Source organism: Melanostigma gelatinosum, assembly GCF_949748355.1.
Source record: "Melanostigma gelatinosum genome assembly, chromosome: 18".
NCBI classification, from domain to species: domain Eukaryota; kingdom Metazoa; phylum Chordata; class Actinopteri; order Perciformes; family Zoarcidae; genus Melanostigma; species Melanostigma gelatinosum.
Window position 1 is genome coordinate 10,132,857 of NC_136651.1, and position 70,936 is coordinate 10,203,792.

Genomic DNA, 70,936 nt, shown 5'->3' on the forward strand with positions numbered 1-70,936 from the left:
GTGACTAGTATGTATCATAAATACTCATTGCCTCTTATCCAGTTGTTTTGTGACCCGTGGCACTTAGTGACCCTGTCAATAGGTCCTGATGAACACAATATGAGTTCCTATGTGTTTTGCTCCTGCTTCATTGTCATCTGTGGGTTTTCTTTTGTGAGCGTTGCCCCTTGTTTTAGTGGAGTCGATTGTTGAGGTTTGTGGTTTAAACCTAATGTGATCAACAACTGAAAGACAAGATTATGGGTGGGAGAGAAGGCAATATACAGTTTAGCGTATATGATATACCGTAAACACATTTCTACTCTATGTCTGTGACTTTTCCATACTATGTGGTAACTATTAACATCTCTGGGCATATTAGTCCATTGTGGACAATGTTGCGAATCAATAAGCAGGACTGACTCTATATGGCATTACTGGATTTTAACATAAAGCTCTTTGATTTGTCAGATTTCTTTTAATTAGCTGACTTCATCAAAAACAAACATTCCTGTCTGGTTGTTGTATATCAATCAACAACAAAAAAAAAGTATTATAAATATCTCAGGAACTCCATTTAATGTGATTTAACAACAACACTGCAGGTGTGGGCCACATATATACTTGAATGAACTCTTTTGTCTCAATAAAGCCCGAACATAATGTGTCTTAACCAGATTCAAAATGAAAATGTTCTTTATTGGCATGCTTATAATGAAGAAGGCTGTATTGCCAAATCAGGTTGTACAAGGTTTACAATGCACAAGGTGCATCTTACCATGTACATACAAATAAAGGATGACATGACCATATTGTGGGGTGGTTTTATGTGAATGCATCATATATCTGTTATTCTCTTCACTGAGAATTAATTGTGATGATTCATTTAATGAGGCCTTGGTTAATTAGAGCTGGGGCTCATTCACTGTCATCCTCACATGTGTTGATAATCAGGCTCTGAATATTGTATGGCTAATTTGATTAAGAAATGATGATGCAGCAAAACGTTGCTTGACATAAGTTTTAGGCACAGCAAAAAGGACTACGGTGACGAGCAGGCGTCCCCGTCGTATTTGGCTTAATGTGTACAGTCGGCTACTGTGACTTTAAAGGGGTGTTGGTTCGCTGAGAGGTAACAGATATAGGTTTAATTCCCTCTGCTAAGAACACATCGCACATCTCGGAGCCTCTGCTTTTTATCCAGCGGTGTCTTCATCGCTTCCTAGAAGACCTTCTCAAAGGAAAAGCCGTGCGTGTCCGCCGCTGCACCTTTCCCGGAGCGATGGGAGGTACAGGCCTGATGCTGCCGCCGTTGTTATTTCCCTGTCGTGAGCCTGTCATCATTTATTTCCCACAATAGCAATCTGATCAGCATCTGCATCATGTTTTCTCCCGTGACAGAGGCCGAGACGCGTCAGAAATTGCTGCGAAATGTGAAGAAAGAGGTTCGTTGGATTTGATGTCTTTGTCGCTCATCACTGTTTATGTTTACTGGCACTGTATGCTTAGACAATGCGTGTGTGTGCGTGCGTGCGTGTACGCGTGTGTTTGTGTGGACATCGTTCATCGGGTGTGAGCCACGACTACGCCACAGGCCTATTTATCATAAAATGTACCATCGTTTTTATATAATAAGAGCGGATGTAATTAGGCTGCCATTGAAATGGCATGTTTTGGCTGCTGTCATATACTGGCGTTAGACGATGCCGACGATGATGGTGATGATGATGATGATGCAGATGATGATGGTGGTGGTGGTGGTGAAGATGATTTTATATCAGGTGGAAAAACATTTATAAGGAGCTGTGTACATTATTTATTTCTATCCATCGAAACCTGTTTTTTTGTTACATCAGTAGTCTCTCTCTCTCTCTCTCTCTCTCTCTCTCTCTCTCTCTCTCTCTCTCTCTCTCTCTCTCTCTCTCTGAAGAAATCATGGTGAACAGTTTTCTATAACACACCATCTTATTTTATTTTTTTTAAATCTTAAAGGTGTGACCGCTACCGTTTCATTAGCATTTTAGTGGTAAACGAAATGCAAACAGTCCAACCTAAGCTGGGTGATTGTGACTGAAATTATGATATATTTGCATATTAATCATCATCGAAATTAAAGACAGCACACCTCAGACTGTTCCAAACTGCTCAGTGACTCCACGACTCCCCGGGGAGAAAAAACAGGATGTTTTATTCATTTGTGGAAAGGACCGGTGCTTCCATTCTTATCGTGTCCGTGCTCCCCCTCACCTGTGACTCATTGCCTCTCAAACATCCATGTCTCTGGTACTAGATCCTGCAGCAAGGAGGGGCTCAGCTGTGATACATATGTATAGCACAGCATATGACTAAAATATCATATGTATAGCATTTCGATTTTTAGTTCAGGTTGATAAAGCAGACTTTTCTGATTATTTTTCCCAAATGAAGAACAGGGACCCAGACATGTTGTGGCCATCAAACATCTCATCTGCAACTGTGGGATTCTGGTCTCATGTTGATAGAATATAATTCCAATATACACAAGACTGTTACAGTATGCTCTTCTCTCATTCACAGCACAGAGCATCACATTCAATTCAGGCAGTTTTACTGTGCAGTGTTGCATTGCTTATCAAAACACACACATCATATTTTGCAGAACATCATTTTTCCAGGTACATAACAAGCACCACTTCAGTAAAATGTCAATCTCTAAAATTGTATTGATTGATTGATGATGACAGAAGTGACAACAAGCCAGTTAAAATAACTGACATTTTATGAGGTTACCTCTTGGCTTGGAAAATACAAATACATTATGTTATAAACATTAAGATGTGTGTATGAACCCGACAGGGATGATCATACACTGTGACAATACCAGAAGAAAATATATACTCTCTGATAGTGCCTGCCCAATGCATCTCAGTTCTAGGATCAGTCGTAGGTGTCAAGAACAACATCCATTTGTGTCTGGAGGGAAACCTCAGGGTTTCCGTGCTTTTCTTTCCATGCTCAAGCAAACAAAAGGACTAAATGCATCTGTTATAGTTTTAAAAGGTTCTCATGAGGGAGTTCAAATGTTGAGTAATGAGCCAGACAGATGAGTTTATACAATAAATGAATAATTTGGTCTGTATGTCATCCTAATGAATGTGTCGTGGGACTGCACCACTCCTCATCAAAACCTATTGTAACCTATTCTCCCATTGCTTCCTGTTGTGCTTCCTGTTTGGACTCCCTGTCACCTTATGTAACTGTGTCAGACAGATTAAGTCTTGTCTCATCGTGTACCTTTCTCTATTAGGTGAAACAAATTATGGAGGAGGCCGTCACGAGGAAATTTGTGCACGCAGACAGCAGCCACATCATATCCTTCTGCGGTAAATGTGTTTTGTGATTACAGTGCACAATAAGACATCTTTCCAGGTCAGGGTGTTCCAAAATTCAGGGAACATGCTCAAGGCCATGTTCCATTAGCTTTAATGTTTAACACTACGTCAGGAATGGGTATCATAGGGGCTGTAACGAGGGAGAGACAAAGTAAATAAGAGAGAGTCATTTTGTAGCATCATTTTGTTTTGTGCCTAAAATCGTTGTGTGTCTAGTTTCAGAGATAATAGCACAGGACATGCTGTATTTGAACATGAAGCCACAGTAGTTGTTACAACCTCATTGACATGTACAGTGAAGATGGTTGACATCATTCCGTGTCAAGTCACCACCGACTACGAGTTCATCATCACAATGAAACATGGTTCCCTGCAGTCTGTTCAAGCAATTTATTTTTATAATGCTATTAGTCATCATGTTGATTTATATTTAATAAGGTGGATGGCTGGTTATAAAGTACACTACCACTCTTCAAAGGCGTTGATACTAACCAGGAGTGAGGCGTGTGTGATTCACGTCCCTCATATCCTAGCAACCGTGTATTGGGCAGATTTGAGTCTATTTCTACTTGTGCCACCTGTGCTTGCTTTTCACCGTTTATTTATTTATTTGTACTTAAAAAAATATGAAGACTTGAGGCTTTCACAAAGAGGATATTATACCTCGCTCATAACATAAAAACAAAACTCAAAGGCAAGTGAAGCGATTCTACCTCGAGGACACAAAAACATGAACAAAATGTAATTGAAAAAAAAAAAATCGCAATCAAATAATGGTGAATACTCTGTGTATGTCTGTGTGTGTAGCTGTAGTGGAGGCCTGCATTCTTCATGGGCTGAAGCGACGTATTGCAGGTCTGCTCTGCAGTAACAAGGTTGCAGCACTCTTCATGAAGGCGGCAAAAAGCTTTTCGCCTGCTGAGGAACTCTGCCACAAGGTCCAGGAGGTGGAACAACTCATCGAAAACAGGTCAGATGTTAACTTCTTGCCTGTGCGAGGCCAGTGACGCACAATTGTACATCTTTCCCCTTATTGCTCTACTTTTACGTGCAATGATGCATCCTAATACCTCGTCATGTCCTATACGTCTGTTCCACTCCCACCACCTACACAGACATCTCATCGGTCAGGTCTCTCTTCTGTTTTTCAGCAAGCAGAACAATTCTTCCCTGAGTAATGACCGCAGTCGGCAATCCAAGTTGGCCAACCTCTCCCCGCAGGCACTGAAACACATTTGGATCCGAACTGCACTGATGGAAAAGCTCCTAGACAAGATTGTCGTGTACTTGGTGGAGAACAGCGGGTATTGTCATGCATCATTCAATGCAATTATAAGCCACCGACTCCAGAAGATTATATCCTCCGTTCAATACTAAATATAAGAACTAAATAAAATGTTCCAAATATTGTGTCCTGCAGTGCCTTCTATGAGAAAGAAGCCATGCTGATGGATCTTGTGGATGGACCAATTCTTGCATCTCTATTGGGTATTTATAAACCGCACTAACCTGCACATGGACCACACTGAAACCCTTTATTTTGCCTTACTGGACTAACTTTCCGTATCCGAACGACTTTAAACCCATTGACCGTGTTTCACAGTCGGCCCTTGTGCTTTGGAGTACACCAAAGTTAAGACCGCAGACCATTTCTGGACGGACCCATCTGCTGACGAGCTCGTGCAGCGGCATCGCATCCACAGCGGCCACTGTCGGCAGGATTCACCCTCGAGACGGCCTGCCCTGGTTAGATAGTGAAGGCTTTGATTGATTTTTCTCAAATAGTCATCTATAAACTACTGTGTGTAATACGTCTGATGTCTTCTTAACCTGTACCAGATCCAGAAGAGACAGTCCAGTGGTAGCATGGATGATCGCCCTCTGATGTGGGTGAGGGACTATGTTGAATCACTCCACCAAAACTCCAGAGCAACACTTCTGTTTGGGAAGAACAATGTGCTGGTGCAGCCGGTGCGTGTTTTTCTTTTCCAGTCCATCTTTTAATACAACAATAACACAGTCCTTTAAGAGAGGCGTGTTTATTTTCCGGGGACCTGGGTGCATCTGTATGGCAGACATGCTGTGGTTTGAAAGCTCTTACTTGTGTCTGCAGAGAGATGACATGGAGGCCATCCCAGGCTACCTTTCTCTACATCAAACTGCAGACGTCATGACACTGAAATGGACACCCAATCAGCTGATGAATGGCAACGTGGGAGAGCTAGATTCTGAGAAAAGGTGAGGCCAATAGAACCCAATCAATGAAAACAAACTTGTTTTTGCATCGTTAACTCAATGGCTCCTATTTTCTCATCTTTCTTTCAGTGTTTATTGGGATTATGCTATGACAATTCGTTTGGAGGAGATTGTGTATCTCCACTGTCATCAGCAAGGTAAAGTATCCCCTTTTAATGTTTTAAGCACCCAACGTAGGAGTTTAAAGAGTTATTGATCTTTTTTTAAATATTTTGTTTATTTCACCAGTGAACAGTGGTGGGACAGTAGTTTTGGTGAGCCAGGATGGGATCCAGAGACCTCCTCTACATTTCCCCAAAGGAGGCCACATCCTCCAGTTTCTGACCTGCCTGGAGACCGGCCTGCTACCTCACAGACAGCTGGACCCACCGCTCTGGAATCAGAGAGGAAAGGTCAGCATGAACAGAGGATAACAAAATACATCTTATTTCCAATCATTTCTGCAGGAATGCTACATTTACCTACAGCTACAATCTGTCGTGACAATCCTCGGCAAAACATTTCCTTTCCATTTTACAGGGTAAGGTTTTCCCCAAACTGCGAAACAGGAGTCCACACGGCTCATGTGATTCTGTATCCGATAAGGAAGACGATGAAGCGACCGATTATGTGTTTCGGATCATCTTTCCTGGCATTCAGATGGAGTTCAGTAAGTGTCTTTAATTGTCCTGCTCTGCCTCCCAGAGTTAATCTAATAAAACATCACCAGAGATTAGATCTACGATTGCATTACTCTGTTAATACTGATTTACAGATTAGACCATTTCAGTTTAGGTAAATCTGTTTTCCCTCGGCATATATCATATTATATGTACATCTTTCTCATTAATTTATCTCTCATTTTAAGCTGATACATTTCATATCTTTGTCCTAGTGCCTGTTTGTCCATTTCACATTATAGTCCCAACAACAATAAGGAAACTTTGCATGGACATACAGTCATTTGTATGCATTACATTACATTACAGTCATTTAGCAGACGCTTTTATCCAAAGCAACTTACAATAAGTGTATTCAACATCGTTATTCAAAAGAACTACTGGTCACCAGAAGTCATAAGTGCATCTCCTTTGTTGAACAAGCATCTAAGAGCATGAACCAGAGCAAAAGTACAGTGCAGAAACAAACGAATACAATAAGTGCAACTAAATAATATGAATACAATAAGTGCAACTAAATAATATGAATACAATAAGTGCAACAAAATAATATGAATACAATAAGTGCAACTAAATAATATGAATACAATAAGTGCAACTAAATAATATGAATACAATAAGTGCAACTAAATAATATGAATACAATAAGTTCAACTAAATAATATACAATAAGTGCTAAGCGTGCAACATCTCCATCTTTTCTTTCTACATTTTTTCTACGTCTTCCTTATTATTTGCAGACATGCGCGTTTATGTCCAAAACTATTGGAATTTCATCCGGTTTTATTTAACTGTGATGACGATAGTAGCAACGGTACTGATAAGGGCTATCATGCTGTGCAGTGGCCCTGGAGCTGATGGACCAGGGCGTGAACTTGTGGCAACCGACGCCCAGAAAGTCCTCGTGCTCCTCCTGCTCACAGAACGGCTCCTCTGATAGCTCTCTGCCGAACGGCTGTAATCAGGAAAGGTAAGTATTTCCCAGGGACAAAGATACATTCTGATTCATCCAGTTGAATTTGCCATTCCTTTCCTACCAGGGCTCCCTTAAAGCTCCTTTGTGACACCATGAAGTACCAGATAATCTCCCGTGCTTTCTATGGATGTAAGTACAAACAACTGTCGATTAACTTTGATTCATTGGGGAATAATTAAACCCCGATGAAACAACTTCCTTGTCAATGTGAAAACCTTCGTCTGTCCTCTCCAGGGCTCGCATACTGCCGTCATATGTCCACAGTTCGTACGCACCTTTCTGCTCTGGTGAACACCACTATAGTTGACCCTGATGTGCCCTGTAATGCCCGAGGAGGACTCTCTGTGGAGGTCTGGGGCCGGTTCCTCAAGGACAGCTCTGTAAGATTCACAGCGAAACACCAGGCCATAAGATTTTTGGATTTCATTCATTACAGTATTAAATGGTTCTTTGAAAAAGTCAGCGTTGATAAATACCAAGACCTCATCTTTTTCAGGCGTATGAGCAAGAGGAGATACACAGGCTTGTGTATTTTGGTGGTGTGGCTCCTTCATTACGCAAAGAGGTCTGGCCCTTCCTGTTGGGACACTACCAGTTTACCATGACTGAGAAATGCAGACTAGAGGTGTTTCCATGTGCTGTCAGACTTCATGATTATAAGACTGTAAAGTACACATGTACACCACAGGGGGATGTTTCCATCTGTGTTAACACAAGGGTTCTGTTTCAGATTGATGAGCAGATGCGGACCATGTATGAGCAGACTCTGAAGGAGTGGCAGGGTTGTGAGGTCATAGTCCTCCAGAGGGAGAGGGAGAAACATGCTGAGGCCCTCGCCAGATGTTCGACCGCAGCCAGTGTGGAAAGAGGGCCAGTGCAGCGGGACTCCACCATCAGTACAGATGCAAGTTTGACCTTTTTGGCATAAAATGTCTTGCGTTATGTAACCATGATAAAAACTTGAAAGGGAACTGTTTATAATTAACTTGCATTTCCAAGCAAGTTGACAATTGTGCTTTTTGTCTCTTGTGTGATGCTTTTCTCCCCTGCAGTCGTCTCTAAGCAGCAGCTCAGATCAACAGAATGCCCACTCACAAAGTGATTCCAGCAGCAGCACGCGGGTAATTTCTCACGAGCATGAACATCAAAACAGCAATGATCAATGGTCTTCAAACTTATAGTATGCCTTAGAAAATGTTTTGCAGTAAAACCACGAGTGTAATTCCTCAACATTTGTCTATTTCATTGCTTCGGGACACAAAATGCATGCTGACCACTTTCCTTTGGTGACCAGGTAATTGAATCGGTTGCGATAGTGGATCAGATTGAGACTGAGCCCAGGGTTAAAAAAGGAGAAGCACAGCAAAGTAGTCCACTGAAGGACGCCAGGAGTGGCACTGCAGACACTCCACGACTTCCCTCCAGCAGCCCCTCCTCCCCAAGTCTGTCAAATCAACGCCTGGATTCAGAAAACAGCCCTCTTGTCACAGAGTCAGCTGTTGGAGCTGCAACCGCTCAGCAGTCAGAAGCATCACAAGTCACACATGAAAAACCTACAACTGGATCACAGTCCGGAGGTGAGGAGGTAATGGAGCCAGGAGCCAAAGCGGAGATTTCAGAGACAAAGATGGAGAAAGCTCCAGAAGGTGAGATGGCTAAGGAATGTGGAATCATCAGTAAGTTACAAGAGACATCTGAATCGAAAGAAAAACCTGAAGTAGAAGAAACTAAATCTGAGAAATCTGAAGATTTAAAAGCAGTCGACACAAACATGAATTTAAGAAGTATTCCAGAGAGCACTAATGTTCTGAAGCTAGAAACAGAGATTCATAATGAATATTTCCAAGCACCTCCACTCGGGCAGACCTTGACTTTTCAAGCACACAAGAGCAAAGATCTGGAAGTGGAGCCACTATGTCCGCCTTTAGCAGAAAAAGATACTAATCCAGAGAGTGAAAAAAAAGAGCCGGCGATTTCTGAAAAACCTGAGCCGGCTTCTGAAAAAGAGACCCGTACCACAGAGCCAGAAAGAAAGGACGCTGAAGGAACAGTTAGTGATTTCGCTGAAATCAAAAAAGACAAAGCTGCAGAATTTCCATTTGAGAAACCTGGTTCAAATTCACCTGTCAGACAAGTACTGAATGCTCTCCAGTCAGCATCGAGGGGCAGCCTTTCAATATCGTCCCACTCCCGGCAGTCTCCAGACACAGCAGATTCAGATGACTCTCCCTCGGCCCTGGAAATGGAGGACATTCCTGCAGGGACATGTGTGACGTCTGAGGATATGAAGGCCAGGCCTTTGGCAGGTCTCGCTGCTCCCCCTGTCACCCTTGCGCGAAGACAGAAAATGGCATCAGAGGACCTTGTCCTAGATCACCATCTGGACACAGCCTATAACACCAGTCCGGAGGGCACCGACCTGGGCCTTTCTGAAGAGGAGCCTGAGATGGAGAATGTGCTCACTGAACCAGAAGAGTCTGCAGAGGTGGGAGGAGACGCCAAACACGACGGATCCTCAGAGGAACGAACCTATTCTGTAAGCATTACACGTGACAGACACACTTCGTCTTTTGATCCCAAGCATGCGCTAACAGAATCCATTCTTATTTATTTTTTTGCAGCAAGAAACACTGGACATGTACTTGATCAATTTACATCGCATCGACAAAGATGTCAGACGTTGTGACAGAGCATACTGGTACTTCACTCCTGAGAACCTGGAGAAGCTGCGTAACATCATGTGCAGGTAAACGTGTCGCCATGCTTCATGTCTCTGACGTTTGTCTTCAACCCAAAACAATAACGTCTGGAAAAAAACTTTGCAGTTACGTGTGGCAGCATCTGGATACAGGTTACGTCCAGGGGATGTGCGATCTGCTGGCTCCCCTGCTGGTTATCCTAGACGACGGTCAGTGACACTTTTCTGCAGACTCTGTCACTATACACTTTGCCTAAATGCACATGAATGGCTAATAGTCGCTCTCTGTTTGTATGTGTGTGCTTCGCAGAGGTCATGGCATTTAGCTGCTTCACTGAACTAATGAAGAGGATGAACCAGAATTTTCCACATGGCGGTGCCATGGACTCTCACTTTGCCAATATGCGTTCTCTTATCCAGGTATGTACTTATTATGTGCACCGACACGTGTGCACGCATGCATATACACAAAAGCCGTAAAAAACAAAGATAACATTTTGTTTTTATACGATTAGATTCTGGACTCGGAGCTGTTTGAACTGATGCAGCAGAATGGAGACTACACACACTTCTACTTCTGTTATCGCTGGTTTCTACTTGACTTCAAAAGAGGTGATCGCAAACGCAGGCGTCATGACATTTGCTTGAATTGTCCATGAATGAGAATTTTGCAATTTGTATAACGCAATACTGAACGTATTCTCATCTATTTCTGCACAGAAATGGTGTACGACGACGTGTACTCTGTGTGGGAAACAATCTGGGCCGCCACGTACACCTCCTCTGACCACTTTGTGCTCTTCATTGCCCTGGCACTTGTGGAGATGTATAGAGACATCATCCTAGAAAATAACATGGACTTCACGGACATCATCAAGTTCTTTAATGGTAAGAAAACACGAGACAATACGGTGGAAACCATGTTGCCAATGAAGTAAACCAGTTGATTAAGATGATATTTCAGCTATGATAATGTAGGATACTTTCAAAATATAAATTCCACTCAGTCAGTATCAAGGAAACTATTTCTTATTACAAAGTATGTTACAAAGATTTTCAAATTCTCTTCTCAGAAATGGCAGAGCGACACAACGTTCCGCAGGTCCTGACGATGGCTCGAGACTTGGTCAACAAAGTGCAGACGCTCATAGAAAACAAGTGATGCTGCTGCTGCTCCCACATTTCTCTGTGCTTAATTGTCTTAAGATACTGACACAACCACACACACACACACACACACACACACACACACACACACACACACTATAGTAGTTTATTCAAGAGGAAAGGAATACATGTAAATGAAATGCAGTGATTGGTACGTATACTGGTCATTATTTTAAGACTTCTTTCCAGTTGCTCCTCTCTATATTCAGGAGATGCAATTATTGCCAGTCCATTTATTTTGAAAGTGTTGTTGTTCACCTCGTGAATGTACCCTTGATGAAAATGCTTCAGGATGTTATTTATGTTGCCTTAAATTGAGATGTTTTTTTCGGGGATACAGCAACCAAATGTGTCACTGTATTGTTCTTCTAATAAGGTTGATTTTGTTGAGTTAAACACATCTCGTGATGCACTTGGATATATTTTAAATATTGTTGTTATTTTTTGCTGAAATTGTAGCTGACATGGTTAAACATCTTGTGATGCACTTGAATATATTTCAGTAATAATAATGTCTGGCATTATCGGTTTATTTGGTTTTGTAAACGTTCGAGGTACATCAGAGGAGGTTGTGTCCACGTCATGTGTGGTTTGCTTCTCAAAAGCCATTTCGAGGACCTCATGCGGGCCACGCTTGCAGGATATCCAGACCGGAGCTGTGAACCCTGTGCAGTCTTGCATGATTGCACATAGTTTGCATACAGTATCGCTCTTTCCTCCGTTACCAAACTGCCATACTTTGTGCTGCTTCTATCTCTGACCACCTCTATGCATTGATTCACTTCTTTTTCTGTGCAGACTGGTTCTTTCTGCTGGTGTAAATGGGCACTCACATTCTTCTCACCTTAAATAACACAATGCCGCTCAGGCTGACGAATTCAGCAGTTTCTCACTATACACAGTGCTGACGGATTCTACTTCTTTGCAGCATTGCAATAGCTGCCATGGTGGGTCATCTTGAGCTGGTGGTAAACTTAAAGTGGGTGGCAGTGAGGGAAGCGTTCTTCTTTTTTCTTTCACTTTGAGATCAGATTCATGTTTTTTTGGCCTGCCGGTCTTGGTTGCCTTGTCTTTCACACGCTCTAGTCCATTATTTTTTAAATGCGCAAACTTTTGGCAACACGTCTTGCAATGATTGTTGATATTTCCTGGAGTAACTGTGCATTTCTCTTCATTATTACCTCAAGGTCTCCATGTCCTGACCTGTTGAAAAAGAGCTCTGCTCGTTAAACACTTACCATGGGTTGACTTTAGCTTTGACACGTTTCCTCGGCTACATTTCGTTTCCTGTAAAGCTGGTGTGTACACAGAGAGCAGCCTCCACCTTGATGAGCTCACCTATTTCATCAATTCATTTGAAAGAGCAGTCCTGCTGTGCTTAGCTTGTTAAATTGTATCCGGTGCCCTCCAGTTCCTTGAAGGGCTCTCTTTTTAGCTCGACTGAAATGGTCCCCAGACTTATCTATTGTACACCTGCTCACACAGTTTCTGTGCATTGTGCTGTATTACAGTGTTGCTTAGACATGTCATAGCTCCAGCTACTTGTATGTTGGATCTTGTTGAAGCCCTCATCAGGTTTTTACAGTCTAGTAAGTGCCAGAGGGTCAAGTTATTACATAAAGGGTCAGGTCAGTGGTAGCTCGTCAGAAGTATGTAGCCATGCGGATCATTTTGGTTTTATGTGTGTATGTGTACACCACTGAATCTTCTGCTGCTAATCCAATACAGTGGAAGTGAATCATTCATTCAGCTGAAAACTAACATGTATTGGCAAAGTGTATTTCCAGAAACAACGCGCTGGAGACCTTGATGTCATTGTTTAAATGTTTATTGTGTTTCGCAGAAATTCTAGATGGATTAAATCGTATAATCTCCACAGATAAATACAAAACTATCTACATGGCTAGATACTAGCATAAGTATGTCAGAAAATATGATTTGTTGGTGCCACATTTACAGTTACAAAATAGCCATAGCACACCCATGTCTGGTTCACTGTGGCTTAAATACCAGTGTTTTGATATCACTGCTAATGTGTCTCCACATGATCTTCTAAAACATGCCCGAGTATTGCTGTTTGTGCATTGCTGTGTTTGTTGTCAGAAGATTTACTGTATACAATGTGTTAAAAAGAAACAAAGAAAGTACATATTTATTAAATGCAATACAATGTCTGTATATGGGCTTTATCGGATTATAATGAACAGAAAGATAAAAATGTGCCATTGGAAATAAATATATTTTTTAGTTTTTTCTGTCTTCTCAAATTGTCACCTGGTATAATTCATTTATTGCGTATTAAAAATATTATATTTTGCATCCCATGTGCCTCAAGTATATTTTCACATTTGACATTTTGATACAAAAGTCAGTTTCTGTGATTAGCACTGGTGCCTCGTTTGTCACTTGGCCCTTAAACGAACGTTTTGAAATTAAATCTAAGCAACACTTGAATGTCCACGTGTACTTTGCAATAGTTTTGGCTGCTGTTACTTATTTCCTTTACTGGTCATGAAAATATCCCTTCTTAATGTGACTTTGATGGCAGAGCTGGAGAACAGTCCTCATTCTGTGCAAAGATGCATTACTACGTTTAGCAGAACATGAGGCTTTAAAAAAAGATCCCTCTCTATCCCTCCACCACAGCTGAGAGATGCTCTGGCAGAACACAGAGGGACATTTAATAACTTGATACTAGCTTTCAGCTGAACTCAACTCTTTCATAGCTCTTGTGAACTTCCACAAAAAGGTTATTGCTCTGCGGGATCTTATGTCAACGTTGAATAGGCTCAGGATATACTGTGTGTTCAGACCATTAGTGTGAGATATTTGACAGCTAACTGTCAAATGTAGAACGAGCCTTCTACAAAATCACAGCACGAAGTCAAAGGTGTCAATATTCCTGTTAATGAGCTTTGAGGCTGTGTGATTCTGCTTGCTGGCTCACTTGAATACAATCTTTGTCATTGTTACGGTTATCTGTTAATTTCAGTGAATATAGTAATGATGTATTAAAAACAAGTTTTAAGACAATGAAGGAAACAGCCAGTAAAACTTTGCATTTTATTGGTAAACAAAAACATTGAAGACCTACAGGCCACCTCAGTCAGAGGTTCAAACATAAAAGAAAAAAGAAGTAATCTGGCAAGTGAGGCTCACAGTCGACATGTGTCAGTACTCTAAAAGGCTCACTCATTTTGCATGTTTTGAGTCGGACTATGATGTTGATTAGCTTCACAGGTTTTTGAATTGGCAAAAAACGTCATACTTAAAGCTACAGGAATGTGACCCACAATAAGGAATATCTTGTCAAGAGCTTAAGAAGCAGTATGACCCTCAGCATGAGATGCAGAATTGAGTAATTTGTTTTGTACAATAAACATTACCACCCCTGTCAAGGTTTGACATCACAACCCAGGATTTCTTTATAAAAGAAACCTCCAAAATGTTATATTGTAATGAAATACAATTACATCGCTAAGAAGAAATAAAAGACAAACTCGACAATCCCGACTCCAGAGAATACATAAGGGTGTTTATAGAACAAAGACAAAAAGCTTTAAGGCCGTGGGGAGAAGCAGGGTGTTCACGTGATCATGACAACGGAATGTATGTAGAAAGAAATAATGATGTATCATACGAGGAGGCCTGGGGTTAAAAAAAAAAAGATAAAAAGAAGAATTACAAAACATTTTCCCTCAATTCCTCTATAAATGGCAGGCCTTTCTACCGGTAATGACGTGGGGGTGGGCTATGCTGTGGCGGGTGCCTCCTTGGGGGTGGACTATGGCGCGACATAGTATTGCGTGGAGGCGACTGGTAGCGTGCAGGGGGAGATCCTCTGTTATGAAAGGGAGGCGGCGAAAAGCGACCTCTGGATCTGGATCTGGAGCGGGATCTGGAGCGGGAGCGAGAACGGGAACGCGACCGATTAAAGTTTGGGGTGCCCCTCTCCTCAAAAACGCGGATGTACGCAGTCTCGCCCTACAAAAGGAAAACAAATATATTTAGAAAATGTTTTCCTTTCGCCACCTGAAAAAAGGTACAGGGACAATTATATCTCATCATCACTGGAACTCACTTGATGTGACCGGAACTCGGTCCGATCCAGTCTGCGTAGAGCGTACTCCATGTCCTCTCTGCGAAGAAACTCCACCACGCCCTCTCCATCACGCTGCACATCTGCAAAACAAACATCTCCTGCCTCGCGCATGTGATCCTTCAGATCCTGCCAGCTCCCAGTTGGTGGTAACCCTGGAATGGGGAAAAGGGCGAAACTTAGTTGCTTGCTTTAAATTACCTGGCACTTGCAAATTATTGCAGGGTCATGTTCACCTTTACTAGTAGGTTTTAAGGCATCTTTACAAAGTATACACTTTACAGTAATTTAAATTGAAAAGCTCAAATTTAAATATTGGTCGATTGCTTCAGCAAACCACAATATTTTTGGATGTTGTACATCCATAAATCTGCTCTATTATGACGGGCCAAGTTAGGCTTCTATACACACCGTAGACTTAAAGGGGTTGGTCATTCTACAGCTCATATAAACATGCTTATATAAACACCAGATACATGTAGCATGCAACAAATAGGCCTAAGTAATGATATACAAAGACAAAATCACACCTACCGGTCACTATAGTCGGTGTTTGGGATTATGCAGCCAACATGACCGTTTTCAGTTTACCGTTTCGTTTTTCATGACTTAAGGAGCTGACTTGACCTCATCCACTTAGTCCACCTTGTCCTCCAGTCCGCCATGAGAGAGAGAAACATATCTGCCTACGACTTGTGATGTCTTTTACTAGTCCCTTGTCCTCCAGTCCGCCATGAGAGTGAGAGAATCATATCTGTCTACGACTCGTGATGTCTTTTACTAGTCCCTTGTCCTCCAGTCCGCCATGAGAGAGTGAGAGAATCATATCTGTCTACGACTCGTGATGTCTTTTACTAGTCCCTTGTCCTCCAGTCCGCCATGAGAGAGAGTGAGAGAATCATATCTGCCTGCGACTTGTGATGTCTTTTACTAGTCCCTTGTCCTCCAGTCCGCCATGAGAGAGAGAAACATATCTGCCTACGGCTCATGGTGTCTTCTACTAGTCCCCTTGTCCACCATGAGAGAACGATATCTGCCTACGACTCATGATGTCCTCTACTAGTCCACCTTGTCCTCCAGTCCGTCTTGAGAGAGAGAGAAACATATCTGCCTATGACTTGTGATGTCTTTTACTAGTCCCTTGTCCTCTTGTCCACCATGAAAGAGAGAAAAATATCTGCCTATGACTCATGACGTCCTCTACTAGTCCCTTGTCCTCCAGTCCGCTATGAGAGAGAAAGAGGTCTGCCTACGACTCTTACGTCCACCATTCTACTAACCCCTTTGACATCCAGGATGCCACGAAAGAGAGCGACATATGAACTGGCTATGACTCATGACGTCCACCTACCAGTCACCATGACCCGGAATTCAGATCTTCGAGTCGGGGGTCCAAATCTTCCCCTAGGTCCTCCTTCTCCACCTTCTTCTCCTCCTCCTCCTCCACCTCCTCCTCCTCCTCTTCCACCTCTTCCCCCTCCTCCCATAGGGCCAAATTTAGCACCAGATGATCGAGGATACTCCACACGTAGCTTGGAGTCTCCATAACCATATCCATTCCTTCCATAGACAGCGTCGTCTGCATCCCTAAGAGAAGAGAGCAAAGAACTCCTTACCAACGTATGCTTGATTCACTAGTGGACATAGACCTGGAAATGCGGTCTCCATCCATTTCCTGCTGCCAGTTACTGGAGATGATATTATACCATATAAACTTAAGTTCTCCAAAAAGGGGGAATGTGATTTGACTTGCCAAAGATCCCCAAAACTCACCGTGGATCTTCAAATCGGACGAAAGCAAAGGGGATAGTGCCTCTATTGTTCTTCAATTCGATGTCACGGACTTTTCCATATTTGTAGAACAGATCCTCAATGTCTCTCTCCTGGACATCCACGGGAAGATTCCCCACATAGATCCGGCCATCCGACATGGTGGTCGAGAGAGAGCGGTACTGCTGACACAGAATGGGGGCACCTGCAGACTTGATCACTTCTTTCTTTCACAAATTGCGATGGAGGTGGTCCTTAGCTTAATCCTGGTTCCAATCCAAAACTGAGTCCTTCTGCTTCCACTTCCTTAATTTAGAAAAAAATGTAAAATCTGAACCAGGGATGCAGACATGAGTAAACGACGAGCTCAAGGCAAATGGCACAGGCCTCTTGGATCCAAGCCTGGAAGCTTTAAAACAGGGTAATGAATGTCCAACAACCTTAAAAAAAAACAGTGACAGTATTAAATTGTAACTGCACGCTGCACTGTGTGAAGAAAAATGTGACTGCAAAGACCCTAGCAAATGATTCACATCGTCTATACTCATTTACCTGTGTACCCCAAAGGGAAGCACCTGCTTTTGTTGCGGAATGTTACTCCACTCATTTATTCAGGTATTGTCACCTGAATGTATTCACTTAAAAATATACCAGCATTCCAGTGAGATAAATAACAAGCCTGCTAGTGCCACAGATTTAAGGTAGTACATTTTATGGTTTATCTCATGAATAAAATATGCTAAGAATTGCAACACCGAGCTATAGCCTTACATGTTACCATAGATTTTAAGCAACACACCACTGATAATATCCCCGACGAATTCAAATTTTAACTACAACAAATGTAGTATTTACGGCAGGGCGGATTTACTGACGCGCAAACATGGCAGCAAACAACGGTGGTTGCCAGATTTGTAACCTTTGCCGGAGTCTCAAACTGTGTCGAGGCCACGGCTAAACTAGCCCGCAGCTGCCTAGCTTTGGTTGCTTGTCTAAACAGTTTCTGCAACGGAGCTACGTCTTTAGTAAGCAACATAAAACATTCAAGCAGAACGGTTCAGCTTGACATTTGTAGCTTGAAAGTTAAAGCCTGTTTAAGACGTGTAACTACGATAGGAGTCTCTTTGTTGGTAATCTAAGGTCAGCTAGCCAGGCTAACGAGTCTGTTTCGGCTAAAACGCCCCAATTGTCCTCACACTCGAAGATACACTTATTTAGGCAATACACATTAAATGTATTTAGTAAACAACACTTAAATTAACAAAGTGCGGTTACCTTTCAAAACAAGTAACGTTAAGGGCTCTTCTTCCGCAAATTGAACGCTAACAGTCCGCACGCTGTGCTACTTCCCTGTTAATTAGCAACATTAGCCATTAGCCTGGTGGCTCCTTCTACTTCGTATTTCCGGCAGACAGTACTGAGGTTTATTGCATTGCTGCCCCCTGCTGGTAAGAAATGGAACATGTTGCTGGCTTTAAATACCAACTCCTAATTATGTCATAAACAAAATGTTTTAAATCCTAGCTAAGCTGTATAAAAAAGCATGTTGTAAATTGTAAAACACTGGAGACTATTCAGCATGTTGTACCTACTTCCCTTCTCTGAGCCTCCAGAGCAGCTGCTGAAACAGCATATCAATCAACCACCACAGCTGCCTCAACTCAGGTTGGTCAAAACAAAACAGTGATATCTCATTCGTAGTGTACCTGGATTGTCAGTGTTCTCATCAATGTAAGCCTGCTAGTCATGGCTCCATTAAATCACCTCTCACCTGATGCTTACTCTTCACTTACATCAAAGAATGCACCATGTTATTTTCTAATTGTCACACATTCTCACATTCTCTTATTTATTTCCCTCCTTACTTGCCTGTCAGCAGGTCAGATTATTGCAACCAACCAATCCGGCTATTTATGGGAGAATACGTTAAGAGTTTAAACTAAAAGCTAAACCCAACAATTTCTTCATAATTTCTTTGTGAAGACATGCTATTGGAGGAAAAAAAAGCCATAAAGTCAAAAATGAAACTGCAATATCGCGGTGGTTTCAACATATATGGGGAGTTTCCGAGGGGATTTGAAGTCCAGAGAACGAGAACGCGCACTAACAGATGCCAGGCAGCGTGATGTAGCACGCGAGGCACGCACCGCCCCGCGAGATGACTTCAACCGCCCAGCGCGCGCTCCTCTCGCACTATCACAGCGAGGGTTCGGGTGAGGTGAAGTCGGTCGGTACTCGAAGGCTTGTGTGCGCTGTTGCGTTCAGATAAGGACACCATGTCGTACACGAAGTTTGCAGCGGCTCTTCTTCGGGCAAACCCGGGCAATGTCAGCAAGATACGCGCGTCAAGATGTCGGTCAACGGCGGCATCCACCAAGAGCCAGGAGGAGAAAGATCAACCGATAGACGGCTGCGCCGTGGTGGAAGCGGTGCCGGTGGAGCTCATCAGCCAGACCAAAAATACACAGTTGAATAAGATCCACGTTGACTTCAACAACACGCAGGAAGCCTACAGAAGCAAGGGGAACGTGGAGCTGCTCCGAAGTATGCTGGTCTTCAAGCTCTGTACGATTGACATCCTGGTTGAAAAGAACAAAGAGGTGAGTTGGTTGTGTTCAGATGTCAGCCTTTTGATTCAAAGAACAAAACGCATTTTAGAAATATATAACTGCGTAATAGCACGGGCAAGTTAGATCCAGTCCTATTTTATCATGGAGTATTATAATGGTATTACCTAACTTGTCATCCTTGCTTTGTTTACAGTTGATGTCTCTGTGCAAGAAGGTGCTCGGTCAGTGGATGTTTGAGAAGCTGATGAAAATGACCTTCTACGGTCAGTTCGTGGCAGGAGAAGATCACAACTCCATCAAGCCTCTCATTAGGAAGAATCAGGCCTTTGGCGTGGGGGCAGTTTTGGACTACAGTGTTGAAGAGGACTTGACACAAGAAGAGGCAGAGAAGAAAGAAATGGAGTGAGTAAATGTTTATTTTACTGATGCTTTAAAACAGGTTCAGTCATGTTTCAATTTGAATATGTGCAATATGTGCACCGGATGAAGAGACATTTATGAGTTATGTAACTTGCAAAAACTAGACAAGCCAAGCCTAGTTGACTCAAGCTTATTTGTATAGCCCAGGATCAGATGCTCCAAAGCTGTAGGCTATATGACCTCATGCTCTCTAAGCAAGATGCACACTGGGGAAGGTGATGAGGATAAAAGGGGATTTGTTGCTGTATCGTTATAATACATCCACTTTAAGTTATTTAGTACATATTATACAGTTAGCCCCAACAGCTCATTTAGCCTGTGTCTCTATTACATGCCGTCCCTCTCTAAATTATCTCCTGACTCCTTTATTTACACACAGAACAGAGTGTCATGCCAGTAGTTTGCTATGTCTCAATTCTTATATTATCACTTTAGTTATAGCCTCCGTTACGCTTCTTAATAAGTTAATGTGAGTGTTGTAATGTACAGTATGTTTCCTCCCCAGACTGTAATCCAAACCGAATAGTGCCTGTCCTCTATTGGTCGGCTGGGAGAGCCCCCTCTCCTCTGATTGGTTGAGCTTTTAGAGTTATGTGTTCGGTCCCTTCATGGGGCACAAACACGGAAGTGTTACGCAATGTTCTGAGGAGGAAAGGAGCTCAGTTTTACGAACCACGGATCCTCTCACGAGGCACAAACGTACACATGCTGAACTAAATCGAAACATAAGTTTGTTTATGATCAAACAGTCTTCATCAAGTTATTGAATTCACTGATTCACCTAATTCACTGAAATAAATGACTGTTAGGTCCGTGGAGAAGACAACACAGTGAACACAGTAGTTTTCTTTGTTCCCCTGAAGCGTCTCTCATGTACAAGCACGTCTAGAAAAGGAGATCATTATCGTAACTGAATAAAAAGGTCACAGCAAGACTGGTTAAAATGACATTCGCCTCTTCTCAACACATGTTTTCTGTCATTTTCATCCTTTAAAATGGTCTTCTTAAAACTATTTTAAGTAGATGACTTTTGGTTTTGCTGTTCTCCTCTCATGAAAATCTCTTCTTCTTTTTCAGTGCGTGTGTTTCTGAAGCAGAGAAAGAAAGTCCAGGTAATGTAATGTCGTCTTAACTGTTGCACAAACAGCCACTGCATGCTTCATTGACCAAAGATTATTCGGTTGCTTGAGCTCGGCCTGAATGCAACACAAGTCTAGTCAAGTGTCAGTGTCGGTATGTCTCGTCATGTGGTCGTGTGGTCCGCCCCAGAGAGTACTGGTTGTATCTGGTTTTAGTGGGGTCTGGAATGTCCAATCCAATGGGTGAAGTGAGGAGACGCTCTGTTCATGTTACGTGGCTGATGTTTATAACTCGAGCGTGTTATTCCCTTACTCGTGCTTTCTATGAAACATGTAACATAATAATGTATCAACTGCATGTTCCTATGAGCCATTTGTGCTCGTGGTAGATTAATTCTGTTCCTCTTTTTGACTCCAGCTGCTGATCATCGCGAGAAGAAGTACAAGGCCCATCGTCAGTTCAGTGACAGGCGTGGAGGGGTCACCGGCGCTCGTACCTACTTCTACGCAGATGAGTCCAAATGTGACAACCAAATGGAGACGTTCATAAACTGCATTAGAGCCTCTGGTGAGTAGTAGTGAGGAAGTGAAAGAAATGATCGTTATAAGTGATACTATAACACTAAAACGTGCGTGTAATAAAGATCGAGTGACATAAAATGTGTTATTATTATCAGGGGGCGCCTCAACAGATGGATTTTCTGCCATCAAAATGACTGCTCTCGGACGCCCTCAGTTCCTTGTAAGTTTAACTTTATGTCTTCAATATCAACTCAATGTGATTAATTCAGTATTTAGATAACGGTGTGAAGGGCTTGGGTTGGCAATCGCAGCGCTTCGACTTCTACCGCAAACAAATCATTCTCCATTTTTTACAGGTTAATGGGCACAACAAACATCAGCCTTTTGTTTATCTTTTTCATGGTTTTGAGTCAATACCAGTTGATTGCATGATCACAGCTTCACATAACTGTGTTATCACTGATGTGCCAACTGACAGTGAGCAAGAGATCGTTTGTGAATAAAACACTGATGTGTCTGAATATGATTCAAATATTGTAATTGCATCGCTGATTAATTGTTCTGTGTTTGAACAGCTCCAGTTTTCAGAAGTCCTGGTCAAATGGAGACAGTTTTTTAACTTCCTCGCAGCGCAGCAGGGGAAATCTGACATGATGGTTCTGGAACAAAAGCTGGAGCTGAAACAACTCCAGGCACGTCTTCAGCGAGTCTCATGCACACGCATCCACAGCTGGCGTCCTCATCTATTGTTGCTTCTGACATCTTCTTCAGTTGTGTTCAAGCCGTCATGACTTTAAATGCCATGTCTTTTGTTAAAGCAATAATCTGTTTTTAATCACTGAAATATGTCTTTGCAGGAGAATTTGTCTGAGATGGGTATTGGAGCGATGGACGACAAAGAGAATTGGTTTACCGGAGAGAAGCTGGGTTTGTCAGGGTGAGAGAGTCACACATTACTGCAATCATGATATTAATAGCGCAACAATACAGTTAGGTTCTTGAATCTCTCTTTAGTCAGGAGGAAAACACTGTGTCAACATATTTTAATATACATTTTCTCACATCTTATCGGCAGAACGATCGATCTGCTAGACTGGAACAGTTTGATAAACGACACAACGAAAATCTCCAATCTGTTCATGGTGCCGAACCTTCAGGTGAGTCGTGTGAATATGAAGTCCCCGGCTGAGTCCCTCGTGTTGCTCTCAACCTCTACGTGTCACATTACTGATCACAGGTTTATCCCGGTCGTAACGATGAAAAAACAGTTTGATGTTGTGTGTGTTGGTTGCGCAGACAGGCCACCTGGAGCCTTTGTTGAACACGTTTACAGCCGAGGAGGAGAGGCAGATGAAGAGGATGCTACAAAGAGTGGACGTTCTGGCCAAGGTGAAGATACTCAAAGACAAGAGACGTGCATCGAGTAAACAGAGGCAATCTAAATCCAATTCTTTGCAATTGCAAACTTGGTTCAAGGGAATCAAAATAATTAGAACTGAATAATGATGAACCCCTGTTTGTCTTGCACGTTAACGACGTGTCCCTTATAAAACCATGTGCTCTGTCTGTGCTCACCAGCACGCCATGGAGAACGGGGTTAGGCTAATGGTGGACGCCGAGCAGACGTACTTTCAACCGGCTATTAGCCGACTGGCCCTGGAAATGCAGAGGAAATTCAACAGAGAGAAGCCAATTATTTTCAACACGTACCAGTGTTACCTCAAGGTGAGGCTTCAGCTAAATCATGCTAAAATTGATTATATATCCACAAATCCTTCCTGTTTGTCTCTGAAACTGTGAAACCCAAAATGATATTTTTTGTCACACTTTATGTTGTGTTGTTGCTCCTTATCATTTTATAATACAGATTTTAAAAAAGCCTGAAGAGATATCAATAAAAGCTCCTCAGTAAAGCTGAACAATACTTTATACGGAGACGTCACAGGTGGCTCTCGAAATGTCACGTTTTGATCATTTTCATGATTATTTAGGAACATTTGTTCACCATTTAAATCTTGTTTACGTACCCATAGACTCGAGCACCCTGACCTCTAAGGATTGTTGGGTTTTAGTCGTGTCCTTTTTTTAATACATATATACTATTAGGACGCCTACGACAATGTAACTGTGGATGTTGAGCTGTCACGGCGGGAGGGCTGGTACTTTGGTGCCAAACTGGTTCGTGGAGCCTACATGTACCAAGAGAGGGACAGGGCCAAAGAGATCGGCTACGAAGACCCAATAAACCCGGACTATGAGGCCACCAACAGGATGTATCACAAGTACGTTTTCAATCATTATTAAGGCCGCTCGTGACTTTGCTAGACAGCGTCTGAATCCTAACCATCTGCCTCGATGTTTGTCCAGGTGCTTGGAGTACGTGCTGGAGGAGATCGACCACCGCAGGAAAGCAAATATCATGGTTGCAACTCACAACGAGGACACCGTGAAATTCACCCTCGAAAAGTACGTTTCCTCTCAGGCCTGCAGGAAGAATCCAAAGCCCATTTGTTGTGTGCAGTGCGAAGGGCAGATTTAATTTGAACATACACGAAAGCCTTAAAACCTCTGATTCACAAAGGTTTAATCTTCACGGTTTAAGCTAATGCCGAGGATGAGGAAGTGAAACGTAGTCTTTGTCAGCAATTATAGGATTTACAGAATGAGCTTGCCAAATCAATGGTGAAATACTACACTCGTATTGTGTAACAACCCTTTGACGTGTGCTTTTGCTCTCTGTTTTCCCAGGATGAATGAGATGGGTCTTTCACCCACAGAGAATAAAGTTTACTTCGGACAGCTGCTGGGCATGTGTGACCAGATTAGCTTCCCGCTAGGTATGTTGCACTCAGCATGGATACTAAAAGTAAACAGTACGTTACGGAATCAGAGACTTGTGTCACATGGTCACGTGGCCAAAGAGGTTCCACTGAAATGTAGTTCTTTTAATACTCAAGATCACCTCTCCAGTCTAAAGATATATTGGGAACAAACTACTCCGGGTTCTCAATGTCCTTAACTGTCTCATTACCAAATGTTATGTCACTTTGGTTCAGAGCAGAAACACATCGCTACACAAATACGTAGGTTAGGGGTACACATTTAAGAAAATAGTCTGAGTTGTGCACAAATAACATTTACTCAACAAAGAAAACCTCACACACGTATCTCTTTGCACGACAAAGAGTTTATGCAAGTGAGATACAGGAAAGTAACAACTGAGGGGCTGCTTAGTCAGTGTTAAGCGCACTGAGCTTTTGTTTCTAAAAATGTGTTGCAGTTTAAATAATTGTGCAATGATCTATATGATCTGACTATGAAATGAAGTGAAATGACGAATGCTGTAGCCGCCCTAACCTTCCTTCCTCTGGTGACACGTATAAAGACTGGGTTAACCTTGTCCTATCACTTGATATCAAGTATCAAAACCACAAAAAAGATTATATTTGAATCTACTGCACCTTTATTTCAATTGAACATTGAGTCCGTTTCTACAGCTTTTCTTTTTGTTTTACCCCAAGGTTAGCTTTGAGGGCTATTGTCAGCTTAGAGAATATGTTAGACAGTCATGACATGGCACACACAGTCATTCCAAACACGTCTGCTTGCTCTTTGTTGAAAACAGGTCAAGCAGGTTACCCCGTCTACAAGTACGTTCCCTACGGCCCGGTCAACGAGGTCATTCCGTATTTGTCTCGCCGCGCTCAAGAGAACCGTGGCTTCATGAAGGGATCCCAGAGAGAGCGCAGCCTGCTGTGGACGGAGCTCAAACGCAGAGTGCTGCTCGGACAGATTTTCTACAAGCCCGTCTACTGAGTCACAGGACCACAACATTACTAACTGCAGTGTGTCTGTACGCATTCCGCCGGCTTTACCTCCTTACTGTACAGTGTGTAGGGTAACATTCATGTCCCTCCTCGGCTTGTCAGGCTGGGAGGTGAGGATTTATGTTGGCCTCAAAATCTGAATTAGTTCATTTCACTAAAATAATGGGATCGTAATCCTCAGAATCAACTAAACACACTTTGCACTTTTTTCAAAGAACTACAAATGTTCTCTAAACAGCAATCCTCTTCAATATACAGTACGCCGTTCTGTACAGGCTAAGAAAAGTATATTGTCAATTACCAAAGGTGTCATGAGTGTATTCAAAATATATATTTGGGTCCCTTGTTTGTTGATGGTAAAGGGCCGTTCTTTGTATGTTTTGTTTGGTGTTTATCTCACATGTAGCTGTCACCCAAAAGTGCCTTATGATTGTTTTCACAAGATAAACATGGAAGCAATCAGCAACTGTACAACTACGTTTTTTGTAACTGTTCACTCCTCCGAGGGGTTCGTACCCTGTTTTAGCTTATTTATTGATGATGTCAAGTAATAATCAGTTCACTGGCTAATTTGTTTGCAGCACAGTGATCTGTGACCTCTCATGACGAATTGTAAACTGTCCATGTGTATGTGCTGAGGACATGTGGAAACTGTACCTGTAACGTGGAAGTGACCTGCACTGTTGTACAAACTGTGTTGGAGGACACGCTGTCAGTTCAATTGAATGAAAGTTCAATTGAGTTGAATGAAAGTCGTGGATAATGTCTTTTAAAATGGAAATGTTTTTCAGCACTGGAAATGAAAACTGGAAAATGCCCTTTTTAAAAGTCCTAAAATTGAAAAGTATTTTTAACAGTGTTGGTTTGAGTGGTCGAAGCTCTTTGTTCTAACATGGAAAGTTTGATTTTAGAAAACAAAAGGCTTAAATTTGAATGTCTCTCACCATATATATATATATATATATATATATATATATATATATATATATATATATATATATATATATATATATATATATTTACATATATATAAAAATTATATATATATATATATATATATATATACACACACCTTGTATATTATGAGGTTTGTTAGCACTGTTTAATTTAAATGCATTTCTTAATGTTTGGTTTCCTCATCACCACTGATTAAGTATACTATATTTTGTACAGTTGTAAAATACATGTAATCATTTAACACAATCAAATACAGTTAACATTAAAATAACTATGCAGCTGCGGATGTTGGAAGTGGACATTTACTTAATATCTGAAGTTGATGGGGTTTACAAAAGTTACACCTCATGACTGACATCGTTTTTTTAACACTTATAACAACATTCATATTGTTGCCTAAAAGATACACAAACTCCAGCTTATGCCATTGTTGGCCTTATTTACTATCGCACCGCAGAATGGATAGATAGCGACCCTGATGTTATCTCGTAGTGCCACAAATCTGGTTGTCCTCGCTGACGTCAATGACATCAACGACTACAACCGTTGCACACAGAAGCTCGTGGGCTCCCTTTGCCAAATCGATGTGACCTATAAATAAGCGATGATTCAGCCAAAGTCCACAGCAGCTGAGGCAGCACCTGGGTCCAGGTATCTGGAGACTAAAACAAAACAAAAACAGCCCCCCCGACACAACACAGCTGTGTTGAGACCAAGCAGACCCTGCTGGGAGTGCTCTCTGTACAGCTAGATGCTATTATTATTTTAGTTATGACATCTTGAATGTGTTCCAAGATGTGCAGTACATAATATATGTCTTGCTGTGGCACTATCATCATATGTTATACATTTAATGCATTCAAACTCTGTATATTGGTATTTTCTTCAATAGCTACATGTTTTAGCGACATAATTCTAAATACCAGTTTATAAATATGACGTTTCACATGTATGCAATCACCCAGCCATGTTACTGAGTGAAAGAACATTGTAACAAAAACGATGGGTAGACCAGTGTTCTTATGACTATCAAAAAATTCTCAAAAACAATTAAAAAAAATAAAAGATGTTCATCATTACACCCTCCATATCTGCATTCTTTGATCTGCTGCTGGAGTTAAGACGGTCAAATGCAGCATGGAAATATCGTCGCAATGGCAAATAAACATCGGTACAACTAGAAATACTTACTTAAAATAAAAGTTTTTCTCTAATCTACACATTTAAGCATGTCTGTGCCAACTCTTAATACACCAAATAGCCTAATTACTACACTCTTAAGTATACTTTCAGAAGATACAGACCTGCTTGATTTTGTAAGATGATTTGTCACCCTACACTCTGTTAGAACAGATATGTCTTCAACAGCAGCCTACTTCACAAACCACTTCAGCCCATGTGGGAGGAGAATCTGACTTCTTACATCCTCACAGCCAATGAGATATGACCTCAGGGAGTGCACAGCATGTGGAACAATACAAGCTTTTCTTTCACCATTGTGGATAATCCTCACTGCCGCACTGCTAATGCTGTCATATGCAGGTAAATACATCTCTTTACTTGTATTTCTCCCAGACAGACATGCACACGTTGTATCATCCTTTGATTTATCTATTTTGATATTTAGCCATTGTCCTAAACCTAGACTTTGTTTTTCATGGAAATGTCTCTTTTATCTTTCCAAATCTGCTGAGTGTTGTGAATGGAACTACTATCAACATGTTTAAAGTGTAAACATGGGGGCTCTGTGGGTTTTTTTTGAGCAGCAGTTTTATTGCTGATCTGTATTAGCTCTTCTTTACGTCATATTGTTTCTCTATAGTTCATCATAAAGATATCAAGTCATTTTGTTCGTAGTTTTTATTTTAATTTTTTTATTTTGTCGTGATTTTAAGCCAAAACAAGATATTTTTAGTATCCCTAACTAAACGCTTTTGTTGCCTAAACCCAAAGACTGTATAGCCTAAACCCAACAGTGGTTTTGTCGTGTTGCTTTTGTTTTGTGTTGTCATCCGAAACGTAATTGAGAGCGCAGGTCAGTTGTATGGGAACGTAACATTGTAGGAGGCAGGGCTGCAGCGAGGTGTGTCTCACACCTGAACCTCCTGTGATGTTTTCCTCTATACGTGCTCTCTTATTGCATCTTCAGGTTAACGTTTGGGTGTTAATGATGTCTGGCATCAAAGGAAACAAGTGCGCATTTGTGATACGAAGGCTGATTCTCTGGGTTTCATTGACCAACATCATACTGGTGCTGTACTGCTTGACGAACTCAAGCCAAGGAAAGAACAGGTAAGACAATTTAAAAGGAAAGCATTATTTTATTGAGTTTAGTCAGTTGATCTGTTTGCTCATCCTTATATTTTATTCACAGGGGCTCCCAGCAAAGCACGTGTGCTCTCAGTGTGGCAGAACTGTTGAAGAAAAATGTGAGCATGCCTTCTCGAAGCACAAAGTCACAAGGGTGCTCCCCCAAAGTAAACATCATGTTCATGAAGACCCATAAAACTGCTAGCAGCACCATACTCAACATCCTCTTCCGATTTGGAGAAAAGCACAAGCTGAAATTCGCCCTGCCCGATGGGCGCAACGACTTCTTCTACCCGTCGCCTTTCCTGTGCTCCCAGGTGAAGGACTACAGGCTTGGAGACTGTTTCAACATCGTTTGCAACCACATGCGCTTTGACCATCGAGAAGTGGCCAAGCTCCTGCCTCCGGATGCCGCGTACATCACCATCTTACGCGACCCGGTGGCTCTCTTTGAGTCGTCCTTCCATTATTATCACAGGGCAGTTCCTCTCACCTGGAGGATCGATGGAGAGAACAAACTGGCAGAGTTTCTGAACAATCCTCAGAGCTTCTACAGCGCAGACGCTTTCAACTCATTCTACCTCAGAAATATGCTCTCTTTTGACTTTGGTTTGGACAACAACCTGGAAGCCGATGATCCTCGTGTCATGAGGGATATTCATAACTTGTCGAAGCGTTTTGATCTCGTGCTCTTCGCAGAATATTTCGAGGAGTCTCTTGTCCTGCTGAAGGACACGCTGTGTTGGACCACGGAGGACGTCCTGTATTTTAAACTCAATGCTCGCAGGAGCTCCTCTGTGTCTCATCTGACCCCTGAGTTGAGAGCCAGAGCTTTACAGTGGAACGGGGCAGACTGGAGGCTCTACCAGCACTTTAATGCTACCTTCTGGGCCAGAGTGGAGGCATATGGGAGAGACAGAATGAAGCAGGAGGTTAATGAGCTGAGGAGAAGAAATTCTGAGATGAGGGACATCTGTATCGAGGACGGAGGTGCAGTTGAGGCCCATAAGATTCAAGACGCACGTTTCCTGCCCTGGCAGCCAGTAGGCGAGTCTTCCATCCTGGGGTACAACATGAGGACAAATATTGATCCAAATTTCAGGACAATCTGTGAGAAAATGCTCACACCTGAAATACAATACTTGTCAGACCTGGGCGTAAACCTGTGGCTTACTAAACTATGGGGTTGGTTAAAAGATGCTGTTTTTATTGTTTGACTTGGAGTAAAACATTTAGAACTAGAATATAGCAATTTATCCTGAAACACATGTTGTGATGTCTTTCAGCTTTCTTCTGAATAATGCATCCATAATAATTGATATTTGTGAACTAAAAGGTAAATTCTTCTTTTGCTTCATGGAATGTGTTACGTTCAGGATTTGTTTTTGTACCACTCCCAAATAGGCCTACAGATGGCTAAAAGTTCTCCGATACCACCTCTCATCATCTGTTGCCTGTTAATTGCTTCTTGCGTTGTATTTTTAAACATTGTGCATGGCAAATGCTAAAACTCTGTATCACGCTTAAACGTGTGGACAATAAGACTCCTACATGTTGTTCTCGTTACTACGCGACTCCTTGGTAAGATTTGCATGGTGAATGTTTTTAGCATCGCAAATGTTTCTGGTACCCGATGCTTTTTAACCTACATTAATCAAAGCAGGGCGTGACGTCAAACACTGAGCCGTCAGTGGTTGTTATCATGATGTTGACAGGAAGAGTTTTCAGTGGGACAGACGGTGCTATACGGTGCTCCCTAGAGGCCTGAGTGTCGGCGCAGTTGTATGCAATACATTTGAATTGTAGTGGCCTTGTATGACCGTCAACATCCAATGACAGTAATGATGGTTTGACATGGCATGAAAAGCAAATTATTATTTTTGTGTTGATTTTTACTTTAATTTAGGCATCACAAAATGATGAATCAGTTTCAATATTGTTTTGGTGAAAGGTGCCAGCTGTTTGTAGATTAGATTACTTTCTGCTGATTTGATCAGAATCCTATAACTGATGGCCTCCTTGGATCTTTCATGACAATATTTGTGGCACTTCCTCGTTGACAGTGTTGTGAAAAAGTTAAATCTTAAGTAAACATTTTGTACTACCTTGTCATTTACAAGTGCCTTCATTATTTCAAGTGTTGATTGTAAAAATAAATATTTGATGCATTTAGAATCCATCTAGAACCAAGATGCTCTTTCCTTTTATAGTGAAAATATCGGTCTAAAAGTAGGTTTCTTCCAGAAGCTAATACACAGGCACACATTGGAGAGACCCTGTGTACAGCAGTTAGTGCATAAGAATAATAATTTACTTTAAGGAAGGCTTGTCTGTCAACATCAATCACTGGTAGTCTATTGTAAATATGATGCTCTTTGTAAATACCAGTAAATCAAATAATTTGATAATGAAATCTGCTTTGACACATGCATACCGTATTAGGTATAACAAATCAAAACACTGCTAGATCTGTATGACATTAACACTTTTAATTTAACAATTTACAATCTGTGAGGAGAACGAATGCTTTGCACATAACAGCAGGAAGAGGAGGACGGGGTGACAGGAACCATTGCTCCTTCTTCGTGGCGGTCTGGACAGTCAATCAGCTCCCGCAGGTCGGTTGACTTGAAGCACATTGTCCATGTTGACCGATGTTTGATTCAGATAACGTTATGGAGTCCAGGAAGAATGGATAATGGAAGTGTGACAACAGTTGCACTTCAGCCTTAGGTAACCCAGCGGCGTCCTATTATTCCTCTTTGATCTCGTAGCGGTGTTGGATGTCTTTCCATAGTTTCTGTAATAAAGCATTAATTAAATAACGTTAGGTATTCCATATGAACAGATAGGTTGTCTCATCAAACAAGAGTTGAAAACAGACGATGCTCGACTGCTAGCTTAGCTAACGTTAGCGCCGCTTCGCCCTCTGCTTACAAGGTCAGGATTAAACTAGCTTTAAATCCCCAAAAGGACACACTTACCCCGCGATTCATTGACTCAAAAATCGCGTCGCCACCTTGGTCAAAGACTCGTTCAAAGAAGACCGCTCCAACCATGATGGTTATGGCGAAAGTGGACGTTCTCCTGAAGAGCAGATTGTAGACGGATTTAGCCAGCGCCATGTCGGTGGATTGACGTACTGCGCAGGACCGGAAGCTGCTGTGCCGCGCTTTGCCTGCCCTCTTCCGGTCCTTAAGTTATTTGGTAGTAGGATGTCCTTTATCTTTTTCACACCAACGTACTGCGCGTGGTCCTTCAAATCAGACGTCACAGAGGAGGACAGCACTGTTTCGCAAATGGTTTGTGCTCGTTGCTGTTTAAATTAAATATACGTACGTATTTAAATCAAACGTGCATTGATGTAATAATAAGCATGCAAGCTAACGATAACTATCCAGATTTAACAACGCTATGGACACATATTTAAGGAAGTTAACGCTTGCTCCGCTGGGTTATCTGGGGAAGTGTTTGTTCGAGCTGCAAACTGCTCGTTTACATGCTGAGTATGTTTCTAAATCGTGTTGTACCTTTCTATCATCAGAGTACAAATGGAAGTCACACCGAAGCACATTCAAAACATAAGCACCGTCACTACTGAACCAGTAGGTGGCAGCAACCAGCTTCTGTAGATATGAGGCCGTTTTATATAATTGTAAATTAAATATTTAATTATCTTTGGTTTGTAGACTGTTGGGCAGACAAAACAAAGTAGAATACAAATATGACACCTTTCACAATGGGAATTTATGTTCTGCATGTTTGACTATTTCTAATTGATAGATACAACTATTAATCTGTAATCTAGCAGAAAAATAATCAAGAACACAATTGATAATAGTACAGATACAGTATGGCTTTTCATTTGAAAGAAAAACTGTAGTGTTGACGGTGCTTATGTGAATGTATTTTTGTTTCTGTTCTCTGTCTTTCAGCCATTTAAAAGGTGACATCTTGCTGGTGTGAGCACATAGCCGGTACCATGGGGAAGAGATACTACTGTGACTACTGTGACCGGTCCTTTCAGGACAACATGCACAACCGGAAAAAACATCTGAACGGTGTCCAGCATCACAGAGCTAAGAAGGCCTGGTATGACTACTTCAGAGGTGAGACCGTAGACCTCTGAGATCTGCTCACAATGGAAAATCAATAATATTCTTTTTTTATTGACAAATTAAAAAGTTGTTTGAGTCTTAAACCTATCTATGAGACTTTGATTGGAGAATTAGCATGCTGACATTTGTTCTGCCGTCTTGGCTGCTCACGTTATGATGGAATATTATATAAATAACCAAAGACAACATTATCATTTTTCTTTTTAGACTCTTCAGCCATCCTGTGCGACGAGCAAACAAAGAAACCCTGCAGGAAGTTTCTCCAAAAAGGTAATGGAACAGTTTGAATTTACATTCATCCAACAACCAGGACTCTATATCAAACGGCCCTTTTGTAACAATCACTTTCCCTGGCTTTTCCGTGTCTTTTTAGGAATTTGTGATTTTGGCCCGAACTGCAGGTTTTCTCACATGTCCGAAGAGGATCTGTTTATCTTAAAAAGACAGGCGGAAGGTAAGCTGGAACCAAAGGGTGGTGCTGTCTACCAAAGCAATATCCCGCACCTTAAACGCACACATGTGCCAATATAAATCGTGTTATCCAAATGATTTATTAATAATGAGGTTAACATTCAACACTGCACTCTCAGGTGTCACACAATATCAACACGGTCCAGATTAACAGCTGGAATGTAATGCAGCAGAGGGCTTAGCATGCCAAGTACCTTGGGTTAGCACGTCCTCCAGCATGTCTAAAAACAAGATGTAATGGTAGTCCAGTACAAATTGTGTTGATATGTTGATGACAGGAGTGATATTTCATGTCTTTCAGATGAAAGGCGGCACAGAGAGGACTATGTAGACAGAAAGATGCCTGGGCGAAGTATAGAGGAGTGGCTCTCCAGAAGGGGGAAGAAGCAAACTGCCGTCGGTAGCAAAGGGTACGCGCTTTCATTTTAGTTTCAAGGCTTATTCAGACATGTTTAGCATTTCTAATGGTTATTCTCGTTGACATATAGAATTCACCCGTTCCATTATTCATCCCCGCAGAGATCTAAAAGACAAGGACGACAGCGAAGAGGGCCAAGAAGAAAGTGACGTACCTCAGCATCTCCTCTCCATCCCCGACCTCCCACCCTCTCTCCTGCCTCCTCCTCCAGGAGGATGGAGAGTCAAAGTGAACACAGAATGGGGTTGAAAGATATTCACTTTGTGCTTCATATCACAATGACGTGGATGTTATTAAGAGATGGTGTCACAATTAAGAGGTTTGAAATAAATATAAAAATAAGGATACAAAACGCTTTTAATGCCGTATAGTTTAGGTCATGTTTTGTTGAACTATCAATTAAAAATGTTTCTTAAATCCGTAAACCAAAAAATGGATTAAGTTCCATCAGGACATTTTTTATAGAGAAAGTTTGTTGTCATTGAACCATCATGCAGTTCCCTTGGATTTGTTATGAATGTATATCATTTTTATTCGCCTGTTTAAGTCCTCGATTAGGTTTTTCCTCATAATGTGGGATTAAGTTGAAATGTGTATACCTAATCTAATTTGTTGCTGACAGCAGAAGCCTCATTAAATTGCTTTGAGTTTTTTCTTCTATTTTGTCGAACTCTTCTTCTGCTGTCTCGGCCAAAATACGTCAACATCTTTATGTTTGACTTCCTGTTTTGTTTACGTCACACAGAAGGGCACGGGAACATCCTGTTGGTTTCAGACTGCTCTGCTCATTGGTGGGAGTAACAAGCCAACAAAGAAAGTGAAGGAAAAGTCTGATTTAAAGCAAACTATGAATTATTTCACGAACATAAAAATTGGCTTTGCAAATATTAAATGAGGTAAAAGCACATGTTACCAACCCTTGCATGGGTAAACAAACCTCGCTCTAGAGTCAGAAGGAGTGCAACAGCCATAAACACGACGACACACGTGAATTCAGTTAACTGGTACTCTAGTTTGCTTATGGCTAAACAAATGCACATTTTACATGGATATGAGAAATTACAAAAACGGGCCCTTAAAACCAAAGAGAATTGGCATTTCTCCAGTTTTTCAAGGAACTTCCACGTGAAAGTCAACTTTGAGTTCAGATCCGATGGAGGTCTGATCTGTGAGAGGCTGAAGGGAAGCTATTTTAAGCATGTTGTTTGTTTGAGCTGGTACCAAATCCAAGTGAGTGGTTCATTCCCACCATAAAGCAGATAGTTCATCCAGCTGGCTCGCCATCTACTGGAATCGTTGGGTCTTCTTCACTGGATCTCCTCTTTCAATAAAAGACCCGACCTCCGTTTACAAAGAGGCTTATAGTCTCTGTTCTGTGGTCCTTCATATTTCATAAATGTTTCTCTTAATGTTGTACAACTGCATACTAGATCAATGTAAGTGCTGACTGAATGCAAATACTTGACAGATTGAAAATGATTTGCGACTTCAGTTCAAATTGCCAAATTATATAATATTATATTAACACAATCAAACATCAGGCATGGAAAGAGACTTCAGCAGCTTGGCCCATATTTGAGTAACGTCAAACAATAAAACATATCTTAAAAGCAATTATTTGGTCATGTAGGAAAGCAGAGTATTGATTAGCTCCTAAAATCCTAAAGTTAACTCTGCCGAAGGTCACCTTATTTCTCCAACACGCTTGGAAAGGGAGGGGTGAGCAGAGGGGTACTTACAGTAGATGGTTGTAATCTGCAAGACACCCTGAGATTTAAACTTTAGTGTCTCATAACAGAAATATTCATATTAAATTAAATTGAAACGAAAGTAAATTGCTTGTGACTTCATTCACTTCTATTTGAACCCGTTTAGTTCCACTGGGTTACACACACAACACGTAGGTCCATTGCCATTGCTGCCGTTCTCACTAACATTACCTATGTTAGCCTTTACAACTACAGCAATTGATCGTGCATGTTATCTTTCCCGAAAGCTCTTCATTCCAATGCTTGAGTGCGTGTGTACATAAACTACATGAAGTGCATCACTATATTGCTACAAGGCTTTTCCCCTCCTCTTGCAGGCATTGACATGTTACTCAATCGTGCTTAAAATGTCTGACGCTGCACTGTGAGGGCCATTACACCATCACATCCTGACATTTCACCCCCGATGAAGTGTTTCATGGAGAAAGAATTCAGAATTTCAGTCAGTTTTCCTGTGTACCCTAAAAAGCATACCCTTCGAGATCTGATCCTCTTTTCTTAACCCCTGTACTTGAATGTCCACAGTAAATATTAGTTTTTTTCATATTTGTCTTATTCAGCTTTTATTTGCAGTCAATGTCACATTTTGTAAACAGAACAAACAAATAGCAAGCTCCTTTTGAATGCCTTAGTTTCTATTGGATTACATGCATCTAGACACCGCTTACATTTGTGTACAATAGATGCATTAACCTCTAAATGTGCATTAACAGCTACAGAAATGAAACAGCGCCGGCTATTCCCAAACTAGACAATACGATTACGAGTAATGTCACACAGCAGGATGACACAAATGGTAAGAGGAAATTTAGAGGGACCTTTATCAGGGAGAGAGAACGATAATACCTTCATGCTTTATTGGTACTTGGATTTCTGTTAAGTCATTTCAGTTCAAAAATAAATTTCGCATCAGATTAATTTTTTGTCGAAACTGATGATTTTGTAAAATAGATTTCCCTTCTTTCTAAAAATCTTTCTTACGTTACTTTTAAGTCAAGGCATTTACTGACAAAGGCACAGGACAGAAGACATCCACAGTCCAAATCAAATCAATAACAACAATTAAGACAATCCGTCAACAGAGTGCACATACATCTGCTCAGTAAAGCACTGTAACATACAGAAGAGGACACAGCAATTGCTTATATGTCTTGAGACAATATTTGACACAATAACTAGATTTTACATTCACATAAAACCCCTACCTTGATATGTTCACATGAAGAGGTAATGTGATGTCATCTAAGTAGTTCATACATAAACAGCTACTATGTACGAGATAAAATATCAATTTTATTGTCAGAATGATCGGTTTCCTCTTGTGATATAACTTTGATACACTTTAAGATAAAAAGAGCAAGAAAAAATATATAGCATTTTGTAAAACTTGTCAAATTTGACAAATATTTGTTAAAGAAAAAATTCAGAAAAATGAATCTTAACAAATCAGAAAAGTTAATGTAAGTGCATGGCATTAATACACACATAACTTGTGTCTGAATGTCCAGTCAACCTGGAAATCATTTTTTTGTACATCTTTTGTATTGTTTGTTTTATACAAAACATTATGCTTACATTCATAATAAAAACACATAGATTGAATGTATCACTTTACCAAGTAAGAAAATATAATCATACTTTAAACACTATGTTGTTTGGTGGTCCATGTCAAAGCCAGAAAACAACATTTTTCATGATATGTTAAATAACTTTTCACAGAGTGTTTTGATATTGTCTGCACGTCCACAAAAATAGACATTTACAGGAAAATGTGTTCTGCTTATTTTTGATGAATTACGATACAAATTGCATAATTATTTGAGTACATATACTGCCGTTCAAAATTTGATCTCACGCACATAGAACACACATATTTCTAGTTTAATGCACATGCAAGTGTGTTTCATGTGAAATGAATATCCTTCATTTTCATTTGCTTTAAATATTAGTCCGTTTTGTCAAAGACTCTAAGCTTTTCCATGGTTGACTTTAGATTACAGATGATGCGAGGTCAGCAGAGTATGTTGAACTTGATGTGAGTTGGACTTCTGGACTGGAAATCTTAGACACAGATGTAAACTTAAAAGAGACACATTTTGCAGAAACCAGTCATCTATTGTTATGTTTTTATAAGTGATTTAAAGCTACTTAATATGCAGCCCATGAACATGTTTGTATTGCTTTATTACTATCGTCAGTTATATCATTATTGGGATGCATTCCAAATGGCAGCTAGAGTTCTAGTCAACAACAGTAATATGTTTTGATATATTAGATACAACACAGCTATTAGCCTACTACAGCACATACTTCTACAGTCTGCTTTCCTATCTAATTTCTTTAAAAACCATCATAATTCAGAATTAATGACATACTCTTCTTTTGAATACTAATCAGCCCTTGAAATGTTTTTCTTTAAATTTTCACCTTTATGCTTTTATTTGTGGTCATACAAACCCACTGCGTGACATCATTTAGTCCATTATCGAGAGAAGATGTGACAGAATCATCGTGGGCGATGAAAACATTGAGCAAAACCAAAAACAGTATTTTTGGTGAATGTTTAAATTTCCAATGTCCTTCCTTAAATTTCTTTGTAACCAGCTGTTATTTCATTCCTCTGCGCAGCATTTGATTTGCTGCTATGAGCATAACGCTGATGATGAATGCAATGGCGAAGGCACAAATCAGGCTTTTACGCACACATGTGTGTTTTTCCTGTTGAGTTGGGCTCGCTGTGGAAAGATTGAGAAGAAATATTAGCACATCTTAGCGTCTCATCAGAGCTTTAAAAATGTCTGAACAATGTGTGAAATAAAATATGCATGTGACATACTGTCAATGTCCACATGGGAGTCTGTCCTGTTTAGGTGTTTCTCCTCAGTCATGATGATGTTCTCAATATCTTTCATGGTGAGATGGTCACGGAAAGTGTCGTAAAGCAGTCTCTTAAGCTCATCCACAGTCAGTTTCTGCATGTCACACTGTGGAGACATAAAACACCAAGAAAGGTCTAATTAGCAGAGGAAAAACTCCTGTCTCAAATCCCCTCAGAGACGCAAATAGGCTGTAGAACAACAATATACAATGGTAGTACAGGGCAGCTCCAGGTGAACTAATTGACTTCATTATGCAACTAAATGCAAGGAGATGCACATGTATATATGATCCTGCATGTGACATACCATAATTATCATAGTGGTGTATGTCAAGCCCATTTGGAAAATTAGTTAATGAGAAAAGTCAAAGAAGCACATGAGCGTATTATGCATCATGTGAGAATAATGTTAGAATTTGTTATTTAAATGACTAGAATTTACATCAGTAATTTCTGTATTGTCATCGAATTGAAACAGATGACTCTGCATCACGCAACAACAGAGAAGCCAGAAGGGAAACTTACTTAAAAGAGGAAAGATAATTGATTCAAGGACACTGATAAATGACAAGGTAGAGATTTGATTGCGGATACTTATGTCAACATATACCTTCCAAAACACTGAATCAAAGTCTGCTCCATGGAACTTATCAGGCATTCCAGCAGCAGAGAGTTTAGGACCGAGCAATGTGACAAATTCATCAAAGCCAACTTGACCGTCACCTGATGGAACAGACAGAAATACAAACCTGTCACTGTTTCGCTCATACTGTATGTTGGAATAAATGCAGCAGTCTTCTTAACTCGCTGACAGAGAGAGCGAGAGGGAGGGAGAGAGAAAACATACCATCTATATCAAGTCTTTGGATGATGACCTCCAGCTCCACCTCATTGGGCATGTAGCCCAGTGAGCGCATGGCCGTCCCCAATTCCTGCTTTGAGATGAAACCATTCCCATCACGGTCAAATACTTTGAAAGCTTCACGGATCTCTGTTTGGAGAAGAAGGGCAGTAATTATGTTAAGAGTGGAGAGGAAGGAGCAACGGCATGTTAATATAGATTCATCACAAGTTCACACTGTGAGCAACAGCATGCTGGCTCAGTTGAGAATGTTATTTGAAATATGTCTGTACACAGACAGTAGTAAGAGTTTAAGGTCAAAAGTCAAAGCACAAGAAAGTATAATCCCTGTTTTTTAGATGTAATGTTTTGAGAAAAGGATGGCATAGCTGAACATTTAATGTTTGAGGAGCGGAAATAGCAGGAGTGAGAGCAGTTTTTGTTGCAAATACTGCACAGGTAGTAAAGGATAAGTCTGTTGATATTATATATATATATTTTTTTCTTATTTGTTCATAATTCCCATGAAATTTCCTAAACCAACAGTGATATGATCACACTCCCAAGTATTATCTGTGTAGACCACATGTGTCAAACTCAAGGCCCGCGGGCCGAATCCGGCCTGCCACGTCATTTTATGTGGCCTGCGAATCCACCAAGAAAAAAAACAAAACACCTTTTTTTTTTAGAAAAATTATTAAGTTAGACTTGAAAAAAAAAGTATCCCCATGGTTCAAATTATGAGATAGAAAGCTGAAATTATGAGATAGCATGTTGTCTGTGTACTGACATTACAACTATCACAACAGGTGGACAGGAGAGGCAACAGCCCGAAAAGCCGTTTTCCAACAATTGAAAAAGGTCGACAAATAATCCCAAAATGTCCACGAAGAGAAAAATGGATGCAGAGGGAAGAAAATGTAATGAAAGATGGGAAAGCGAATACATGTTTGTGCTTCAAGGAGAAAAACGGGTCTGTCTTCTGTGTTATGAGGCGTATCGGTGATGAAGGAATACAATTCACGTCAGCATTTTGACACCAAACACGGAGCTAAATTTAACCTCCAAGAAAAACATCAAATTGTCCAAGAATTAAAAGGCAGACTGCAATCACAGCAGAATATATTTACAAAACCTATAATATTTGTACACTTGAATAAACAATAATCAAATGCAGAGAGAGGTATTTACCAATATGTTTGGGAGAAGTTAGTTATACAGTCTTACATTTACAACAGGCCCTTTGAGGGCGACCGTGATGCTGATGTGGCCCAGAGTGAAAATGAGTTTGACACCCCTGGTGTAGACAAATCCTGATATGGTGTTATTCCTCTGTATAAAGTTCCATTGTTGTCCAAAAACTAATGAAATAAATTAGCAATGTTCCCACATTACAATGAAAATTAAATGGTGGAGACTGTAGTTGAATGTTTCTGCACCATGGAGAGAGACAGAGACTGCAGTTGATTGTTTCAGCACCATGGAGAGAGACAGAGACTGTAGTTGATTGTTTCAGCACCATGGAGAGAGACAGAGACTGTAGTTGAATGTTTCAGCACCATGGAGAGAGACAGAGACTGTAGTTGACTGTTTCAGCACCATGGAGAGAGACAGAGCCTGTAGTTGACTGTTTCAGCACCATGTAGAGAGACAGAGACTGTAGTTGACTGTTTCAGCACCATGGAGAGAGACAGAGACTGTAGTTGACTGTTTCAGCACCATGGAGAGAGACAGAGCCTGTAGTTGACTGTTTCAGCACCATGGAGAGAGACAGAGACTGTAGTTGAATGTTTCAGCACCATGGAGAGAGACAGAGACTGTCGTTGAATGTTTCAGCACCATGGAGAGAGACAGAGCCTGTAGTTGACTGTTTCAGCACCATGGAGAGAGACAGAGCCTGTAGTTGACTGTTTCAGCACCATGGAGAGAGACAGAGACTGTAGTTGAATGTTTCAGCACCATGGAGAGAGACTTTATATATATATATATAAAGTCGCTGTGCGGCGCACAGCGTCAGTGAAGTAGCGTTTTCCTAAGTTGCATAAATTGAATAAATATACAAAGTGTGGCTCCTGTTTGTATCAAGATGTGTCACTGCTGCCAAGGAGGTTATGTTTTCAGTTCAGTTTGTTTGTGGGTTTGTTTTGTTTGTGGGTTTGTTTGTCAGCTTGTCAGCAGTATTACAGGAAAACGACTGGCCCGGTTTTCATGAAACTTGGTGGAAGGGTGTAGTATGGGCCAAGAAAAAATCCATTACATTTCTAATTGGATTGGCCTTGGCGGAGGAATGTGCTCTCCGAGGGCACTCCTAGTTCTATTTTGTTACCTGACCTGTTATATTATAGAATGTGTTTTGGTTGGTGCGAATTCCTTGTTTTTTATAGATGTATACCAGACACCTTGACAGCCAACACCTGTTACAACAGCCATATCACACTTGGTTGTGAAAGAAAGCAGCGAGCAGGTTCATATGTTTATAATTGACAACAACTTTTGGTGAATAATCCACAAACATTGCCATTTGGCTCCCGTCCTCACCCTGCATCACAATATTCTGTTTGAAGTGGTAAAAAAAGCAGTTGCACATCAAAGGCACCGAACCTCTGTGCCTCGTTTTGATGTAGATCCTCATATATGCAAGACTCTTCAATGCTTGCTCAGTAGTTACATGTAATTAGGTGAACCAATACATGCAATTAAGAAAATTTAACATTTAACGTTGAAATTATACAAACATATAAATTATACATGAATGGTATATAAGCTAGCATGTCTACGTACAATGCTAGTCTCATATACTAGAAGGGGAAAAGGGAAAGTGCTGAGAAGAACAAGTGAATGAACATTCTAATCAACATAATTGACAGTGGGACACGGGCACCGCTCAGCACCACTAAGCACTTTAGCCAATCCAGGATTAGTCAGGTTATGTCATCAAACCTCAACATAAGCTAAAACACAAACTCACCTATACATTCAGTTTTACTTGGCTACTGCTGCAAGAGCTTTGATGGAACTTCATTTGAACTTCGAATGAATACATTATACTGACTGCTTCATGGAGAAAACTAATTTGCATGCAAGTGTGTGATTGGGAAAGCATCACCTGTAATTTGTATTCAAACCGACAAGTGGACAAGCACCTATCATCTATCTTGTGTACATGAATGACTGAGAGACTGCAGTTTACAAGTGAACCCAAAGTGGCAGACTATAACCTTGTGGGAAATTACAACTGTTGCAATATGCCTTTCGTCTTTGTCATTGAGCTCTTTCTGAAAAAGTGGCACTGGCTCTACCAAACCTTGACATTGCAGACACGACATATTTGTCTAAATTATAGCCAGCAGGTGCTGTTTGAGTTTAAAAAAAACAACCTCCTTCAGCACCACCCTAGAGCCAATGTCACAACCCCTGGCACCAGTGACACATAATGAATTCACTGAGCAGGCTGAGCAGTGGCTGGACTGCTGATGTTTCACTCCTTAAGAAAGGAATATTTAAAAAATGTTGTTACAGATGAACCCAATAGGGATATACTGTCTCTACTCCCCTGAAAATAAATACTTCATCTCTGATTTATCGCCTGGTTTTACAACATAGAAATACAATAATTTACTTTCTTCAAGACAATGTTTTGGCGTTCAATAAACAACATTACTTTTATTTCCTCTCTTAATCATCCACCCTTCCCCATCACAATAGTTCAGCTTAGTTACACAAATTAATAAATCAGATTTATTAATAATATGGGACGTTATATTTTATATTGATATACTTACATTTATTTACCAAGAATTTAAAGAGGCAATGTAGACATATTGATTTCGTATGGGCCCATATACAGAATGGCGACACATAATTTGAACACTATGGTGCAACACAGTACAAGTGCAGCCTTTGAAATACATCTCTGATACAGTCTCAACAGAAATTACTCATTAAAAGCTTTAGAAAGGCATTATTATTTGTATTATTTGACATTATAATGTCCGACTCATGCATGTCATAGTTAGTAAATCTTAAAACGCATCACTATGGAGTCTTTTGGTGCCAAAAACAGAACATATTGGACATGCCAGCAAACATACAAGCTTAAAACAGATGCATTTAGACATAGATACAGTACATACATATGTACAAAAAGTATACACACGATACTACAGAACCCCCCTCCCATTGTTGTTTGAACTATAATTGCAAAAACTGGTAACTGGTAAAAATATAGCTTTGCTGAAAACATTCAGCAGACACAGCCAACAACGGCTGTGTCTGAGTCCTTGGCCAGAGAGTCTAAGTAACCTTGCACTGCTCTGAGGGTTCAACAGCCCTGCTATCTAAAGTCAAGACCAAACCATGAAAGTTCTTGTCCATTTAGTAATCACAAGGTATATCTTTTAATTAATTCAGCATTTCCCCTGCAGCAACAAGTAACCAAGGTCTGTATGACCAAACTTTTTCAACAATATTAAGCAAATCATTGATTTAGATGGGAAGTAAGTCACTGCTCAAGTCAGTGACATTACGTTGACTGTAAAAATGCTGTCAAATATTGCCAGTGACTTTGATCTTTTATGACAGATGTGTCACAATATTTTAGAGTGTCTGTCTTTGAGATAACGACATTGACTGTAACACTGAGTCAAACTAAATACGTCATCAGTGAGTCAAGTCAAGGGTAAAAACACGGTCATGGGTGTGTCCACACTGACAAATATGTCCTTCCAGACTGCACGAATAGGAAACAAATACTTTGGTAGATGTGTTTGGGGGGGTTATTGACATGGATTTAAAAATACCAAACAATCAGTTTGAACATACAGTGTTTGGGCTCCAGGAAATATCAGTTTATATTTCATGTAATCAATCCTGTATCCTGTGTTACAACTGTTGGAAGATTGGGACACTTGAGGCCAAAAGCAAATGACAGATTGATATTTTTGAGTTTACTGAAACAAAAGGGATTTGACCAACAATTTCATCAATTTTTGCCATGCCAGTGCAAAATGAAATATTGACTGACAATTTCATGGCAGGTTAGACCAACAGCTGCCAAAACATCATGATGCCGATTGTTTGCTGTAGAGCAGAGGTCTTCACCAGGGGGTGAATTTGTGATAAGCTTGAATTCATGTGTTCCAAACATCAAAGAGACACTTTTGCCAACCGTGAGATCTAAACCCAGGACTTAAAAGTCTGCTGACCTTCCAAGTGAGCTAAAACAGAACATGGGGACCAACAGATTGACCTTTCTCACCGACCAGCAGAGTGATTCATGCTGGTTGTTGGTGCAGTTAACAACATCCATGAAAATGGTCCATGACGAGGGCTGATGCCAAGAAGCCCTCTGCTGCACACTGGCAGAGTGCCGTTGCCACTGGCAGCAGCAGAAAGGCCATTGAAGCTCGCTCACCTCAATAATTGGGAAAATCCCAAATAATGGCTTTAAGCCAGAAGAATAGTGTGGGAAACCACCATGGCATTTGGTGAGATGAAACTGCATCACTTTGATATCCTAAACCCACATTTGAATTACAAAATAAGCTAACCAGACATTCATGATATTCATGAGGAAAAATACTTTGAAAGTGTTAAAGTGGCCATGTTGTAATTCAAAGATACCACAACAGGGGGTACAAAGTAAAAATGATCATTATGCATTATCTGTGAAATGTGACTAAACTGAACAGACATGGTGCATTGTAGAGTATTGTATCAAGAATCTCCTAAAAAATCATCTTAGTTATAAAGTTAGCATTCTTTTTTTCAAACACACTTTGGTACATTAACACTGTTTGATGCCACATTTGGTGGCTCTTTCTGAGAGGCCTTGTTTCCTGCAAACTGATATTGATGTTGTTCAGACATTAGTTTCCAGAATCATAATCATAATCTCATTGTTGCTGTGATTTCTAAACACACAGACTGTCCAGGCTCTGTGTATTTACAGGTGGTCCCATTATCTCACATGTGACATGTTTAACTTTGAGGTCCTCAATGTGACTAGTTCTATTGTTTTGTTTGTCAGGGATGTGAATTTTCTTTTAAATTGACGTCAACATTTTTAAGCTGAAAGGGCACTTGGAGAGCGCAGACCTCCGCCAAGGCCGTCTCCATAAGTGAAAAATAATGTGTTTGTCCACCCTGTGATTTGTATCGGCTTGAAGATGTGACAGGTTCTTCATTGGCCCATGCTACACCCTTCCACAACCTAAACAAACCAACACACAAACAAACCAACACACAAACAAACCAACAAACTGAACCGAACACATCACCTCCTCGGCGGAGATAATAACAAAGTTGCAAAACATATTTTGAAATTGTTTTAAAAAAGAGCTCTACTGGCTTTCTGCTTAATTGGTCACTTGCCAAACCATAAGTTTCTGTGAAACTGGAACTGTTAACTGGACAGAAAGTACATAAAACAGAGCTCGTCTGCATCAATCCAAGAAAAAGAAGGCACAAGACAACGTGTGAGGTTCAGGGGAAACAAGTGTTGTCTTTATATCAAGGGACAATGTTCTCCTTGAGATTCTCCTTGAGGAAAGGAGCCCTACAGTGATTGTCCAGTTCACTGCAAAAATCCCTCTTCCCCCTCAGTTACGATGATGACATCGCACAGGAAACGCGAATAGAGTTAATACAGCAGGAGGTAGATGAAGAAGTCTCTTTGCTCCACAGGAACCGAAGAGAAGAGAATAACATCAGGCAGTCAGTCTCCAGTCTCCAAAGATGCTCTATGTGCATGCATGGACATAACTCGTGACGCTATTCACAATAGGTTTCGTCTCAAAATCAGATGTCAAATTCAGTTGTTTCTAATCTAGATGAGTGTCTATATGTTCTGAGGCAGATAGTCTCGTCACATTCAAAAACTCAACATCAATTGACACAGTAAAAGAGAGATTCAGGTCTTTTCACGAACAACAGGATATTTTGTGTCAATCCAAGATGTAGCACCTTTGCTTTTATGAAAGGGATGTAAATAAAGAAATTGGATAGATTCTTAAATCAGGAATGTTTTTACAGCAACCTCAGAATTCAAGTCCAGAGGGGAAAACATATTACAAAGAGTGACACTTGCCCTAACAAGCGTTCTCCCCTTAAAGTCAGCAGTGTTTGGAATTTAGTGGCATCTAACAGTGAGGTTGCAGATATATTGAAAGCAACTGATTACCACTCTGCTCACCGCTCGCTTTCTAAGTAGAAATCCTACGGTGACCTTCAAGTAATGGAAAAAAACATTGAAGTCCTAGCCAGTGTTTGGTTTGTCCATTCTGGGCTATGGTAGAAACATGGTGAACCCGCTCCCCATGTACATGTTAAGGGCTCATTCTAAGCTAACGACAACAGTCGGGTTATGTGTGTGTCACAAACTGGCTCAGGTAATGGGACAAGAAGGGAGTCCATGCAATGTTATAACCAAACATAATTCATTAAACTAAGGTTCACACATATGAATTGTGTACAGTGAACAGAGCGTAGATCAGCAATTTCAGCGAATGAAAGCAGAGCATGGATGTTCAGCTTATGAGCTGTGGAGCTGCTGGAGGTGCAAAAACAAAAGGCACTGACGCAGGGTGGCGTCTGCTGTAGGACGTGAGCGAGACAGTGAGCACATGGACCAGCTTTTATAGCCTGGAAAGCCCAGGTGAGCTTAATCAAGCTAACGACCCTCCCATGTGAGCCAACTGTTGAGGTCGGCCAGCACAACGGGGACAGTGGGAGTGGCGTCACAGCTGTTGTGGTTTTCTTATCAAAAGGGAACTCATTGAGGTAGTAACAGAAAATTGGTTAGAGGATAACAAATTTTCGACGGGAGATGAATCAGACTCTTTTCATTAAATAAGAGCCCCTCCCAGGCGGTTACAATAATAACGATATGATGACACCCATGACATCCTTCTGATATTGGAGAGGGAAAAACATGTGAATCATATTTACCAGAGGCTACAAAAATAAAAACGCTGTACAGCTGAGCGGGCCTTAATGGAGAGCAAAAATAGGTCTACACATCATACAAGTACTGTGAGAGTACTGCAAATGTACACATAACTAATGAGGGCTGTGAAAATACCACTAAAATGTACAACTACTGCTATCAACACTGTTATTTGCAAAATCCAACTGAAGTTCCTGGCTGACTAAAAACCCAAAAGTACATAAGCAAAACTCTCACAACAATAATAGTCAAACAGGAAGTTTGTATGGTGCTAGATTTTTAATGAGGTAACTATAGTAGCTTCATATGGTTTAACTTGTATGGATGCTTTATAAGTAAATACTGTACTAAATACCCCATTTGTACACACCTGATTGAATCTGCACAAGCAAAATGCTTTTGCAAAATAACCACAAAAATGTCAGGGGTGTCACACTGGATAAACACAGTCTGTGTGAACTGAATGAGTCAAAAATACAATATGATGACTCATGATGCGACAAGACATGAGACGCCATTGTTGCCCCTCTGACTCTCGTCGTATAACAACACAAACACATAATATTAAATATCAATCATCTCATCATCCCAGGTCCCACACATTTACACCTCATTTTACAGATTTACATTGTTACATTTACATACAACACACACCGTCGCACCATGAGACGCAGAGGACGTGCTCCACAAGCCCTGCAGCTAAAACAGCTCCAGCTGTCAACATTTTTTAAATACTTCCACTTTGTTTTGCAGTGCAAAGTCTTATTACCGAACGTTTTCTGTTGAGATTATGTCCATCTCTCATATGACGGAGGCTCGGCTATGAGAGATTAACCTGACGAATCCTTTAGGTTATTGTCGTCGATGCAGCCTCAGATTGAATCTTTGTGGGTAACTTGACCTGCAGCTTTTCTCATATATCGTTATATTGAAAGACAATAGTAGCAGATTTTATATTTTTCTCCAAGTTTTCATAGTTTACACATTCGAAGTGCATCCCAATTCAGTAGGATGATGTAACTGAAATACGTTTGTAGTCAACAGACAGGAGAAGGAGAGAGGAAGGACACAGTCTCATAATTAACATCTTGTAACAATGTTTGTAACTATGATGGTGACAACCGCAATGACCAGACATTTGTCATTGACCACAGAGGAAGTCACATTGACCTACAGCAAAGCTCTACGTGTCATGTCTGTAGCTTTTTAACCTTGTTGTTGTTAGTTTGCTGCGAAATCAAAAACAATGTAATGTGTGAAGAACGTATCATTGTAAATATGACCTGACAAATATCACTCTGTATGTGTACAATATATTTGCAGTTATAGAGCCCTGACAGCAACACACACACACACTCACACACACACTCACACACACACACACTCACACACACACACACTCACACACACAGCACGCATACACTTGTCTTATGACAATGTTGCTCCAAAAAAACGTTCCATTTGTAAGCAAAAAGACGACAGCTTTGCATACAAAGTGGCAGACGGTCTACACTTCGCTACAATGCCTGACGTCTGGGGGATTCTCCTGCTGGCTGTGATCTATTAATACTGTTCAAATCCTCCGTCAGCGATGCACCGAGGAGTGACACCAGCTCAAAGAGACCTCCAAGAGTTTAACTGCCGGGAAGTCATGACTGTTGAGCCATAAAACGAGAGTGTTATCGGTTTCAACACATGTGCAGTGTGAGTGTCTGCCAGCTTGATGTAAGTTATGACATGTGTTTTAGTAATTGTAATATTGACACGGTAAGATCCTTTTTTAAGTAAGACATTTGATATTGTTATTATATGTTCATTAAATGGGTTTATGTAGAGTGTCTTTAAATTGTTACTGATCATGGTAATTTACTTTGAGTCGAATAATTCAGAATATTTCTACAGATCAGTCTCTTACCTCACATGTGCTATATGTGCATGCACATAATCACATGATTAGACATGACTTTGTTTACATTTGTGAGTGTGATTGTAAAAGGTAATGGAGACATTGCAATGCATGTAGATGTATTCAGTTATGCAGTAGTTCATGCATAATGGGCTGAACTTGTCTCTGGACCTTGGTTTTAATATTGCACTCATTAAATGGGGATGCACTTGGCACAGCACAATGTCCACATATTTGCAAAATGATGCTCGGTGACTGTAGCTTTTTCCCACAGGGTAAACACACACATACATGTTAAACGGGTGTGTTGAACACAAACCATAGAGCGGGTCACTGCTATGTCACTGGCATCAATAAGCAGCATTAGTGAACATTTTTAATTTTCCTTCCATTGAGAGATATCTATAAGAGAGAGACTACTTAACGACCCAAAGCCCAAGGTAAGTCCATTCAATTAATTCGAATAACTAAAGTTTAAACGAATCAGGTTTAGGAGGAGATATTTTAAAAGCTCAAATTCATAAGCTTAGGCCTTTGTACAGTTTTAGCGAAACTGTGATACAGTTGCTTGCTCAGTAGTAATGGTTTGAATACATATCAGGGTTTATGACAACTGCATGACACAAGTGCGAAGGAGCAGGCCGGAAGCTTTGACACTGACCTGCATGCCCGCCTGGCAACCATCTGTTCGAAAAACATTCCCTGGAAACCGCAGTTCCATTAAGAGCTGTGAGCACTTAATCAGCCTCCCTAAAACTCACCCAGTACACACAATAGTGACTCCATTCAGTGGAAGTGTCTGTAATCCTCACTATTTGCTATGAATTATAAAGATTTCTCTAAATATTGTTGCCACTGTCCAATACAGCTACAGGTGAATACAGTTAATATTGCAGATATGATTGTGATACACATAAAATGTCAGATTAAAGATCACAAATGTCTTGAGACGGCAGGATTATAAAGATTTTCACATAATCTCTATGGAGTCTCGAGTGTGCCACTGAATAAGTATCCACGTTTTATTCATCGATGCATTCAAAATTAAATCTAAGTTATTTGTTCGTAATTACATTAGAATGATGCTACTTGCAAACATATTTGTTATACAGCAAGAAAAATCCTCATTAAATGTGCCAGTAAATCATTCAGTGTCATTAATCTATTTTTGAATGATGAACAGTGGCTTTCTGTTTCCTTCCTATTCTTCTTTCACTTTTAAATCATATATTTCTTAAAATGCTACCAAGACACGCATCATAGGAAATGAAGCATTGAGGCATTAGAGTTATTTGAATTCAGTCGGAGTGTTACTGAAACAGCTTTGAGTCGCCGTCTGAGATTCTGCAGCTCAGGGCAGCTTCTGCATTGGCTTCAGCATTGAACCGAGGCGGTTGCCGGTTGCTTAAACATCAAAGTGTCTGATGATATTGTCAATAAACTGAAGAAGTTGTATTCTATATGTGTAAGATTGTTTTTTTCTGAGCACAAAAGGTTGGTGGCAGATTAAATATTTGATGTGTTTTAGTTTGTGGGAATCTCTTACCTTCACGAGACAAATTGAAATCACTATAATTGCAAACTGTCACGTTTCCTGTTCACTTTTACCACTAAGGGCACTAAGGCTGCTACGGTGTGACATGCACTCTCTGTTTGAACATGATGTCAGGTCCTTTTGGCCTTGTGTGTTGTGTTTGTCAGTGGGCACTACAATGGTCAGCATGTCTGTGCAACAATGTCACCGAGAGAGATTCCCCTTGATTTGAGTCACAGAGGTTTGTCTGCTCTCACCTTTGTGTGAGTTTCATGGTCTCTACTTGCTGAACTTAAAACAGAATTGCTAAATGTCTTTAAGGTGAATATGTGAATAAGCAGTTTAGATATTAGGCTATATTCAAACCATCATATTGATTTCTGTAGACGTTGTGCAGTTAAAAAAGGTAAAAGAAAACAGCAGGGTAAACCGAAATGTATTTCAATGAAAACTTTAAATAGCAAAAGGGTTTAGTGACCAGATGATAATAAGGCCAAATAAACTCTTACATTGGTGTCAGAGTTTAGTCGTCTGGATTTAATGCCCGAGAAGTTGTCATCTGCTTGGTCTGGATTCTATAAAGTGAGAATGAAGACACACCATTACTGATCTTATTTCAGTGTCAGTTGTGTAGTCACCTCCCAAAGCTTGATATTTGTAGTTCAGTCACAGTGATGTGTTACAGTAATCTGTTTCTCAGATGATCCCAAATTACACTGGGTATACGCACACCTTAATAGGAAACATATATTAACATAATCATAAATATCATTAGGGAGAGTAATTACATGGGTTGAGCAATTAGGGAACTTCTGCCCTGAAGTAATTAAAGGTTTTTGGGGATGAAACAACATGTATTGGCTGTTTTGCAGAGCTCTGGGGAACAAAAGAGCCGTTTTCACTCGGAGACACTGGACCGTCCGCAGTGCTGTTCACAGAACAACAACAGCAGCAGCTCCCACGCTGTGTGTGAAGGTGCAGTTGGAGTGTCAAGGGTAGATGGTCAGTAAGTGGGAGGTTTGCTGATTCAGTCTGTCTGAGGATCTGAAAATGGAGGACGTTCATGTGGAGCTCTCTTACCTCCCTCAACAGCTACAAGCAGAGTGCTCTTTAACGCACTGGTGGAGCTGCTTGGTGACAAAAGGTCCTGTTTACCCTGGGCACAGCCGAGGTGTGAGGCCATGTTAATGAAGCAGCGCATTATGTGCTCAGTGAATCTTCCCTGGGTAAATACAGTCACGGTTGAATTGTCTGTCTGTGTTCTGAATCTTTAATAGCTATCAATCAGTCAACTAGAGTTTGAAAATATTTCTCCATTACCTGATAGGCTGTGTCGTCAGCATCTCACGCAACACTTGATTTTACTGTTTCTCTAACTTCTTGCATTTTCTATTGCCAACCAACCTTTTAATTAAATGTATGTCGTCATTGCAGATAGTGGATTTTCAATGTCAAATGAGTGGCTGAAAGGAAAGGCAGGCAGCCACTTGTGGGCGCGGGCAACCTGCAGACAAAAGAAAGGGAAATGGAATTCCCTCTGAATAAAAGACTTGGTGATATCAAATCTGATCTGAGTTATCTCTTTATTGTAGTCTGCCAGGCTTTGCTCCAAATCACTGCCAGATGTGCTTTCTCGCTGTGAGGACCATTTGCCAAAACAAAATCTCGTTCTTAGCGGCTAAGCACTAAGGTTTCTATTGAAAGAACGATCATAAGGCTCTAATTGATCTTTTAGATGGCCTAAGTGCAGCACTGAGCTATGGATGGTCGTTTTTTTAAATTTGTATTAATCAAAGACGAAATACATCACACAAACCGGAAAGAGATGAGAGGATTTAATTCAAGACTCAAAAATGAATCAATCGCCTATCTTATTACTGAGGTAATATGGGATGGATTTTTTAAATCTGCATTTTTATAGTTATACGTTTTCCATTCATCCCTTTTTTCCTCTATTTCAGGCTCGTCTTTTGTTGTGCAAATTTCAAGCATTGTCCCCCTGACTCTGAAGTCTTGTCTCTTGGCTCAAGCACAAACGACTTACAGTAAGTGAAATCCAGTGCAGTTACGTCTAACATGTGCTATGGATACAGCCTGGAGATATTGTATTCAACGATGTCTTCTACTCACAAGTTTATGACAATGTGCCATGTGTGGAGAACTTGGCATGTGCTGAGAATCAGGAGGATTATTAGCTTATTACTATTATCATCAGAGGATGATGTGACATCTTAAAATGATGTGCAAATGACAAAAATGACTGACAGTTCATTTTGTGACACAAATCTGAAGCAAGAATATGCAAAAAGAAAGCCAGTCGAAGAGACTTGTAAATATACAGTTTGTCTATGTATCCTAGATTTTGTGAAACATTTAAACCCGAAACATAATGAAGAAAATCGGCACTGCTGGTCTTTTTTTTTTTACAAGCAGACCTTCGGTTTAGTGTACAGTCCGATTTGTGAATCAGGAAAAGGAGCGCACACCGCATGGAGCTCTCCGGGGTCCTGCACTGGTTTGTCAGGCGCACGTTGCATCTAGATAAACAACTCTTGAACGTTACAACAAGCACATGCGACCACAATCCAAGCAGGCTGACTCACCTTCCACCTCATCCTCAGGCAGGATAACAGGGGACCGGTAGGCGAGCACATCTTCAACAGTGCAAAGTCCTTTGTACATGAACCTGGTGGTCACAGCACGCACTGGCATTTCTGCGAGAGACAACCAACTGTGTGGCGATCTTCATATATCCTATAGCTCTCCGGAGTTTTGAGACAGACACGTTGCTGTACTGTCTTTGATCAGCAAAATCTCAAGCAAATGAAACGGGAACTCCCCCCCCCTGCGCAAAGTTCAACCCTCGTCGTGTTTTCGGATTTGTTTTAGTTTGATAAGACTAATATGAGTAACTTTTAATTCACAGCCTGTTGACCATTAACATATTGGTTCAGATAACAGATAAACAAAAAGAGAAGAAAAAGAAAGAAAGAAGACAAATCAATTGAAAAAAATATCGGCACTTAATTGAGCTCTTCGCTGTTGGTGTCGCTGATTCCTACCACTCGTCTTGTTCTTTCAAACTGTCTGTTCCCGACATGATCTGCTTCACTTTTCTCCCCCGTGATGGCATCTTCTTAAAAAAACAACAACGAATCGATCACAAGAGAACGACCTCACGAGCTGATATTATCCGGTACACGAGGTACAAACGAAATTGTATAACATTTCTTTTTTTTCCTGGGGAGCAGCTTCGAGGGATTCCTGGGTGACCCCCTCTCATCTGATACAGACACGCTGTATGAGGCAGTGATCCTCTCTCTGTCTCTGTCTCTCTCTCTCTCTCTCTCTCTCTCTCTCTTTCTGTCTCTCTCTCTCTCTTTACAGCTGTCTGCTCCAGTCTCATTGGGCTCTCAAGCTGCGCGCACGCACGCACATGCCTCCACCATACTGCCGCTTCTGTCACAGCGGAGTCTATTGGCCGTTTCCAAATTATAACGGGATTGTCTTCATTTTCTGCACCCTGTGATCGGTGTTAAAACAAGTCAGGGTTACAAAAATACATTTGGGCAAATATAAAAGCCTGCATGTTTAATAGCTTCATCAAAAAAAGTAAGAGGCATCGCAACAAGTGAGGCTCTTGAGCTCTTTGCCGTAGCAGGCTGGAGGCTAAATGGAAGGGGGTCAGCGGAGGTACTGCAGGGGGTCCGTGACGTTTTTGGTTGATTAGACACTTTTTAAATTATTATTATTTTCTTTAATTATAATTTTTTTCCAAACTTGAATCTTTCCATTATTTTACTGGTTCAGTACTGTATGCAAGATAACAGGTATGTTTATGCATGGCAGTGGCACTAATCGTTTCCACATTTATGTTTGAAATGAAAACATAAATTTGAATAGCTTCTATGCATGATTAACATGCAATTGACAGACAATGTTGATATTGGCATTGGTATCAGCTGACAAGGTATGTTTATAAATGGCAGTGGCACGGCCACCCTACTCACTGTACCCGTTTAAAATGAAAACATGAATATATGAACCTGTGTATTATTTGAATAGCTTTGTATTGAATGCACAATAAAGAGGTATGTTTATACAACATGGCACTATAGGCCCAGTTTAATATAAAACAAAATTTTATACAATATATATAGTTGGGGGTCCCTGCTCCATCTCTCTCAGTTTGGGGGTCCTTGGCCTGAAAAACGTTGAAGACCCCTGGTCCAGTGTCCTATGAACCCCATCGTGTCCCTTTTATGCTTCAGTTCTGGTAGAGATTAAACAAATTAAATATAACGTGTTAAGTAATGAGCTTTAGCGCAGGTCGATTTTGTTACATTCGGACAGAACCAGGCTAGCTGTTTCCCCCCGTTTCCAGTATTTATGCTAAGCTAAGCTAATCATATGCTGGCTGTAGCTTTATCGAGCGCTATCTCTTCTCAATATGAGTGTTTCCTAAAACTTCGAAGATAAAGTGAGTGACAAAATGGCCGTAGCTATTGACCGCAGCATAAACGTGTCTTTTCACTCACTTATCAATGCAGGTTGAGCAAACATTAACACATTTTCTTGGAATCTTGTGAAGATTACAGTTCCTGGAAACAATCAAGCCCACTGAAGGGGTTACAGGCAGCACATTATTTATTTATTTATTTATTCAAACCAAAAACAAAGCAGCACACGCCGTCACTTTTTGTTCTAAAGCAGCAGCATAAATCGTTGAAATGTGATGGAGGTTCGTTCGAGCAAACCCTCAGAAAACAAAAACATTACCCGTTGAGAATGCCTGCAACTTGCATGATGATGCCCTGTGTTAGTATCTTTCCACCCTGTTTCACACCAGATAAGTGCAGTGTGTGCTGAGACGGCTGCATGCGGTTCTACTGGTTGGTTTTTCAAGCGTTTACAGGACTGACAGGTCTATTCCCGTCAGAATGTGAAGGGATCGTCTCTTTCTGCTGCAGCTGAGCCTCCTGCTGGCTCCGTATTGACACAAGAAAACTTAAAACAGCCTTTGTTCTCCCTCCGATCCGACACAACATGGTGGATATGTGATGGCTCAGACTCTGACACTTTAATCATTTTCACATAGTCTTTAAATCTTTGGAAAAACATGGTGAATAGTAGCACAGATATCCGGTGCTTTCATAACAAACGCAGTAATATTTGCTGCTCCTGAAAAGACATATTGATGGAAATGATTTCTGAAAAAGTCCCAATGCAGCTTGTAGTAAAGCTTGTGTTTGCAGCACATTTCAAACACAAACATATTATGAAATATCAGACAAACATTGCATTTATGAAAGATATTGGATACATTCATCTGGGGATAACCGCCATATCAATTATGAATTGTAAAAAAAGTACAACAGCAAAACCAAGATGTTTTTTATTCTCTGGGGAAGCCAGGAAAGCTTCTTTGAGCAGTCCAGTCAAACTCCTCACACCCAAACCTGTCAATATTTTGTAAAACAGGAGAGTTAGAGTCTCCTATGTATTGCAGTTGATGGCTGTACAGTTGCAACTATAAGTAAAAGGCGTATAAATGCCTCCTGGTGAAAAGTGAACCACAGTGGTCGTTCCACCTGAGGGCTGACACTGGTTTGAGAGCACCTCAGTCTTGACATCCATCCTTCCATCATCAAATTAAGCCTCTAGGGAGGGCTGAGGGTTGTCTGCAGAGGCAACAGACCTGAAAGCAGGCAGGCAGGTACATCAAAGCCATAGCTGCTGACATCCAGGAAGTCAAGATGGAAATATTCAGCGCTGGATGGAGGAAAATAACAATCAGTGACAGCTACTCATAATGTGTTGTCCGAGAAGACCATCCTGAGGCTGAATGACCTCTGACTGAGCCCTGTATTCAGCAGTGTTTTTGATTTGGAAAAAAGTCCTAATTCACCCAACAATTCACAGCAAATAAATTCAATTTACAGTGAAGAATTAGACATGTTTGTCTCAAACATACAATAATTAACACAACCAAGTTTCTGCTACTTAGCCGGCACATTTGCTTGATATTCATATGGTGTTGCATGTCGTCATTTTTTTGTCCAAGTGTTGAGCTAGTTAGACATCACTCTACTTGAAATGAGATTCATGTTTATCGTCAGGAAACACAGGTCAAATTTCAGGTCAAGAAACTGGAACAACATTTTCCCTGCACGGCAAATGCAATCTATAAAACTAACAGTGCAGAAAGAAGTTCTAAAAATCTCATCAACAGCACCCACATCAAAACAAGTTACCGTCAAAGATTAATTTGGGATTATTGATTGCTTTTGTAATTGACTGAAGAACCTTTGGTTTCAGAAACTGAGGTCGCACCACAGACAGCATTTGATCAGAATCATAACATCGAGAGTCAGATATACCAATACTTTCTCTGGGTTTGTGAGAGGCTCGGCACAAAAAGTGCTTTGGATTATCACTGCGAGACGTTTGCATCTGAGATCCCAGTCAGTGGAGAATTAAATCAAGTCAAATTTATGTATAAACCCCATTTCACAAATATGAATAAAGAAAGAACTCAAGAGGGAAATTTCACAACGAGCAACAGATGCAGAAGTGAAAACGTAATATCACAGTATGAAGATAATGAAAGAATAATAAGAATCGTTCTTGAATTTGGCAAGTTTTATGATATTCTCAAATTTCTGTGAGTTATTAAATTCTTCCCGAGATCACCTTCTTCCACTTATTTTCTTCAACTGTCCTTCAAAACACGTTCATTCGGATATTTATTCTTTTTTGTGGTTTTAGAAGAAATGAAATTACCTTACACGTGAATTTCAGCAATTTCTGTTATATTGTTGAAATCGTTATCGCTTTCGCCATCGTGATCTGTGAGCTGCGTGTGTAATTGGCAATTAGACATTGGGGTACAACATGGCCTGCATTGCACACTGATTCATGAATATTTCATAATAAAATGCATTATCACAATTTACATTCACCATGAGCACCTGCTCTGGCTCAGTCAACTTCCCTGACACTAATTTGTCCTTGGTCTGGTCAGACTGTACCACACTCCAGTATATACGGGAACCAAGGGTTTAATGGACTGGCCTGTTTCAGGATGGTTATGATGCCATCATGCTGTCAAACAAGTTCATTTAAAATGTGAGGAGGAAATGCAAGTTTGGCATTAAATGACACCAAAATATTAGGAATTACAGAGTCGGGTGATAATTATCTGTGGGTTTGTCTTCATGTGAATTAAAGAAGCAACCATTGTACCACATGCACAGAGTTTGGTTCAATCTTTTTTCATGTAAAATGGCCTTCTGATTGTATGAAATTCCTATTTAATGCCTGTTTACCAGTGATGGCTTGTCGAAATGGCAAAAGGAAACACTTGCTGTCAGAACTGGATTCCGTTTTTCTTAAAATTATTACAATTGATTAATGTATGCTAAAAATTCAGGAAAAAATGTTTTAAGTTGGTGATGTATGCCAACGAATTGGATGGTTCTTCATGTCTGTCATACCTGGTGGACTGCATTCTGACCTTGTTGTGTGTAGGTATCCGTCCAATAAACATGTTGCGTTAGATCCGTTTAGTGGCAAGCAGAAATGAATGAGTCAGACGTGGTTTAAACAAACCACACATCAACTGATAGAGCTGCCGTTGTGTCATCTAGAGCAGTGGTTCTCAACTGGTCTGGCTGCGGGACCCACCATCACCCAAATTATATTCATATATATATATACATGATGTGTTTTTCCTGCACCGCTGAACAAGTCCCGTAAATGTTGGAATAACTCCGCTGCATAAAAAAATGCCCTTCAAAATAAAATTACAACTTTTTTATTTTTTTTATTTTTATTTATTTTTTGTCAGGCAAAGGCCCGCGACTCACTGAAAACGGGTCCGCGACCCACTTTTGGGTCGCGACCCACCAGTTGAGAATCACTGATCTAGACAGAGGGTCGATGCTCTATTGTCCATTAAATCCCACAATCAGAAGAACATGTCCGCTGCCACCCAAGCAGACACAAAAACATCTTGACAGGTGGAAAACAACTTTAAGGGCATCTTCATGTTCGGTAGCAAGGCCCTGGTGAAAGACTTGGGAAACATACAGAGCGAATACCCGGGCAAAGAAAAGCTCTCTCTTGCTCTTTTATTACATTTATTGTATTTGTGTCTGTAGCTCTCCCCAGTCATGCATGCACTATTTTGTATCTTCTCCTCTGTATCCCTGGGACAGATACAGGGTTTACCCAAATGGAATGAAGGATTTTAGCTCATTTTACAGACGACAGACTTCTGTGTGCTGGTAAAGATTTCACTTTTGTGTGTCGGCAATCAGACTGAACTATGGGTTTGTGTGAAAACTCACTCTTCTTTTATAGTGGACCACTGCTGAAGCACAATGTCTTTGTCCCACACAGCAAACCATTGCACAGATTATTCCATCAATAAACATTTTACCACATAGACTAAAATGATTGTACTTTGAGTGGCTGAATATGGAGTCTGTCTTCATAAACCGCAGCATCAATGAGACATTAACAGCAGTTAATGGCCTTCACCAAGAAAGAGCATGAAGCGCACATTCATCACACACTCTGAACACATATACGAAGCTCTATGGCTTTCAATTAACATAAATAAATAAATACGTGAATCCCCCTGATAGATTCATTGTGCTGCAGTGTAATCACAGGAAACACAACGCGGCTGGAAAAAGTTTTATTCAAAAAGTTTTATTCAAACTAGAAAGTGCAAATAAGTCATGGATAACAGAAATAATATATGCACGTGTAGACAAAGCCTTGGAATAATCATATAATCACATTAAGTTGTTTACCCATTTGTTTGCATAGACTATGTGTTTGCGTGTGTGTTCAAAGTGCATCGGTCGTGATACTCGACGCCGACCACTTTTGCTCTCTGTTCAGTCACGGAAGCCCTCGAGCGGGTCATTAACTATACGGAGAGTGACACGGTGGTCGGATGGCTCGCTGTTCACTATACACCAGGGGGTGACCATCAATCACGGTGAGAGGCAGTGAACACTGACAGCTACTTGATGGGAGATGACGCTAAATATGCTGTCATTTGGCCAGACCCAGCCAGCGAGCCCCGTTACATGAGTGAATCCTCGTACGGCAGGAAGAGGATTCTTATGTGTGTATTCTGCATTTCACACACTGTTTCTCTTTCAAAAAAAATCCTTCAGCAGTCTTGTAAAGATTAATTGAACTCCCAGAAAAATCCACAAGAAGCTCTTGAATTATCTTTGGAGGTCAAGATACCATTAAATTAGCTCCCTCGTGAGATGTCGAGAAGCACACTTTTTCAGAAATGCTGCTGTAAGCAAGGTCAAGCTAAATGGATCTTTTTATGTATTTGACTCCTTTGTTCACCTATTCTCGATTCAAACCTCCTCTCTGACGTTGTATTCTGCCCAAACCAGTGACCGGGAGGCTACACTGTTTGGGATCTTGTCTTGCCCTGAAGTCAATTATAGCATTCCCCAGACAATCAGTCAATGCCTGCACAAGCTGGTTGCACTGGCTCGTCCTCCTCATCTCCCATTCCACTACAGGCGGAGATCTGTGGAAGCCACAGTGCAGGGTGCTGCACTGTGGCTAGGCAGTCCCATTTACCATTGCATGACTCAGGATCCATTATGGATACTTTTCATCTTTGTGGAGAAATCTCAGTCACTGACTATTCAGAAGGGTGTTTTTCCTCAAGGCATTGATGAATAAACTACCAAAAAACAAACAGATTTAAAAAAAATCATATACAGAGTTCCAGAGATGACTTTTACTCTCTGCCATACAATCTGGATCCAACTGCAGCTTCTTCCTCACACTAGCTGGTAGATTGGGGGAAAGACAGCAGAAAGGGAGCTTTTACAAAAGGAGCATTACGAGTCTAGTAACAACAGCACTTAGAAAAGCCAGATCGATACCATATCTGTGACCAATTTTACAGTTCTCCGGGTCGGTTGCCTCTGGAGTAATAAAGCTGTTTTCTCCACACATCCTTCAGTATTTGCTGTAAAGTCACCGGTGGCAATATGAAGGCAGTACGTTTGATAATCCCATGGGCATGTCGGCGTTTTCTGGTCTGCAGTTGATCAACTCGATCATGACGGCTTTCAGAAGACAATTCAACAAGTAAGTTGTATTGCAAGTGAAGTGTTTGGACTAATGCTGTGACAGAGCCTTTGTTTCCCACTGTTAGAGATATTAATTATATCAAAACTGCAGCTACAAAAGGAGACTTTCACTTTTGGGCCAGATATCAACTCTTGACTTTCAGCTTGATGAATCAGCAACGTCTCAAAGGAAGGGTTTTTGAACAGATGGTTCATTTATACGGGGGTCAGTCCTCACGTCATGCAGGTCCTGAGCGTTGTCAGTTGATGACCAATCAACAGCGTGAGAGCGCACACAGCATGCTGCAGTTTGTCCTTGGAAACTTTGAGACGGTGAACCAGAGTGTGATCCAAGATGATACAATACTTATGATTGTTATTTTGTGAAATTGAACCAGGATGTAAACGTGTTTGCCCACTAGTGGTGCTGTGGAGCAATAATATATGAACTGGTCCTTCTGCGTGTTTGTTTTATAAGCACATGTGCAGTGCAAGGGTGCGCATGCAATGGGTATATGTTGTAATACTGTCATTTGGTGGAGGTATTGTGTTTGTAAAAAAAGGTAGTGTGCCAATAAAAGAGATTAAGAACACCACAAGCTGATGTAAACAAAGCAGGGGTTTGCTCAAAGGCTTTATGAGCTTTGAAGATGCATTGGATGTGTTTGTTCGGCCTTAAGGATGCAGACAGCGTGTTTTACTGAGAAACGCTGAGCATAAAAAAAATCAAAGCTCCACGGGGTACCTTAAAAGCTGTTGCTTCTACACTTTCAGAGGATGAACGTCCTCTAGCTGGATTTCTTAATGAAGCAGCAGATGCTCTCATTACGGATTCCTTGGTTCTAGCAACCCTTCCAACTGGATAACTGTCGTCTTCCTGTCAAGATGTCCAATATAAAACCGGCAATTGCTGCGGTGGTATTCAGCTGGAAGAGTTTACTGAGATTTCTTTCCAGGATTGATGAGTTTGACTGTGAAACACACTATTACCCAAATACCTCCATGACAGACTTCTTCTGGGAATCAATCATCTTCAGTCCGTCCAACATTTAAGACAGGGCCGTGTCCATATGAAGGATGGGGACTGATTTAAGGCAGCTAAGGTTGTATGGACAGGGCATGCTCCTCATCTCTCCCACCACACAAGATGGACTAAACGCAGTTACAATTTTAAATATGTGATAATGCGGCACACAAATCAGCCCTGCTACACTTTCAAAGAAAAAGTTGAAAGCTGTAAAGCTATCATTTAGGTTTTTAGGGCTGCAAGCACTTTGGGAAATGTCCTTGCTGCTCATTCGCACCGACAGGATGATCTAATATTTCTGTCATTGGCAGTTTTTTAATTTTCTGGTGTTCCTCTCTTTTATTTTTCCATCTATGAGACCACAATTAGCTCATATTGTTTTCTCAAGAACTGCAAGCTAAGACACATGTCATTAGGTTTGCTTATCAAGAACAAAAATTCCTGTATCAAAATGTATATAGACTTGCTCTTGCGTTTTTGTGCACGCCAGCATCTTCTGTACCCTGTGAAAGGGTGTTTTCAAAGGCCGGAGAGGTTGTGTCAAAAATAAGGAATCGTTTAAAACCAAAAACTGTTGAGAAACTGTTATTTCTGAATAAAAATGAATAAAAAGTCCCCTGTCCTGTAAATCACTGTCCAAGTTCCACAAGCATATTCAGTCCCCTCTTCCTAGTTCCACAAGCACTCTCACTGTCCTCTGCCTGCTTAAGCCCATGCCATTTTCCGAAAGTGACATAATAATATTATTACACAACCTGCCATATCATATGATACTGCCATTTTGGGAAAATTTACACACACAGAATACATTCAAAAAATATTTTATTATGCACATATGTGATCATTTATGTACAGAAATTATTTGGTCATACATTTTTGTAATTCATAGTCATTCCCAACAGCCATAACAGACACAAAAATTCAATGCATCACATTATGTGGTTCAGATACAGCTGCCTGTGATTATACTTGGCCAGTAGGTGGTTTCGTGTGCACATGAAGCTTCGAGAAATTAACCCTTTCTCGAACCAATTGGCTGAAGTGGTTCGATGCCTCATGAGGCTTCATCTCACCATCACTCGTAAACAGAAAAGGCAACAGAAAAACTTTGAGCTGGCTTTCATCATGAAAGTGGGTAAATCAAAAAAGATTTGCCATATCAATACATTTGGACAAATAAGAAGATTTAAAAAACTCACAATGTCATGTTGACACCCACACAAACAGTTTTAGATTGATTTGATCAAAAATACATTAAAAGAAGTAAATTAGCTGAATTGTACCTTTTTTATAGTGTGTTTTGTGTCCAATCACAGTTTGAATACCGGTACTTTGTTTTGTTGTCTGCAGGGAGAAGGACTGCAGTGATGGTCGACTGCGCAGTAGCCGCAGAAACTGGCTCTGGGAACGTTGAACATCAGTTCTCTGGGGAGTAAATGTGAAGGAGGGAGATTGCAACTGGATATAGTTGAGCTCAATTCTACACATAAGGTGTTGAACTGAAACAAAGCTGCTAGAAGTGGATTGAAGTCAGTGTTTAAGGATTACTGTTAGAGGAGCTGGATGGATCACAACCAAAGGGTGATCTAAGGGTCTGGAAAGGGAAGCCAATCAACGTATCCTCAGACAAAAGTTTGAATTATATCGAACAAATTCAAGCACAGGTGTGGTTATAATTAGCATTATTGTAGCTCGGCTTAGTAACCTAGTTAGTTAATAGTTATTAGTCAGTTAGTTATATATATATATATATATATATATATATATATATATATATATATATATATATATATATATATATATATATATATATATATATATATATATATATTATGAGTAGATAATTGCCTTGCAACGTAGTTGAGTGTGCACTCTATCAGTGTGTAAAACATATGGAGAAATAAACCCCTGCAGTTTCTCCTTTGCTGTAATATTTGTGTTTGTTGCTGCAGCTGCTGTGGAGTTTATATTGTTTACATCTCCACGTTGTCTGATTTGGTGATGTTTTATTTTGATTCTAAAAGAAGTTTCAGGCCCGTCGTTGTATCCATTGGTTTTATTTATTGTCAATCATCTTTGTTAAGTTGTCTGAGCTTTCTCTCTTTTATGGTTAATTATAGAAACAGAGTGCAATTAAGTCCCATCCACACTGGAGGGGAAAGCAATTTCTCGCCTCCATGTCACTTTTGTCTGCTAGCGAACCAAAACAAAAGCCTAAAAGCTGCTGTGTGGTTGGATGCATTGCCAACAGGGTAAACAACCTGAACAAAGTTGTATAAGCTGCCGAATTGAAAAGATTAGGATGCAGAATGAGACTTGAGGCACCAGCAGGAAGAATGGGGAAACTGGGGTATCCTGACATTCAGTTACCAGCAAGCATATATTAAGCTAAAGGCATTTTGACAGAATGTAACATGTCTTATGGTGAAATGTGGAGACATCAGAAAGCAGTATTATGTTTCAATAACCTGGTCTCACAGAAATAAGTGAAATGGCCACAACGTCTGGTACATGGCGGTGGAACGGAATGTGTTGAAATGACGTGTCAGCACCACAACAACAATGCCAATGAAAAGTCTAGAAGACTCTTTTTCATTGTCGACACACAAATGAAATCCATTCACAAGACTATATGCAGCAGTCAGAGCAAGTTACGTAGTATTAAACCGTGAAAGGGGCAGACGGGGTGGGCGGGAAGGGAGATGGATAAGTCAAACAGACACAGATCTTTCAACAACGAGGCCGGTATTTGAGACAGATGTTCGTGTCCAAAAGTGTTGAGTTAATGTCAAGTTATTTTCATGACTAACTAATATTGTAGCACCGATTGTTTTCCCCTCCGGAGGGGGTCGTTTTCAGAGTATGGCACGTTGCGCTCTGTCTCTATTCTGAGGCTACACCGAGAACGGAAGTTATTTATAATTGATAGTCAGTTGCATGCACAGACGGCAAAGTCTGTTGCTTCAGACAGAAGGGATCTTGTTGCTGATGTTGTTCCACTTGTGTATAACTTGAAATGTGATGCAATCAGTTGTGTAAACTAAAGATGTTGGGGGTTCCACAAGCGGTAGTCCTCAAACCAATGGGTGACGTCACGGAGGCCACGTCCATTTCATTTCATATGGTCTATGATGGTTGTGCATTTTGGTCCCTCGCATATGTTTGTGTTTTTAGTGCAACATTCCAAACACTTTGTTGAGTCCTAACTTCATGCTACATAGTAATTGCATACAGCGTAGTCATCTTAGTTTAGTTTTTCAGTTGAATTGACAGGGGCCATGCACACTACTGTTGAGCCATATTTAGCTATATCGCGAATTTGTGTCTGCCGTCCCTTGGCTGGAAGAATTTTATCGTGTATCTTTCTTGCAGAGAAATAATACAATCAATCTGTGATTTTGAATGCCACTGTTAATTAAACCTAACAAAGAGACATATTTCTCCCCCTCAATTCAAGATAAGTTTGGGTTTGTTTGTTTTGAGCCGTTTCACCACACCATCCAATTACTTTTTCTTTTCCAGTTGTGAACAGCTCCTCCATTTTCTTTGTCCATTGACAACAGAACATGATGGGACACAGTTACTGACATTGTTGTCGGAAAAGCACAGGTGCAACTAATCTAATTAACGATGGCTCAGTTCTGCTTGAGTGTTCCAGTAAGTCATGACAGTGTGACAGTGAGCCAGCATGCACAACACCAGGAAACTGGAGCCGTATTTAATTAGCATCATTCACATTATGGCTTTCCTTATGCTTCTTCTTTGCAAAATGATTATGCTTAAATGACTAAAATTACTTTCTTTGAAAAAGTCATCATGCATACATGCAGTTCACACACCTCTGTGATACAGAAATATACCAAAATGTTATGTCTTTGGAGACACATTTTAGTTATTGGCTGTGGCTCTTCGAGGTTGCAATTTGACATTCATCAGCATCATGTTCTGAATCATTTCCTGTTATTACAGGAAAGTACACTAACAATAAAGTGCACTGATCACATGTATAGGCGTACTAACTGCGAAAACATATATCAACCCACTAGGTTTTATGGAGTTGGTGCAGCTTATATTTGAGTTTTAAAGTTAAATCTTTTCTGACTCGCATAAGACACTTCTTTGTCTGCCTGTCTTGAACAACTAACGGAGCCAAAGACCGCTGTAGGATATGTTCAACTAAATGTCTTTTAAATGTTCATCTTTGAATTATTGCCTTTAAATGATCATGAGCGTCTTCTCAGACCTGAGTCATAAAACTGAGTCATTAAAATTGCCTTTGCAATTATCCCCTTGGCTAATAGCACCCCGGTTTGCTTGGCTGTGTTGGCCAGGCAAGGACAGTCCGCATATTTAAATTTTGACCCTTATAGTATATATAAATTTATACCCTTACAGTCCGTAATCACGTCCTCTTGATGCAGATCTCATCAAAGACAAAAGAGTGAAAACTGTGTTTGAAGCACACTGACTTACTCATCTGCTGTTAAAGATAGTATCAAGACTCAGACTGTGAAAATTGAAGAAGTCTCTTTATGAAAAGAAAGACATGGTAAAAACACCTTATGTGGTCTTTGAATTTAGCTGCACCTCCGAACCCACTTCCTCTTTTATTTTTCCACAACTCACTGACAAACAGATTCTCAGAAACACCCGTCTCCACTGTCCTGGGGCAAGTTTTTGATGGTTTCAAAATATGTCACAGGAAGAGAAGATTTAAGAGGAGAGAAAGGGAAAACTTTGTCATGGCTTTTGAGTTCGACATGACCTTTCAAATAAACTGTTTTCATTCATTTTCTTTAACTAGCCGTGTAATTGCATACTTTGGGTTTCTTTTATCTCGCTTTTCTAAAGCTCTCTTTCTGTTTCAACATCCCGTGTCTTTGTTGAAGAGATTTAATTGGAAAATGAAACATTGTTTAGATTCAAACACTGGATACTCCACAAAGGCATTACTGTGCTATACCCTTTGATTAACCTCGTTCTCCTTCAATTGTCGCTGTTTTCAATCTCCTTTCTTCATCTGTACTCTCTTGCCCTTCAAGCAAAACCAATTCATCTTTCTAGCCTGTTCATCCGCTGTCATCTCTTTCTTCTTTAGTCATTTCTGCCCTTAAAATCTTCAGGTTTTATTTTTTCCAACAAACTGTGCCCTTTTCTTCATCTTCAGGTTTAGCCTCTGACTTAACCGAGCTCACTGAGAATCAGTGAAGAATAGAGTCCAAAATACCAACCGGATTCTTAAAGGGAATAGTTTGACATTTAGAAAATACGCTTTTTTTTGTCGAGAGTTAGATGGGCAGATCGATACAGAGTCCGTTCAGTAAATATGTAACTACAGCCAGCAGGCGGTTATCTTAGCATAAATACTGTAACACAACATGTAAGGTTATCGCTGTGTGCTGAAAAGGACCCTGGTGCCGTGGTTGTATGTAGAGACCACCATTCACTTCCTGCAGGTTAAAGACACCACAGAGTGTGAGGCTCGCTCAAAAGAGTGAGAGAGTTCTCTTAAATTTAAGACGGTTGAAGCTAGGAGGCTGAAAAAAAACAAACCTCAGCAAGATGGACGACGCTCTATACAAACAAAAGGAAGAAGCTCAGAAGACTGGAAAAGTACCAGGCCTCCCATCAAGACCAGCATGAGCAACGAGAAGCGGAGCTCAGGAAGGTCGCAGTCGTGGCAGGCTTGAAAAAGGCTCAAGAAATGCTGGAGACTGAGCGTCTCCGCCTTAAGAAGGAGAACACCACCCTGTTGGAGGAGACTGAGAAGACGAAAGAAAGAAACAACATCCTTGGAGCTGCTCCCCCCCCCAACATGTGCTTTGTTTGATGTATAAATCAGGGGACAAGCACTGATGGCAACCATGGCCAGAAGCTCCCATAAACTACATTTTTATTTTTATTTATTGTCTTTTCATGTCTATTTCTGGAGTATTTTATCGCATATGGCAACTGCATTTCCCTGTGCTACACAATGACAATCAACTATTCTTCAATCCTTGAAGCATTCAGTTGTAATTTTCACTCTATAGCCTGTAATTTTCACTCTATAGCCTCCGGGACCGAGTTCGTGCAAGGCGTACACTATAAAACGCAAACATCGATGATTGTTTCAATGTCTGTTTTAAATCTCCTTTACTTTTGCCTTTATGCTTTTAATGGTTTCATGTGAAGCACTTTGAATTACCTTGTTGTTGAAATGTGCTATACAAATAAACTTGCCTTGCCTTGCCTTGCCTTGAAAATATAAGTATATAGTTAGGTTGGCTCAGAGGATTTTATGTGCTGGTGCAAAGTTTGTTTTTTGGTCTGAAGTTACTTGTTGGTAATATAGATTTGACACGCTGTACTGAAGTTACAACAACTTCCTTTTTTATGGCAAACAGCGCTTTTCCGCTGCCAGGTCATGGCAACAATGTTGCATGAAAACACTCACATTTGGTGACTTTTGATCACAAAGTTCTTTAGATTATCCTGTTTGAATTTGAAATTGATCTGATTAAATCTGTCGATGGATTTTCAAAATGGCTGACTTCCTTTTGGGTTTTGGGAAAACTTCAAAAGAGCCTTCTTCACATCTCCACATGTAACATGGCATAAAATAGACATTTAGTTTGTGAATCTGATCTAAAAGATGAGCAAGTTAGACAGCATTAGCTAGTAGATCATATATCTTCAGTTTTCATCTTTCTTTCTGCCCCAAAGGCATCATTTATTTTCTGAGACATCTTGATCTCAATGGCAGAACAATTGTACAGCTACATAGTAAGTTTCTGCACGGACAGGGCAAGAAACGCCACATGAAGTATACTCCTGTGGCTGTGCGTTCTGTGCAGGCTTGAACTTGTCATGCACGCCAGGCATACTACGTTTTCATGTCAGTCGGTCTTTGATTTATTTGATAGATTTGATTCAGAGGTTCCACATAAATTTGGCCCAACACAACTCAATAGAAAAATAAATATGGAAGAGTTGGAGGGCGCATCTTCTGCCGCATCCACGGTGCCTGGTGTGTCATCACAGAAATTGTGTAGCGCAGCTCTGCAGAAGCTCTGTAGAAATATAAATATGGCATTAGTCATCTGCTCTTTTTCTTGTTTGTGTTTCTTGGTATAAGCCGATATATCCAGCTCGCACTAGCATCTGTCAGTGTGCAGCATCTCTTTCATTCCCCTCTCACAGATGTCACTGTTAGATTTACTGACACGTGGAGGCTCATGGATTTACCACAGTCCTGTAAACTATGGCAGGTTCACATTAAATGTAACTATTGCATTGATGCTGTTTTTGGGACAATGTCGTGACTCAATTGAGCTACAGTTGCCAGCTATTATCAATTACATTTTTTCACTAAAAGTGCCTGTAATAAATCAATGCATGCAATGCAGACACGTCGTATAAACTGACTTTCACATCACGCAAACTAAATTAATTAGTTTTCAGTCTTTATGCTAAACTAAGCTAATTGTACTTGCTCCACTTTCAGCGTGGTATCGATTTTCTTATTTAACTCTCAGCAAGAAAACAAGTCAGCAGATTTCCAAAAAAGGTAAAACTATAACCTTTATAATCTCAAAGATTGTTGTCCCCATTCGTCCCTTGGGCATAAAAACATGGGAAATTAGGGTCCAGGTGAGAAAATACCAAAGTGTTGGTTGATTGTATCTGAAGCAGCACATAAGGAAGCCTAATATAGAGAATTGTCAAGGAACAGATGCTAAACGTAGATCACAAGGAAGTTGAAAGAGGAATATTTTAGTACCGTGGTATATGACAAAATGCCACACTGAAATTTCTGTGACACTGAAATAAATTGTTTGAGCTCAGACAAGGGTGCAGACTAGCTTGAGGCTAGACAAGAGGATGCTTAAAATCAGATGGAGGAGAGCCAGACGTAAGGGAACTATTTATGAGAGACAGGAACAAAACTAAATGTGTGTCTTAGAGCAGTTTTGTGGTGACAGTGTCTCAGGGAAAGAAAGGGGAAATTATGTGAGATGTAATTTCATGTGAGAAATTACTTCTGTGAGAAAGTCCTCTCACACAGGAACAAATGTCTTCATATCAGCCTCTGGATCACATATATTACAGACTGACAGTTTGCATGCAGACAAGAGTTTCATCTATTTTTCAAAATAAAAGGAATGCGTGACTTCAATTCTCAGTGGAAAGCAGGCATGAACAACTTTGTTTATGTTACTCTGAGAAAATATATGTAATAACAGTATATATCCACTTCAGCAGGACCGACCCATAAAGCGGTATGTTGACCTACATTCATAGATCCTTCATGCAAGATATCAATTGTGTATTTAGAGAATTAGTTCAGGAAACACTTCTGGCTTGCCCAGGAAACATCAGAGGATGATCCAACTGAGCAGAATAAGAAGTTACATAATTTTGTCTGTGGTCTCAGGGCAACAGAAGTAAAAGGAAATATCATATGCTGTATTAAACATCCCGGCTCCCACTAAATCTGTGAGCAAGCCGCTGAGGGCATTTGCAAAACCATTAGATACAAAAATGTCCAAATTGGAGAATGATTGATAAGAAAAAGATGATTCTTTTTTTAAAAACCTGACCTAATAAATCTTAAAAGTTGTCTATGCAGAAACCCCTGACTATGATGCTGAACAAAACAGACAACATTATGGTATTTAAATATCTATTTGTCTGATAAGCTATTTATTATAAAGATTTGGAAGGTAATGTTGCTTAATAGTAGAAACATGAGAGGAGGTTCACACATAAGTAATCTGCATGGTGTGATGTCCTCAGTGTCAGAATCCAGTTGGACTGATTCCTGTATTCCATGTATCTAAGTCACCCTCGAATAGACTCCCAATTTCTTGAAAATGAAAAGGATTGCTCCCTTTTGAAATGTAAATTGGGGATGCAGATTTAGGATGAATCAAAAATCTGCCTCCCTAGTTGACACAGAATGAAATAAACTTTTCATGACCCATTACGTTGGTGCAAGTTGTCGTCTCCAGACTCATTAATTAAGGTGAACAATTTTCTGTTCTTTGAGATCTGGTTCAAGTTTGTATACTTGCTGATGGAAACAGAAACGTTATTCATGAGTTTATTAATGTACCTGCACATGAAATAAACAAACAAATACAAGGTCGATGTCAATTGGTTCGTTCATCTGTGAAGGTAAACAATACCTCCTTATCGAGACGTTTACAAGAGATTTCTCCTCATGAATATCCTGTTATTAGCTGCATAAGGTGATCTGTACA

At 40.5% G+C, this 70,936-nt stretch overlaps 7 protein-coding genes across 9 annotated transcripts; 4 read left to right on the top strand and 3 right to left on the bottom strand.

Moving 5' to 3' along the window:
* Positions 1-1,361: 1,361 nt before the first annotated feature.
* On the top strand, positions 1,362-11,118 carry LOC306792678 (small G protein signaling modulator 1-like; the record flags this gene model as incomplete). The annotated part of the gene is made up of 24 exons (XM_079289940.1): positions 1,362-1,424; positions 3,266-3,341; positions 4,158-4,320; positions 4,502-4,654; positions 4,771-4,838; positions 4,954-5,096; positions 5,190-5,321; positions 5,464-5,588; positions 5,676-5,743; positions 5,835-5,998; positions 6,126-6,255; positions 7,109-7,235; positions 7,306-7,370; positions 7,476-7,621; positions 7,738-7,866; positions 7,972-8,145; positions 8,294-8,362; positions 8,536-9,777; positions 9,863-9,987; positions 10,067-10,149; positions 10,250-10,359; positions 10,455-10,551; positions 10,660-10,827; positions 11,013-11,118. 24 exons carry the CDS (start codon positions 1,362-1,364, stop codon positions 11,099-11,101), a joined length of 3,909 nt encoding a protein of 1,302 aa, XP_079146066.1. The 3' UTR covers positions 11,102-11,118.
* Positions 11,119-14,155: 3,037 nt separating this feature from the next.
* On the bottom strand, positions 14,156-18,347 carry srsf9 (serine and arginine rich splicing factor 9). The gene is made up of 5 exons (XM_079288837.1): positions 18,251-18,347; positions 16,979-17,281; positions 16,557-16,792; positions 15,188-15,360; positions 14,156-15,090 (listed from the first exon to the last, which is right to left on the bottom strand). Exons 2-5 carry the CDS (start codon positions 17,134-17,136, stop codon positions 14,833-14,835), a joined length of 825 nt encoding a protein of 274 aa, XP_079144963.1. The 5' UTR covers positions 17,137-17,281; positions 18,251-18,347; the 3' UTR covers positions 14,156-14,832.
* An 834-nt stretch (positions 18,348-19,181) lies between these two features.
* Positions 19,182-26,332, top strand: prodha (proline dehydrogenase (oxidase) 1a). Its single transcript, XM_079290022.1, has 14 exons — positions 19,182-19,575; positions 19,739-19,947; positions 21,043-21,077; positions 21,463-21,612; positions 21,722-21,786; positions 22,142-22,258; positions 22,424-22,503; positions 22,642-22,723; positions 22,863-22,955; positions 23,145-23,291; positions 23,673-23,848; positions 23,934-24,032; positions 24,315-24,403; positions 25,192-26,332. The coding sequence occupies exons 1-14, from the start codon at positions 19,252-19,254 to the stop codon at positions 25,380-25,382; spliced, it is 1,857 nt and encodes a 618-aa protein (XP_079146148.1). The 5' UTR covers positions 19,182-19,251; the 3' UTR covers positions 25,383-26,332.
* Positions 26,333-28,520: 2,188 nt separating this feature from the next.
* On the top strand, positions 28,521-29,877 carry LOC306792324 (galactosylceramide sulfotransferase-like; the record flags this gene model as incomplete). The annotated part of the gene is made up of 2 exons (XM_079289388.1): positions 28,521-28,642; positions 28,725-29,877. The coding sequence occupies 2 exons, from the start codon at positions 28,521-28,523 to the stop codon at positions 29,875-29,877; spliced, it is 1,275 nt and encodes a 424-aa protein (XP_079145514.1).
* Positions 29,878-31,134: 1,257 nt separating this feature from the next.
* On the bottom strand, positions 31,135-31,811 carry uqcr10 (ubiquinol-cytochrome c reductase, complex III subunit X). The gene is made up of 2 exons (XM_079288891.1): positions 31,645-31,811; positions 31,135-31,460 (listed from the first exon to the last, which is right to left on the bottom strand). The coding sequence occupies exons 1-2, from the start codon at positions 31,783-31,785 to the stop codon at positions 31,413-31,415; spliced, it is 189 nt and encodes a 62-aa protein (XP_079145017.1). The 5' UTR covers positions 31,786-31,811; the 3' UTR covers positions 31,135-31,412.
* Positions 31,812-31,843: 32 nt separating this feature from the next.
* zmat5 (zinc finger, matrin-type 5) lies at positions 31,844-34,327 on the top strand. 3 transcript variants are annotated; one of them, XM_079290202.1, is made up of 7 exons: positions 31,895-31,962; positions 32,205-32,265; positions 32,596-32,769; positions 32,986-33,048; positions 33,152-33,232; positions 33,551-33,659; positions 33,769-34,327. In XM_079290202.1, exons 3-7 carry the CDS (start codon positions 32,643-32,645, stop codon positions 33,914-33,916), a joined length of 528 nt encoding a protein of 175 aa, XP_079146328.1. In that variant the 5' UTR covers positions 31,895-31,962; positions 32,205-32,265; positions 32,596-32,642; the 3' UTR covers positions 33,917-34,327. The 3 variants fall into 3 exon arrangements, with proteins under 3 accessions (XP_079146327.1, XP_079146329.1, XP_079146328.1); XM_079290201.1 differs by lacking the exon at positions 32,205-32,265 and having other exon boundaries at positions 31,844-31,962; XM_079290203.1 differs by lacking the exon at positions 32,205-32,265 and having other exon boundaries at positions 31,894-31,995.
* A 3,716-nt stretch (positions 34,328-38,043) lies between these two features.
* On the bottom strand, positions 38,044-53,252 carry cabp7b (calcium binding protein 7b; the record flags this gene model as incomplete). The annotated part of the gene is made up of 5 exons (XM_079288980.1): positions 38,044-38,171; positions 38,273-38,420; positions 38,925-39,037; positions 39,162-39,305; positions 53,144-53,252. The coding sequence occupies 5 exons, from the start codon at positions 53,250-53,252 to the stop codon at positions 38,044-38,046; spliced, it is 642 nt and encodes a 213-aa protein (XP_079145106.1).
* Between the last annotated feature and the right edge of the window lie 17,684 nt (positions 53,253-70,936).

What these genes read in the sequence shown, in the direction of transcription:
- srsf9 (XM_079288837.1), bottom strand. Translation starts at nt 17,136, where the DNA reads ATGTCGGATGGCCGGATCTATGTGGGGAATCTTCCCGTGGATGTCCAG. An exon ending in GTCCGATTTGAAGATCCACG is followed by an intron (nt 16,793 to 16,978) that starts GTGAGTTTTGGG and finishes CTCTTCTCTTAG; the next exon opens with GGATGCAGACGACGCTGTCT. An exon ending in CCGAGTTCCGGTCACATCAA is followed by an intron (nt 15,091 to 15,187) that starts GTGAGTTCCAGT and finishes TTCCTTTTGTAG; the next exon opens with GGCGAGACTGCGTACATCCG.
- prodha (XM_079290022.1), top strand. Translation starts at nt 19,252, where the DNA reads ATGTCGTACACGAAGTTTGCAGCGGCTCTTCTTCGGGCAAACCCGGGC. An exon ending in GCAGAGAAGAAAGAAATGGA is followed by an intron (nt 19,948 to 21,042) that starts GTGAGTAAATGT and finishes CTTCTTTTTCAG; the next exon opens with TGCGTGTGTTTCTGAAGCAG. An exon ending in GTGAAATTCACCCTCGAAAA is followed by an intron (nt 24,033 to 24,314) that starts GTACGTTTCCTC and finishes CTGTTTTCCCAG; the next exon opens with GATGAATGAGATGGGTCTTT.
- uqcr10 (XM_079288891.1), bottom strand. Translation starts at nt 31,785, where the DNA reads ATGGCGCTGGCTAAATCCGTCTACAATCTGCTCTTCAGGAGAACGTCC. An exon ending in TTGAGTCAATGAATCGCGGG is followed by an intron (nt 31,461 to 31,644) that starts GTAAGTGTGTCC and finishes GCTTTATTACAG; the next exon opens with AAACTATGGAAAGACATCCA.
- zmat5 (XM_079290201.1), top strand. Translation starts at nt 32,643, where the DNA reads ATGGGGAAGAGATACTACTGTGACTACTGTGACCGGTCCTTTCAGGAC. An exon ending in CTGGTATGACTACTTCAGAG is followed by an intron (nt 32,770 to 32,985) that starts GTGAGACCGTAG and finishes TTTTCTTTTTAG; the next exon opens with ACTCTTCAGCCATCCTGTGC. An exon ending in ACTGCCGTCGGTAGCAAAGG is followed by an intron (nt 33,660 to 33,768) that starts GTACGCGCTTTC and finishes TCATCCCCGCAG; the next exon opens with AGATCTAAAAGACAAGGACG.